Source organism: Mesocricetus auratus, unplaced genomic scaffold (genome assembly GCF_017639785.1).
Source record: "Mesocricetus auratus isolate SY011 unplaced genomic scaffold, BCM_Maur_2.0 contig_3395_pilon_obj, whole genome shotgun sequence".
NCBI classification, from domain to species: Eukaryota; Metazoa; Chordata; class Mammalia; order Rodentia; family Cricetidae; genus Mesocricetus; species Mesocricetus auratus.
Genome location: NW_024433447.1, coordinates 13345 through 77816, shown reverse-complemented (window position 1 = coordinate 77816; position 64472 = coordinate 13345). Strand labels below are relative to the sequence as shown.

The following is a 64472-nucleotide window of genomic DNA, read 5'->3' as shown; positions in this document are numbered from 1 at the left end:
TCTGCAGCATGCTTTAAAATTAGAATTCAACAACAACACAAATTGCAGAAAACCTACAAACTCATGGAAATTGAATAATGCTCAACTGCACCATCCCTGGGTCAAAGAGGAAATAAAAAAAGAAATTAAAGACTTCCTCGAATTCAATGAGAATGAAGACACAACATACCCAAACCTATGGGACACTTTGAAAGCAGTGCTACGGGGAAGTTCATAGCACTAAGTGCTCACATGAAGAAACAGGAGAACAGTTATACCAGAGAATTAACATCACAGCTGAAAGCTCTAGAACACAAAGAAGCAAACTCCCCAGGAGGAGTAGACGCCAGGAAATAATCAAATTGAGGGCTGAAATCAATAAAGTAGAAACCAGGAAAACAATACAAAGAATCAATGCAATGAAGAGTTGGTTCTTTGAGAAAATCAACAAGATAGACAAGCCTTTGTCCAAACTTACCAAACAGCAGAGAGTGAACATGCAAATTAACAAAATCAGAAATGAAAAGGGGGACATAACAACAGACTCTGAGGAAATCCAGAGAATCATTAGGTCATACTTTGAAAACCTGTACTCCACAAAATTCGAAAATTTAAAGGAAATGGATGACTTCCTGGATAGCTATCACTTGCCAAAACTAAATCAAGAACAGATAAGCAATTTAAATACACCCATAACACCTATGGAAATAGAAGCAGTCATCAAAAGCCTCCCAACCAAAAAAAGTCAAGGTCCAGATGGCCTCAGTGCAGAATTCTACAAGAAATTCAAAGAACAGCTTATACCAATTCTTCTCAAAGTGTTCCACACAATAGAAGCAGAAGGGTCTTTGCCAAACTCTTTCTATGAGGCTTCAATAACCTTGATCCCCAAGCCACACAAAGATACAACTAAGAAAGAGAAATTCAGACCAATATCCCTCATGAACATTGATGCAAAAATACTCAATAAAATACTGGCAAATCGGATCCAAGAACACATCAAAACAATCATTCACCACGATCAAGTAGGTTTCATCCCAGGGATGCAGGGATGGTTCAACATACGAAAATCCATCAACGTAATCCACCATATAAACAAGCTGAAAAACAAAAATCACATGATCATCTCACTAGATGCTGAAAAAGCCTTTGACAAAATCCAACACCCCTTCATGATAAAGGTCTTGGAGAGATCTGGGATAACAGGGACATACTTAAACATAATAAAAGCTATATACAGTAAACCAACAGCCAACATCAAACTAAATGGACAGAAACTCAACGCAATTCCTCTAAAATCAGGAACAAAACAAGGCTGTCCACTCTCTCCATACCTTTTCAACATGGTACTTGAAGTTCTAGCTATTGCCATACGACAACAAAGGGGGATCAAGGGGATACAAATTGGGAAGGAAGAGGTCAAACTTTCACTGTTTGCAGACGATATGATAGTTTACATCAATGACCCAAAGAACTCTACCAGGGAACTCTTACAGCTGATTAACACCTTCAGCAAAGTGGCAGGCTACAAGATCAACTCAAGAAAATCAGTAGCCCTACTATATACAGATGAAGAAAGGGCTGAAAAAGAAATCAGAGAAACATCACCCTTTACAATTGCCACAAACAACATAAAATAACTTTGGGTAACGCTAACCAAACAAGTGAAAGACCTGTATCGTAAGAACTTTGAATCTTTAAAGAAAGAAATTAAAGAAGCCCTCATAAATGGAAAGATCTCCCATGCTCTTGGATAGGTAGGATCAATGTAGTAAAAAATGGCAATCCTGCCAAAAGCAATCTACAGATTCAATGCAATCCCCATTAAAATCCCAGCACAATTCTTCACAGACCTTGAAAGAACAATAATCAATTTTGTATGGAAAAACAAAAGACCCAGGATAGCCAAAACAACCCTGTTCAACAAGGCAACGTCCGGAGGCATCACCATCCCTGACCTCAAGCTCTATTATAGAGCTATAGTCCTGAAAACAGCTTGGTATTGGCACAAAAATAGACAGGTAGACCAATGGAATCGAATTGAAAACCCGGGTATTAACCCACACACGTACGAACATCTGATCTTTGACGAAGAAGCTAAAAATATACAATGGAATAAAGAAAGCATCTTCAACAAATGGTGCTGGCATAACTGGAGACTGGCATGTAGAAGAATGCGGATCGATCCATGTTTATCGCCATGCACAAAACTTAAGTCCAAATGGATCAAAGACCTCAACATAAATCCAGCCACACTGAACCTCTTAGAAGAGAAAGTGGGTGGTACCCTTGAACGAATTGGTACAGGAGACAGCTTCCTGAACATAACACCAGTAGCATAGACAGTGAGATCAACAATTAATAAATGGGACCTACTGAAACTGAGAAGCTTCTGTAAGGCAAAGGACACAGTCAGCAAGACAAAAAGGCAGCCCACAGAATGGGAAAAAATATTCACTAATCCCACATCTGACAGAGGGTTGATCTCCAAAATTTACAAAGAACTCAAGAAGCAAGTCTCCAAAACAGCAAAGGATCCAATTAAAAAGTGGGCTGCAGAACTAAATAGAGAGTTTTCAATAGAGGAGTCTAAAATGGCTGAGAGGCACTTGAGAAAGTGCTCAACATCCTTAGCCATCCGGGAAATGCAAATCAAAACAACTCTGAGATACCATCTCACTCCTGTCAGAATGGCTAAAATCAAAAACACCAATGACAATTTATGCTGGAGAGGATGTGGTGAAAGGGGGACACTCCTCCATTGCTGGTGGGAGTGCCAACTGGTTCAGCCACTTTGGAAATCAGTATGGAGATTCCTCAGAAAAATGGGAATAAACCTACCACAAGACCCAGCATCTCCACTCTTAGGCATATATCCAAAAGATGCCCATTCATACAACAAAGATGTCTGTTCCACTATGTTCATAGCAGCTTTATTTGTAATAGCCAGAACTTGGAAGCAACCTAGATGTCCCTCAACCGAAGAGTGGATAGAGAAAATGTGGTACATCTACACAATGGAGTACTATTCAGCAGAAAAAATAATGGAATCATGAGATTCGCAGGCAAATGGATGACACTAGAAGAAACCATCCTGAGTGAGGTAACCCAGTCACAAAAAGAGAAACATGGCATGTACTCTCTCATATATGGATTTTAGACATAGATCTGGGGAGTGCCAGCCTACAATCCTATGGCCAGAGAGTCTGGGAAACAGAAATTTCATTTAGTGGCTGATCGAAAAAGAGGGCGACTCCCTTGGTTAATTACTGAGCTGAACTCAAGAAAGCCAGTAACAGAGAGGGAGGACTGATGATCAAAGGGATTAAGACTGGGCTGGTTTAACCTCCAGAAACTGCTGACCAGACAAAGTTTAACCCTTGAATTCTAGGCATCAGCCTGGGAATCCAGCATGGGACTGATCAAGACCCCCTGAATGGTATAGGCCCTGCCCTATATGAAATGACAGACTAATGACACCCCCAAGGAGGGCCTCACCCTCCCTGGGGGAATGAGGGGATAACGGGGGGGGGTTTGGGGGGAGGGCACGTCAGGAGGGGAGGGAAATGGAGAGGGACCTGGAACTGACGTGTGAAGCAACCTTGTTTCTTATCTAAATTTAAACTGGAAAAAATTAAAATAAAGAAATAAATACACACAAAAAAAGAGAGACTTGGTCTGAGGTTTGGTTATTCTGAACCCTCAAGACTAGATAATTAGAGATTTAGTTTAAGTGTTGTTACCAAATGTTTGGAGGATTGAGGAAGAAAATCTGTTTCTTTTTTGTCTTATGATAAAGAAGTCTGTTGCCATTTCCCCCCTTTTTGGTTGGGGTATATAAAAATGTTAAAGAATAAACTTGGTGTGTCCAGCATTCACTGGATTGCCCTCCTGATTCTGTCCTATGTCTTGATCTTTTCCTTAACATCTTTACGTGTCATTTCTCAACTCTCACTCTCCCTCTTAGGTACAAACTTGTCAAGTAGGCTGGATGTGACTGAAGCCCCCACAAAGACGGGTTATTACAGATGGCTAATACAGATTCATGCTACAATGACAGGCTACCACATGGGCTACTACACTCCTGCAAAAATCACCTGCTGCTGCTGCTGTCTCTCTGCCTTTGTCTGATCCAGAGGCGGCCCCCTCCACCCCTGTCCTCTGCTTGCTCCTTTGGAGTAATACATATTGTTATTACTGAGAATTTGGTGTCTGATTGTGTCCTGTATTGACTCCAGGGTGCCACTCTTCCTTGCAACACAGATTTCAAAGGATCCTGTCTACAGATATACACATAATTAAAAGAAATAAATATGAGTATAGATATAATTAACTTGGATTCAAACAAAGAAAAAGCAAAGACCACAGTGTTTGGGATCCGGATCATGAGGGTGAAGGTGGGAAGAGCCCTAGCGTAAGGTGTCAGAGGCCCAGGGTTCCATCCTTAGCTCTTCATAAAATGGATATGCTGGCATATGATTATAATCTTAGCAGTCAGGATCTGGATAGAGTAGGATCAGAAGACTGTCTGAGCAAAGAGAGCAAGTAGCAATTAGCCCGGCCCTGTCAAAAATAAATAAACAGATAGATAAAAAGTAAATAAAAAATAAATTAATTGCAATAATAAGAATAGTATATAACTGGAGCTAGGTGGAAGGGGAGGAGAGGTTCAGAGTTTCAGACTGGGAGAGAGAGAGAGAGAGACAGAGAGACAGAGACAGAGACAGAGAGAGACAGAGACAGAGAGACAGAGAGACAGAGAGACAGAGAGAGAGCTAGGAGGATAGGAGGAGGAGGGAGGGAGGGAGGAAGGAGAGGCAGCAGACTTTAGAGGGCAAAAGATACCTTGGAGCTTTGGGACACAAAGTCACACTTGGCAGATCCCTGAAGTGGGTGCTTAGCCTGTACTCTAGATCTCAGGAAAAACAGAAAGCACTCTTACCTGCTTCTCCATCTCTTCAGGTACCACTTTCCTGCTTATGATATTTCATTTCATTTTATAAGACATATTTATTATTATTCCTCACTAAAGTGCAATCTTTTAAAAAATCACTCTGAAAAAGGATTGTGGAAAATAAAGTACTAATAGGAATTTTAATCATGTAGTTGTATGCAGTTTCTAATTTATTCTGTGTATTTAGAAATGAGACAGAAAAAACTGATGAAGTGTCATTAAAAGAAGAACTGAATGGTATGAAGCTTGCCAGAGTTCCAATCCTAGGAACTTTGCTTTCATGAGTTTACTGATAGTCAGACTTGTCAGTTTTATTGGATTTGTAAAGTAAACACCTCTGTGTATCTGTGATGGCATTTACAAACACAGTCAGAGATCAGCCCTATGATCTAGTCAGTTCATCAATCTCTTTATGGAATCACACTGTGATGGCATCTCTGTGGTGGTAAGATACTAAAGGTGGAGCCTGACACAACACAGGTCTCTCCAGCCACAATTTTAGGAGATATATGTTGTCCTGACCTCTTCCATTGTTTCCTTTCCGTTTCCCCCTGACCTCCATGATGTGCTCATCATACCCTTCTTCCAAGGATGGACTGATATCTCTGAAACTATGAGCCACATAAGTCCTTCCTAAGTCAGATGTTTTGCCTCAGTGGTTATAGAAGTTCACTGTTGATAAAAATTTAAACAGAAAGACACAAACAATACTTACACTTACTACACCAGAAAGGGAGTCCTGTTCTAGGGGAGAATCTAAAGTCCTTTGACACCATAAAGATCTCACAAGCATCTCTCCTATTTACATGAACACATTATCATGTTATCTGTACTCTGGTTCCCCAAAGTGCCTTCTTCTTCTGGGATGTTTTCCTGTGAGGACACAGGATTTATTCCTGAATAGATTGTTCAGAGAAGTGTGGTGATCTCATTCCTCCTGCTAGTCAAGCTAGGCTAGAGAAGGGACACATGACCTAGGCTTGGCCAAGGGCTGAGGACTTTGGGTCTTTTGAGGGAAACTTTCTCAACTTTCATATAAAGCCACTTGGAGAGATCATAGCTGAAGTCCCCTTGTTAAATGGCAGAACACAATTTCTTTTAGGCTTCAAATAAGTTGTATGGGAGAGTTTCTCTTTCTTGTAGGTTGTCTACAACCAGAAATAATCACAACTCATACTATTTCCCATTGAACCCTGACATTACCAATATTGGTGAATAGTTTCAGGGAAATCAATTCAAAAAACAACCCAAATGGAACCCAAATAAGGACAATGACAATCCCTCCACATGACCCGTTTAGAAAGTGTAGATGTTGATGCCTGAGAGGCCAACAGGGGACTGATCCAGACTCCATGAATGTAGTGCCAGGGAGGAGGCCACAGAAATCACTGGGGCCTTGGGTAGTAGATCAGTGTTTACCATAGAATTTGAATGAGATTTGGGAGCCCTTTCCTAATAGAGGCATGCTCTCTCAGCCTCGACACACGGGGAAAGACCTATGTCCTACCCAGGATGAAATGACAGACTTTAGAAATCCCCCCAAGAGGGCCTCTCCCTCCCTGGGGAATAATGTGGTGATTGGGTGAAGTCTGGTTGGCTTGTGGAAGGACAAGGGAGGAGGGTTGGGAGAGGGAGCTGGGACTGACTTGTGAAACATTCACATTTCTAATTTAAATAAAAACATATACTGAGAAAAAAAGCAAGTGTAGATGTTTGCTTCCCAGTCTTAACAAATGAATAATTTCTTGAATGGTTAATATTTGTTAGTATGTATACTCCAGCATTTTAAATTTGTGATTCTTTTGATTTTGACTTTTTGGCGACGTGGTGATTCTGTTGTTTTTGTAGCAAGAAGCTACGTAGGAAATGCTGATTTTTATCTAGTTAGGGTTTCTATTGCTGTGAAAAGATACCATGATCATGGCAACTCTTATAAAGGAAAAAGGCATTTAATTGGAGCTGGCTTACAGGTTCAGAGGTTTAGTCCCATTGTCGTCATGGTGGTAAGCATGGAGCATAAATGCAGACAGGATGCTGGGGAGATAGCTGAGAGTCCTACTTCTGCATCAGCAGGTTGCAGGAAGTGAGATTAGCACTACTACTGTCTTGAGCTTCTGAAACATCCATGCCCTCTCCCCAGGGACACACTTACTCCAACAATGCCAAACTCCTAATAATGATACTCCTTATGAGTCTATCAGGGTCATTTTCACTCAACTACTACAATTGTTTAGTTAAATCACAGAAGGCAACCGTTCATCTGGATGTTTTTGGTGAAATATTCCACTTACCTTGTGACACAGGATTTTCCCAGTTTCCCAGGAGGTGAAAGCCAAGCAGGCAAACACCTATCCAATAAGCTATAGATGTGATCAGACCCTGAACATGCCCAGACTTGCTCTCATTTTTTGTTACATCTTTTGTACACTGCTGCATTTGTTGTTGTCTTTTGTAATCTGCTACTAACAATTAATGTGTTTTGGCTTGGTTTCTCTTTTTCAAGAGAGGGTTCTCTGTGTGACCCTGAGTATACTGACACTTCCTCTGAAGATCAGGCTTGTCTCAGAAGTCCACCTGCCTTTGCCTCCCAAGTGCTGGGATAAATGATGCTTCTCACTATTGTCTGTCAGAAGTTAACTTTTTAATAAATATTCTTCCTGTGGGCTTCACATTCCTTGAACCTGCTGAATGAAAAGCAGGCATTCGAGCAAGATTGCAAATTATCCTGGTGCAGAGCAGAGGTGCAATATTCTGGCTAAAGAATGCAGTTCTCCAAGGAAGGGAAATCATCAGGGATAATGTCCTATGAGTTGATGAGGGTCTGAGAAGTGTGTCAAAGCCAGCAAGCCAGAACGTATCTGCTAGAGCCCAAAGACCATGTCTTCACAGTGTTTCCTTGATGTAGTGATGAGTATCCTACTATGTTGATTCTCAGATTACTCTGAAAATTAATCAGCTCTAGTAAAAAGAGAACAGGCTTTTTGATAAATCAATGATACTAGGCTTTTCCCAGAAAATATAAACACAAAAAAGAAAGAAACATAGAAAGACAAGGAGAGAGGGAAAAAGTCAGAAAAGAAGAGAGAAAAATCTAGCAGAAAGACAGATCATTCATCCTTTATGCATTAATATGTACATGGTAAGTTAGTGTATTGATACAGTGTGTGTCCATGCTTTATATGAAAAATAGCATGTAGAAGTGTGTGTTGGTAAAAGCTATGGCAGATCAAACAAATGACACAATGACATAAATAGATCTACAGAGCAAAAGTAGTCAAACGATGTTTGCATAACACACTACAAATGTGTAAGTAAGAAGTTGCAGTCTGAGATGCAAAAAGGAGACAGATCAACTGGGTGGTGAATACACTGGCATGTGTCCATAGGTGTATATGGGTCACATAGAATGTGTCAGGAAACATGGAAGTTCTAAGTTCCCTAGTAACAGCTGAATTCCTTCTTGACACCTTTACTGTCCCCAAGCTCATACAAAAATGACAGAAAATAAATAAGGAATTAAAATACGTAGTCAACAGGAAAATAGAGCTATGGGTAAACTTAATACATAAGGCAAATGGAATGGAATTTGGAGAGACAGCTTACTGGTTAAGATTACTTGTTGCTTTTGCAGAGGACCAGGTTTTGTTTCCTAGCACTTATGTGGTAGTGCACATCAATCTCTAACTCAAATGTCAAGATATCCAATGCACTTTTCTGGCCACCATAGGAACTAGACACACATATAGTGCATACCACACATAAAAAACTAAAATAAGTAATTTAAAACCTTTATAGAGGGAAAGAAATGGTGTGAAAATTCTGTGTATACTTCAACCAGCAGATAAAAGAGTGAGAAGAATGGTCTACATGTGCAAAAATCACACTCAAAGGAGACAAAGAGAAAACATAAAGAGAACCCAAGAAGCCCAAGTGATATGTGGAACACAAAATTGATAGAACTTTACCTGTGTATAGGAAGAGAAAAGGAAAGAATAATATTAAAGAGAATGAAGAAAACAAAGGTTCATAATATTAATATTGGGGGTATAATGATATTTTATTGACAAGTTAAGTTAATGATAGAGAGGTTATTGACTCAATTAACTCTATAGTCAAAGATTCTAGCAATTGTGGAGTGATTGAAGATATCTGAGACCCAAACTAAAGCTGAGGCTCTGATAATAGAGAGTCCACAAAGTTGCAGAGACAAAACCATCGAAACACCACACATACAAATCTTCCTCAGAAAATAAAACTAATTAAGAGAAGTGGGCCTAGAGGCATAGGTTCGTAATCCCGAATTGTTAGGAATCTTGGGTTGGAGAACAAACATTTAAGGACAACCTGAGTAACTTAGCAAGATCCTGCCTCAGAGTGAAATGAATAAAACAGATATGGGAAGAGAGGTCACTGGGAGAGTGCTTGTCTGGATGTATGAGGCCGTGGGTTCTATCTCTGGCAAAGGCAATAAAGATGATGATGATAAACCTGAAACATAGAATCTGCATAGTAAACACACAACTTGGATAGAGAATACCTGACAGGAAACAATCAAGAAATTACCTCATTAAATATTAGAGTAATATTACTCCTAACCTGAGATTGAATCCACAGAATCCTTGTTAAATGTTGGGTGTGTCTACATGTAAGATTATAATGTTAATATGCTGTGGGTTGGGACTGTAGGATTACTGGAGCTTGCTGGTTGCCAAGCTTCTGGTTTATTGATAACACAGGACACTCATCAACCTCCCTTGGCCTCTGGACTTGTGGTCAATGGCATGACCTCCCCCCACACACACACACATACACTCAGTAGGCAAAAATCTGAGTACAATATAATAGCACCTTAAGTCCCAGCACTCGGGAGGGAGAGGCAGGCAGACCTCTGAGTTTCTTATCAGTATGGCTTACATAGTGAGTTTTGGGCCAGCCAATGATACAGAGTAAGACACTGTCTCAAAAAATAACCAAACAAACAAACCAACCAACCAACAAAAACAAAAAACTCTACTTAGAAAAACAAAAACAATCAAAAATAAAAAAAAACAAAAGTAGGAAGGAAAGACATTTTAGAGAGAGTTGTAACACCATACAGTTATACAGGAAAACCTCCCAGCAAATTTTGTTGTTGTTGATGTTCTTTTGGTTTTTGTTTTGTTTTGTTTTGTGTGGGGGTTCTATGTGACTTTGGAGGCTGTCCTAGAAGTAGACAAGGCTGGTCTCAAACACACATATATCTGCCTGTCTCTGACCCCCATGTGTTGGGATAACTGGTGCGAGTCACCATCGACCAGCTCCCCATCAAAGTTGTAAACATTGCTGAACATGTTCTTACAGAAGCAGAAGACAGCTGTATAGGTATTTGCATCAAACATAGTAGCTGCTCAGGAAAAGAATCTGCAGCAGTCTGGCTGTGGTGGCACATACCTTTAATCCCAGCACTGGGGAGGCAGAGGCAGACAGATCTCTGTAAATTCTAGACCAGACTGGTCTACAAGAACCAGTTCCAGGACAGCATCCAAATCCATAGAGAAATCCTGCTTGAACCCCCCACCCTCCAAAAAAAAAACAAAACCAAAGCAAAGAAAGTAAGAATGGCAGCAAGCATGACACAGACCCTCAGGAAAACAAAACACTACAATTGAATGAGTTACAGGTTGTCACAGGAACTGCTGCCCCACTGACATAAGTGAAATATGCTATGGGGTCACTTGAAGTTCAGTCAGGCTTGTAACAGCAAATCTTAAGGTACCTGTGATGGCTATTCTTGGTTGTGAACTTGAGTGCATCTGGAATGAACTACAATCCAGAATTGGAGGGTACACATGTGATCCTGATCTTAAGTCTGAAAGACACCGACTTTTTGTTTGTTTTTGTTTTTGTTTTTAGAGACATTGTTTCTCTTTTTAACAGCCCTGGCTGTTCTGGAACTCACTCTGTAGAGCAGGATGCCCTTGAATTTACAGAGATCTGCCTGCCTCTGCCTGGATTAAAGGCCTGTGCCACTATCCAGCAAGACACTGCCATTTGATCCAGATCGCCATGCACAAAACTTAAGTCCAAATGGATCAAAGACCTCAACATAAATCCAGCCACACTGAACCTCTTAGAAGAGAGAGTGGGTGGTACCCTTGAACAAATTGGTACAGGAGACAGCTTCCTGAACATAACACCACTAGCACAGACAGTGAGATCAACAATTCATAAATGGGACCTCCTGAAACTGAGAAGCTTCTGTAAGGCAAAGGACACAGTCAGCAAGACAAAAAGGCAGCCCACAGAATGGGAAAAAACATTCACTAACCCCACATCTGACAGAGGATTGATCTCCAAAATTTACAAAGAACTCAAGAAGTAAGTCTCCAAAACACTAAAGGATCCAATTAAAAAGTGGGCTGCAGAACTAGAATAGAGAATTTTCAATAAAGGAGTCTAAAATGGCTGAGAGGCACTTGAGAAAGTGCTCAACATCCTTAGCCATCCGGGAAATGCAAATCAAAACTACTCTGAGATACCATCTCACTCCTGTCAGAATGGCTAAAATGAAAAACACCAATGACAATTTATGCTGGAGAGGATGTGGTAAAAGGGGAACACTCTTCCATTGCTGGTGGGAGTGGCAACTGGTTCTGCCATTTTGGAAATCAGTATGGAGACTCCTCAGAAAAATGGGAATAACCTACCACAAGACCCAGCAACTCTACTCTTAGTCATATATCCAAAAGATGCCCATTCATACAACAAAGATGTCTGTTCCTCTATGTGCATAGCAGCATTATTTGTAATAGCCAGAACTTGGAAACAATCTAGATGCCCCTCAACTGAAGAGTGGATAGAGAAAATGTGGTACATTTACATAATGGAGTACTTTTCAGCAGAAAAAAACAATGGAATCCTGAGATTTGCAGGCAAATGGATGACACTAGAAGAAACTATCCTGAGTGAGGTAACACAGTCACAAAAAGAGAAAAATGGCGTGTACTCTCTCATATATGGATTTTAGACATAGATCTCTGGAGTGCCAGCCTACAATCCCATGGCCAGAGAGTCTGGGAAACAGAACCTTCATTCAGTGGCTGATGGAAGAAGAGGCAGACTCCCATGGCTAAGCACTGAGCTGATCTCAGGAAATCCAGTAACAAAGAGGGTGGACTGATGACCAAAGTGATTAAGACTGGACTGGTTTAACCCCCAGAAACAGCTGACCTGACAAAGGTTAACTCTTGAATCCCAGGCTGATGCCTGGGAATCCAGCATGGGACTGATCAAGACCCCCTGAATGGGGGTGTCAGTGAGGAGGCCTAGGTAATTTATTGAGCCTTGGGCAGTAGATCAGTATTCATCCCGAGTATACACACAGACTTTGGACTCCCATCCAACAATGTGAGATGCACTCTGACCCTGAACTCTTGGGGAGGCTCTAGGCCCTGCCCTGGATGAAATGACAGACTGTGGACACCCCCATGGAGGGCCTCACCCTCCCTGGGGAAATGAGGGGATATTGGGGAGGGTTGAGGGGAGGGCATAGGAGGAGGGGAGGGAAACGGAGAGAGAACTGGAACTGACTTGTGAAGCAACCTTGTTTCTAGTCTAAATTTAAACTTAAAAATAAATAATAATAAAAATTTCATGACTGCATGATTAAGGATAAGAAAATTAATAAACATCATTCATTAAAGTTGTTTATTTGTATAAGTAAATATCCATATCTGGCAACATGCTACAACTTAATTCAAATTCATGTATCAACAGAGTTTCATGGCAGCAAATCCCGTAAGTTTTAGCTAATTTTTTAAAAGACCAATTTATCACTACTATATTTTAATATTGTTGCATTTGATCCAACATCTTTTTTGTTTTTTTTCCAGACAGTATTTCTCTGTGGCTTTGGAGGCTGTCCTGGTACTGTCTCTTGTAGACAAGGGTCTCAAACTCTCAGAGATCCGACTGCCTCTGCCTCCTGAATGATGAAATCTAAAGTGTGCCCCACCACCACCTGGCTTGATGTAACATCTTTAAAAGCATTAATAAGCAAATCAGAGAGAGGTACAAAATTGTAAATTTTACAAAAAGTGCACCAAAATATTTTTTCTTGTAATAATACATAAACAGTTATTCACTAAGATTACAATGATAGTGCACTGTAAATGTAAAATGGAATTATTTTGGCAAATTTTTCATTAGATAACTGACAAATATTTGGAGAGATGCACATATTTAACCAGATTTAAATATTATACATTATAAATATTTACAAAAATATCCCAGTACTCTATTAATATGTACAAGTTTTACAATTAATGTTTGAGTCAAAATAAATAAAATAAATATTTATGTACAAATAAATTTCCATGGTTTTAAACAATTTCTACAAGACAATATTCATGAAAAGAGCATAGACTGTTCAGAAGCAAAATGATAAGCAACATTACATTTATTTAAAATGCTACTAAGCAGCATAATTACAGTACTGTGGTGCTGATGAATGTTTTAAAAACATTATGTATTGCAAGAGGACAGAGTATCTCTATCTATCTGTGTTTCTCCTTATCCTGAATATTGGAGGTGAGATTCACTGTTTGAAACAGCAAGGCCTAAGAGGCCCTTTCTAGAATTCACTGGTACCACTTGTATACACAGGGCCTAACTTTATAAAACTGGTTTTATAGTTTATTCGAATAAATGTAAATAGCTTCTAGGTGCTGTCTCAAGTGGGTCTTCCTAAGCCTATGGACCTGATGAAGGCAATACTATGGCAAATTCCCCTCTCCCCAGACTGTACTCCTTTGTATTTAGTAAGCAAAGGAGGGGTTCAGGAGGAGAAAACAAGGGAATACAACAGCACAGAGAAGACAGGTCCCCTTCTGTCAGGCATGCTCTGGGTTTTAAACGATAACTTAGGATACGAAAGTGACGAAGATGGAGTCTAATTCTGAGCATTCCGCTAAGGGCCATGCCAGTCAGTCAGTCATCTCCACCTTCGTCTGTACTGCTAGAGTCTGAGGAGCTGCTGGAGTCCTCCTCTTTGCCATCTTCCATCGTATTCATATTCTGCCCGGATGCCTGGGAGCCACCATCGTGGCCCTGAATAGTCTTTGGGGAATCTGCTCTAGGAGCTGGCGGTCCTTGCATTTTTACAGGCCCGACTTGCAGCTCCTTTGCTGAGTTGGACTCCTGATGCGTTGGTTGACATTTGGGGCTTGGACCTCCAGACTTGGCAAAGTTCTTTCGCTTACCACAGGTGGCCCTTGCCTCTTTGTATGCATCATACTCCTCTGGTGACAATCCCTTGAGCCAGAGGTCCATCTTCACCCAGTATTGTTTCTGTAGCTCTTCAGCCTGACGGGCATAACGCTCTTTCTGGCTCTCTGGGACTCGCTGCCATAGTCTGCTAATTTCAACCCGGCGCTTCCTAAGGGGTAGATGGCTCAGCTCCAGACTTGACCACGAATCTTGGTGAAATTTGTGGTACCCATTCATAGGGGGTTTCTTGGGTTCTCCCTGAAATTTCATCACTGCGGGAAATGTTTTGGGAGATTCCTTTTTTAGAGGGGACTTTACGATTTTCCTGTCTCCTTGTATTTTCTTAGGGACTTTGGTTTGGTGGTTCCTGATCACCACAGATTCCTTAGATTGCTCTGCACCACGGTGATTTTCCCTGAATTTAGTTAGTTTTTCCTTAAATTCTTGTTTCTCCTTCTGGAAGGCCTGAATATATTTCTCCTTGATCTCTTCTGGCAGCTTGTTGTATTTCTCAGCCAGGATTTTGGTCAGCTGTAGGTTGTTGTACTTAGGATACATCTGACAGTACTTGGCCCGCTGCTCCTTGTAAAAGCGCAGATAGGCAGTCAGGGGTCTTTTGGGGAAGTCAGGATGTTTCTTCACTGTCTTACTTTTGCGAGGTTCTTTAGTAAGTTCAGAGGCTTCCAGAACTAATTCTGAGAGTGTGCGGTACTTCCTCAAATTATGAGAAATCTGCATCCACTTTTCTTTGCACATTTTTCCCGAAAAATGGTTAAAAGCCACTTTGTCCCAGTCTAGATCTTCCTGGGTCTTTTTGAACGATCGGGAGTCGTCTGAGGGGATATTATTTTTCATGCATTCCAGTAACTTCAGAATGTCTCTTTCGGACCAGTGATGTTGTTTATCAAACGATGCCATTACTAGCGTAGGTTCTGTGCCCAACAATAGTATCTCTGTTTGCAAACACCTCAAAGGTAGCTCAAACTGCTTAGACAAACACACACAACTTAGTAGATAGTTTCTGAATTCCACAGTTTGTGTGAATCTATATTTCTGAGGAGAAATAAAAAAATGCTAAGCTTCAGTATTGGGATTTGCAAAAGCAAATCAGGTATCACTTGTAACATGTTTCCTACACAGTTAATTTACTATTAACAATGTAAACGGATAATGCATCCTTTTGAAATACAAGGTTTTTTGCCTTACATGTAATATATGCTTCAGCCTCCTTTTCCAAATATGACCAGAGCTTACCTGAAAAACGAGGGAATGAAGTGGGCCATGGTGATATACTGCTTTATTCCCCAGAACCAGGGAGATATGTTTCTGTAAATTCAGGGGCAGCCTGGTGTATATATAAAATTCTAGGACAACCAGGGCTATAAGGTGATGATACTCGTGTGTGTGTGTGTGTGTGTGTGTGTGTGTGTGTGTGTGTGTGTGTGTGAAATAAGCACCAGGCAGAAGAAGCTTAAATGCACACACACACACACAGACAGAGAGAGAGAGAGAGAGAGAGAGAGAGAGAGAGAGAGAGAGAGAGAGAGAGAGAGAGAGAGAGAGAGAGAGAGAGAGAGAGAGAGAGAGAGAGGGAAAATCCTGGTGGGAAATGGGATAAAAAGACAAGAACAGAATGACAAAAAAGAAAAGGACTTCCCCAATGCAGAGCCCCTAAGTGTGGCTGCTCACTGGATAGAGCCAAGATGTTCATCACTTACATGCAAATGAGAGGAAAACAGGAGACAAGACACTGAACTCCCTAGACATCCAACTGTGGCAATCTTATGGTTTGGACATGTGTCTATAATAAATGATGGATTTACATAGTTCTCTAGGACTTTGCACTGGAAGTCAAGTTGAATCTCTTCCATTGGTTTCAAACAAGCTTGTCATGATCACATTTGCACTTTTATTTGGCTACACTTTCTACACACACACAAGCCTCAGTAAAGATATTGCCTGTCTCATAAGCATTCTTTAAAATATCTGGAACCTAAACTTGAACACATAGCAACTTCTATGAGGGTTGCTATTCTCACACCAATATTGTCCTATCTCTGCAATGTGGCTCAACAGATCACTCTGAATATTCTCATAATTTTATCAAAAATGTTCTCTGAACCTTACAACCTTACATAAGCCAAATTGTACGCAATCTGCTGAGCTGTTTGTTGTTTTTTGTGCACATATGGTTTCAGAGCTAAGTGCTCTGGCTCATCCTTGGGAGAGGCTAATTCTCTCGAAGGATACATATTGAGAGTAAACTTCCAAATACTTGAGAGTAACACTGAGAATTATTTTTAAGTGTGATAACATAAAAATGATATATCCATCCATCATTTAAAATTCTCTGAAAAGAACACTGATTATAAGACTAGTTGAATCATACCTTCAACTTTTTAAAATTGAGTCAAAATCAACATTATCAAGCACAGGCTTGCTTCCCATTCAGGATCCTCCTTTCTGAAGCTCCCAAGTAGAACCAAATAAAACTGAGTGGTTTCCATGGACTGAACTCTTGGATCCCAGTGGCAGAGAGGGAGGAGTGATGAGCAAAGGATTAAGACTGAGCTGGTGAAACACACAGAGACAGCTGACCTGAAGAAGGGGGAGCTCTTGGACCCCAGACTGAGAGGCCAGCATGGGACTGATCCAGATCCCCTAAATTTGGGTGTTAGTGAGGAGGCCTCCGCAATCTATGGAGCCTTGGGCAGTAAGTCAGTATTTATCCCTAGCATACCAATGGACTTTGTGTGCCTATCCCACAATGAGGGATGCTCTCTCAGCCTGGACTCTTGGGGGAGGCCCTAGGCCCTTCCCTGAATGAAATGATGTATTCTGGAGATCCCCCATGGAGGGCCTCACCCTCTCTAGGGAAAGGAGTAGTGACTGGGTAGGAGGCTGGGGGGATTGGTAGGGGTACAGGGGAGGGGTGAGGGGGCCCGAGCTGGGATTGACATGTGAAGCAAGCTTGTTTCTAATTTAAATAAAAAAGATGAGTGGTTTTAGTTAGCTTTTTGATTATTCTCTTAATGATAGGGAGAGAACAAAACATGTACTAGGTAAGCTATTAATGAGCCGAGACCCTGCCACTAGGAGTTCCTTAAACGTATAATGTTACTAAATGAATGTGTCATAATACACTAATAACATATTGTTTTTAAATGCTTTAAAAATACCCAAGTGTTGGTGGTGCACACCTATAATTCCAGCACTCAGGAGGCAGAGGCAGGTGAATCTCTCTGAGTTTGAGACCAGCCTGGTCTATAAAGCCAGTTCCAGGACAGCCAAGGCTGTTTCACAGAGAAACCCTGTCACAAAAAAAAACAAACCAAACCAAACCCAATCCCCTCCAAAAAAGCTTCAAAATATATTTGAGACTCAAGACTGTAGCTTCTCATACTGTAGAAGGCTTTATATACATACAATGTTTTTGAATTCTATGCTGTGCATTAAGTTTATATCCCAAGCAAAAAATAGAATGCCATGATACCTCCAAACATTCAAAATTTAGGTTCACAAGGAACATAAAATAGATGGAAAAATCACATTAATTTTAAAGTTTAAAGTCATGATAGACTAAAACTCTGTAGCTTAAGAGGAATCTCATAATAATGACATCCTGTGTATTAACTATGCCCCATAGAACTATTTGAGAATCTTTGAATTAGAAAAAATATAAAGTCATACACTCAGGGTTTCAATTCATCTCCAAATCCTCTGGTCTCATCAACATTGCAGGAAAGTCTGTCCTTTGCTTCAGGAATGCTGTGTCTTTGTCTTCTCAGTTCTCTGCACACCTCCAAGTGCCTCTGAACTGAACACAACTTGCAGTTGAAAAGCCTTTATATTAGAGAGCTGGAAGCCCCACCTTAGGGTGGAGTGTTTCCGGTTAGCCTGATCTTATAATCTCTTTCCTTAGCACACTGGATACACCTTGAGTGTTGTTTTGGCCCTCGTGGCTGTTTTCCTGTAAGCAATTAGACACTCCGGTAATGAATTCTCTCTGTCTGTCTCTGTCTCCCCCTCATTGAAATAGGGTCTCTCTGTTATGTAGCTCTGGTTGTACTGGAACTTTTTACAGAGGTCAGGCTGGCCTTCAATTTGCAGATATCCACATACCTTTGCCTCCCATGTGCTGGGATTAAAGACGTGTGTCACCATTCCTGGCTGAGTAAGAAAAATTTTACAATTAGATAATTTGAAGTAGGAACATTCACTCCTTCAAATAACACAATTTAATAAGTTCCCTGCTAATTGTATAGCCACTTTATCCTTCCTATTCCTTTAAAGAACCCTGACTAATCTATGATTTCAAATGTCAAAATGAAATCTCCTCTTCTATATTTGGAATATACAAATTTTAAACATCTATGTATTTAGCTTTGTTGAAGCTAGACTACGTATTTTGGAGTGTAGGAAAGATATTTTGGAACAGATTTGATATTTGTAATGGTTAGAAAGCATTGATTGATACAGATTCTTTATTTAATTGGTGTAAACAGGGACACAAGGACAATAGCTTTTCTAAGATTGCTGTTCTTTTTTTGAAGGTAGCTTTTTTTTTCTTGTCTTTCTAGGAGGTGGAAGAGGACTTCATTTTAAATGACTTACTCTTTTTTGTTTGGTTTTGTTTGGTGGTGGTGGTGGGGGTTGGTACTAGAACTGAACCCAGGACCTTGTATAATGCTAATGAGCACATACTCTACTATTAAACTGCCTCCTTAGCCCTCCATTCTTTTTTAATGAAAACAAATATATGTTTGGGTTTAGGCATGCTCAATTTGGCTGTTTGGTTGTGAAGGCTGACTTCATGAAAACCCAGTAGGTTTATCATGCATAAAATGAGCATCAATGCACGGATAAGTTCATGTATACTTGTCTGCAAATATTCCTTAGTCCTCCCAAAAACCTTATTATACTTTATATTGGGATTTTCAATATGATCATGATTTAGGATAGATTTTTTTCAATCAGTGTACTAAGGTTGAGTTCTGTTGTGTTTTCACACTTAAAAGTTGTTGATGTTTACGTAAGACTTCTCATGTGACTTAGCTGCTGTTTTTAAGGAGAGCTGAGTCATTTGTGAGGAATTCCTGCTTTCTAGAATTGGTGAAGGTTTGAACATTTAAGGTGTAGAGTTAAATTAGAAATGTTAAGTATTTCATCTTAATGTCTTATGGATTTGTGATTTTGTTGTTTTAATAACCAAAGGAACATTCCCCACTAGAAGTAACAAGAATAGGTTTTTCTTACCAGGGGAAGGCATTTTTGTTATTATAAAAGATAACTTACAAGTATTGGTGGTAATTACATTAGACATTTTTGGTGACCATGGAAAATTATAAAAAATTCTAGCACTTTAGTTCTTTTCTTATAAATGCAGTTTTACATTAAATAGGGTAATATTTATTCTAGAAAATATGAATTACAGTGCTAAACCTGATTTTGTTTTGTGAATTTGTCATGGAAAATTTTGTAAAATGTTTCTTTACATGGAAATTTCACTCTAGGCAATCATTGATTTATATTTATTGATTTGATTTCACTTGTGGAACTAGGAGCCTCTCATTGAATGACTATTCAGATTTCAAAGTGACTTGAATTGTTTACATAGCTTCTACCTGAAAGATTTAGAATCTGTTTTCTGATAGTGAAACTAATATATATGGTGGCCAGAGTATCATATATGTTAACACTTTGGCGTGGGAGATAAGTTATCATAAGCTTTTACTACTTAAAATGTTATACATTTGCCTACTAGTTTTATAAATGATATTGCCTTCAGAATTTGTGTGAAGGTAAAAAACTCAAACTATCTCGCATCTATTGTGCAATGAGAGTCTTGTCACTGTTAGATGCATTCTGATGTCTTAAGTATGATGATTACAGAAACTGTTCTGTTGCTCTTAAAAATGGACCCACATATGACAAAACCATGCATTTGGGTGACTCTCCCAACTTGTAAGGCTGAGGACTGTGGTGTGCATTGGTCTTTAGCGTCTTCACCAGCAGTGCCTCCTGCTAAAATGTGACAGTCTCCCAATGTTAAAGAAACTGGACGTGTGCTTTTCCTGTTATTTTTGTTAGGCATAAAAAAAGTAATAAGCAAGTTTCTTTTTCCTGTTGTAACATTTTACAAAAGAGCTGCTAGTCAGGTCTTTATTCTTAATCTCAACCTGGATGTAAAAACTTAAAAATATTTTTTAATTTATTTTTTTAATAGTAGTATAAGAACTCTGGCTGCTATTTAGTTATTCTGTTTTCTGGATAGAAGCTATTTGAAAAGTCCAGTTTCTGTCCCAGGGTAGCAAAATGTACTTCCTCATCTTGTTGTTTTGTGCTTTATAACTTTACACTACCTTTTGAATATACAAACCTCATTCTTCATTGGACAGTGTGAAGGCTTTGATCTTTTTTGAAGTTAAATTCGAAGATGCATATGTCTTTGGCATTCCTCGGCTCTGAGATGTACTAACCACTACATACAAAGGCCAGAGAGGCCAGGGCTAAGACTGTACTATGAGACTTACTGATGAGTTTCCATAAATCAATATCAAATGACAGTTCTCTTAGATTTTTGTATTCTACTTAGTTTAAAAAAAAAGTACTTACCACAAGGGGCTAGTAAGTTTGTTGCTGTTTTTGCCAAACAAACTCAGCTTAAATCCCTAAAGTGACAGTATGGAGAAGATGACACATGACTCTGATTTTGAGTGCATTTTCATGAATGTTGGAGCTTCTGAAGTCTTGAATGTATTGGGTCTGTCAAGGTACACATGTGCCTTTGTGAATATTCGTTCTTGATCTCATTAATCAGGTGATTGAGTGGTGAAATGTAGCAGAGCTGAAGGATAGAACTTAATAATAACTTTGTGAACGAGTTGGAATTGTCATGTTACTGTGTAATTGGTTTGCTTTTAAAATGAACAATAAATTAAATAAAATAAAAAAAAGAAAGCATTGATTGAATCGGCTACACCCAAGTTTGTTGAAATCCACCGGGATTCTCCTACTGTCTCTTCCTTTACCTACTTTTTAAGGTCAAACCCAGAGTCTGTTGTTATAGCTTTATCATCTAATCTTCTGGAAAGTTCTTTTATTAATTTGCTGCTGGAAAAGCCTGTATAGTTCTGAGAAAAAGGAATTATTCTTCATAGAATTCTTCATAGGATTAGCAAGCCTCTGGAAGTCTTTCTCAGATAGCTTATGACTTAAGTAAGCATGGAAATAACACTGAATCCTATTATTGGCAATGCAGTTCAAGAAAATAGGGTATGATTATTGTGTCTGGGAAAACATTGTTCTTATTAAATAAAGTAGGCTGTTCTAAGCCAATCTTAGTTGGTCATGGAGAATAACTATTTCATAAAGACTTTTTAAATTCAATGGAACGTTTTTGAGACAGTGTTTCTCTGTATTGTTTTGGAGGTTGTCCTGGAACATGCTCTGTAGACCAAGCCGGTCTTGAACACACAGAGATCCCACCTGCCTCTGACTCACGAGTGCTGGGATTAAAGGTGTGTGCCACCAACGCCCAGCAGAACTCTTTAACTTTTCTAACAATCATCTCCTTTATAAAATTGTTAGCTACTCTTTTTCTTTGTATTTTGCATTTTGTTGTGGGATCCTGGAAAAATACTATTAAAGAAAGGTTGGGGGCTTTCTTGGCCATTTACCATGTCTCACAGTCTCCTTCACCTGAGGACATGCAGAGTGATACCATCACCAGGAAAGCAGGCTGCCACTGGGTCTTCACTGGCTCCTTTGTGTTGCTAATGATCTGTTGACGTGGTGTTGACTAGTCTACAGGTGTTTGTTTTACATCTATCTCCTTGATGAAGTCTTCCCATGAAGGGAGGTGAACTTTAAAACTAGATAACGTGGACTTATGTGGCCACTATTACAAGTCTGAATTTTGTTTTCAAGTTTAAGGGGAAGCTTTGGAGTGATCTGACTGTTGCTTTAGGAAGAACATAAAATTTCAAAAACAGTATCTAGAAGAATGCTGTTGAAGGTGGACAGCAGCTGTGTTTGCACTGCAGAATCATTACAGTCTTTCTGAAGCTTCAGGTGTGGGATGTGAAGGAAACTGAGGCCCAACATGAAAAACTGAGGTCAATGACGAGGTGAAGACAGAATGTAAGGACAGCCATTCCCATCAGCAGAAAGGGTAGTGGGTGCTCAGCTGGCAGGAAGGATACAAACGTGAAGCAGAGATACAAAGAGACTGCAGAGCAGAGCTAGGTGGCAGACAAAATGTCTGTTTCACTTCTGGCCACTGAGGAAGGATGGCAGGCAGAGAAAATGGCTGGTTAGTTAGCTTTCAGGAAATGGTATCAAAACGAGACTGTTAGAGAGGATGTAGTGGCATTGAGACACAAAGGTTATGGAAGGAAAGTTGAGAACACAGAAAGAAAAGACACCAGGTTGCTTAATGCTGGCAAAGTGCCTTGGGTAACAGGCTGAATGTATATGTTAATATAAGAGAGAAACAATGCTAAGTGGGGAAATCTGGGTTAAAAACTAGTGTATGTAACTTACCAGTATTCTGTTTCTAACTGGAATGTCTGCTTGACAGGAGCCATGAGGCAGGGGACCTCACACACACACACACACAGCAACTTCTTTGAGGGTTGCTATTCTCACACCAATATTGTCCTTTCTCTGGAATGTGGCTCAACAGATCACTCTGAATATTCTCATAATTTTATCAAAAATGTTCTCTGAACCTTACAACCTTACATAAGCCAAATTATACGCAATCTGCTGAGCTGTTTATTGTTTTTTGTGCACATATGGTTTCAGAGCTAAGTGCTCTGGCTCATCCTTGGGAGAGGCTAATTCTCTCAAAGGATACATCTTGAGAGTAAACTTCCAAATACTTGAGAGTAACACTGAGAATTATTTTTAAGTGTGATAACATAAAAATGATATATCCATCCTTCATTTAACTTTTTTTTTGGTTTTTGAGACAAGGTTTCTCTGTGGCTTTGGAGCCTGTCCTGGAACTAGCTCTTGTAGACCAGGCTGGCCTCGAACTCACAGAGATCTGCCTGCCTCTGCCTCCCAAGTGCTGGGATTAAAGGCGTGCACCACCAACGCCCAGCACCTTCAACTTTTTAAAATTGAGTCAAAATCAAAATTATGAAGCACAGGCTTGCTTCCCTTTCAGGATCGTCCTTTCTGAAGCTCCCAAGTAGAACCAAATAAAACTGAGTGGTTTCCAAGGACTGAACTGTTGGAACCCAGTGGCAGAGAGGGTGGAGTGATGAGCAAAGGATTAAGACTGAGCTGGTGAAACCCACAGTGACATCTGACCTGAAAGAGGGGGAGCTCTTGGACCCCAGACTGAGAGGCCAGCATGGGACTGATCAGGTTGCACTGAATTTGGGTGTCAGTGAGGAGGCCTCAACAATCTATGGGGCCATGGGCAGTAACTCAGTATTTATCCCTAGCATACCAATGGACTTTGTGTGCCCATCCAACATTGAGGGATGCTATCTCATTCTGGACACATGAGGGAGGGCCCAGGCCCTGCCCTGGATGAAATGACATATTCTGCAGATTCCCCCATGGAGGGCCTCACCCTCTATAGGGAAAGGAGTGGGGACTGGGTAGAAGGCAGGGGGGATGGGTAGGTACACAGAGGATGGGGGAGGGGGCCGGAGCTGGGATTGACATGTGAAGCAAGCTTGTTTCTAATTTAAATAAAAAAGATGAGTGGTTTTAGTTAGCTTTTTGATTATTCTCTTACTGCTAGGGATAGAACAAAACATGTACTAGGCAAGCTATTAATGAGCTGAGACCCTGCCACTAGGAGTTCCTTAAATATATAATGTTACTAAATGAATGTGACATAATACACTAATAACATAGTATTTTTTAAAATGCTTTAAAAATACCCAAGTGTTGGTGGTGCACACCTATAATTCCAGCACGCAGGAGGCAGAGGCAGGTGAATCTCTCTGAGTTTGATACCAGCCTGGTCTATAAAGCCAGTTCCAGGACAACCAAGTCTGTTATACAGAGAAACCTGTCTCAAAAAACAAACAAACAAACAAACAAAACATAATCCCCCACACAAAACGCTTCAAAATATATTTGAGGCTCAAGACTGTAGTTTCTCATACTGTAGAAGCCTTTATATACATACCATTTTTTTAAATCTATGCTGTACATTAAGTTTAGATCCCTAGCAAAACATAGAACGACATGATACCTCCATACATTCAATATTTAGGTTCACAAGGAACATAAAATAGATGGAAAAATCACATTAATTTTAAAGTTTAAAGTCATGATAGACTAAAACTCTTTAGCTTAAGAGGATACTGATAATAATGACATCCTGTTTATTAACTATGCCCCATAGAACTATTTGAGAATCTCTGAATTAGAAAAAATATAAAGTCATACACTCAGGGTTTCAATTCATCTCAAATCCTCTGGTCTCATCAACATTGCAGGAAAGTCTGTCCTTTGCTTCAGGAATGCTGTGTCTTTGTCTTCTCAGTTCTCTGCATACCTCCAAGTGCCTCTGAACTGAACACAACTTGCAGTTGAAAAGCCTTTATATTAGAGAGCTGGAAGCCCCACCTTAGGGTGGAGTGTTTACATGTTAGCCTGATCTTATAATCTCTTTCCTTAGCACTCTGGATACACCTTGAGTGTTGTTTTGGCCCTCATGGCTCTTTTCCTGTAAGCAACTAGACACTCCAGTAATGAATTGACTCTGTCTGTCTCTGTCTCTCTCTCCCCCTCATTTAAATAGTATAACTATTCTCCAGTTTCTTCATGTGGGCAATTACTGCTATGAACTTCCCCTGTAGCCCTGCTTTCAAAGTGTCCCATAGGTGTGGATATGTTGTGTCTTCATTCTCATTGAATTCTAGGAAGACTTTAATTTCTTTTTTATTTCTTCTTTGACCAAGGAATGGTGCAGTTGTGCAGTATTCAACTTCCATAGGTTTGTAGGTTTTCTGCAATTTGTGTTGTTGTTGAATTCTAATTTTTCAAGCATGTTGGTCTGATAAGATGCATGGAGTTATTCCAATTTTTTTGAAGCTCTGAGGTTGGATATGTTGCCAAGTATATGGTCGATTTTTGAGAAGGTTCCATGTGGTGGTGAGAAGAATATATATTCTTTTTTATGTGGATGAAATGTTCTATAGATGTCTGTTAATCCCAGTTGAATCATTACTTTTATTAGACCCTTTGCTTCTTTGTTTTGTTTCTGTCTGTTATTTTTGTGTATTGATGAGAGTTGTGTGTTGAAACCTCCCACTATAAGTGTGTGGGGCTTTATATGTGATTTAGTGTTTTAGTAATGTTTCTTTTACGAATGTAGATGCCTTTTTATTTGGGGAATAGATATTCAGGATAGACAATTCAGGATAGACAATTCATCTTGGTGTATTTTGCCAGTGATGAGTATGTATTAACCTCCTTCATCTCTTTTGATTGATTTTACTTTAAAGTCTAATTTGTTGGAAATTAGGATTGCTACCCCTGCTTGTTTCTTGGGTCCATTTGATTGGAAAAAATTTTCCCAACCTTACCTCTCAGGTAATGTCTGTCTTTGAGGGTGAGGTGTGTTTCTTGTATGCAGCAGAAAGATGTGTTCTGTCTTCGAATCCATTCTGCTAGCCTGTGTCTTTTTATATGTAAGTTAAGGCCACTAATGTTGAGGGATATTAATGACCATTGATTGCTCATGCTTCTTTGATTTGCAATGGTTGTTGTTGGTAGAATTATGTGTGGAATTCACCCCTTTGTTCTTTTGGCTGTTGGTTGAAAGGTATTCTCTAATGCCTATGTTTTTCTGGTTGTAGTTAACTTCCTTGGGTTGGAGTTTTCCTTCCAAAACTTTCTGTAGGGCTAGTTTAGTGGATACGTATTGCTTGAAGCTAGTTTTGTCAAGGAATATTTTGTTTTCTCCATCTACAGTGTTTGAGAGCTTTGCCAGGTATAGTAGTCTGTGCTGGCATCCGTAGTCTCTTAGTGTTGGTAGAATATCTATCCAGGACCTTCTGGCTTTCAGAGTTTCCATGGAGAAGTCAGGTGTAATTCTGATAGGTCTGCCTTTTTCTTAGCTGCTCTTAATATTCTTTCTTTATTCTGTATATTTGGGATCTTGATTATTATGTGGCAAGGGGACTTTTTTGTGATCCACTCTATTTGGTGTTCTGTAAGCTTCTTGTACCTTCATTGGCATGTCTTTCTTAAGGTTGGAAAAGTTTTCTTCTATGATTTTGTTGAATATGTTTTCTGCCCCTTTGAGGTTGTTTTCTGTTTTCTTCTCCTTCTTCTATACCTAATATTCTTTGGTTTGGTCTTTTCATGTTGTCCCATATTTTCTGGATGTTTTGTGTTAAGGATTTGTTGGACTTAAGATTTTCTTTCGTTGATGAATCCATTTCTACTAGGGTATCTTCAACACCTGAGATTCTCTCTTCCCTCTCTTTTATTTTTGGGTAATGCTTGTATCGGTAGGACCTGACCATTTGCCCAGCTTTTCTATTTCCAGCCTTTCTTCAGATTGTGTTTTTTTATTGTATCTATTTCAGTTTTCAACCCTTTCCCTGTTTGCATTGTTTCTTGCAATTTTCGTCCATTTGTTGCGTTTTATGATTTTTTCTTTTGGTTTGCTTTTTCTTCCACTTCCTACCTTTTTTGCTTTGTTTCTTCTTCCATTTCTTTCATTTTTGTTTTGTTTTTTTCTTCCATTTCTCACAGTTTGTCTTTGTTTCTTCTTCCATTTCTTGCATTTTTTGGTTTGTTTTTTCATCCATTTCTTTGAGGGATTTTCCTATATCCTCTTTTAGGGCCTCTATCATTTTCATGAAAGTGGTTTTAAGGTTATTCTCTTCTGCTTCATTTGCATTGGAATGTTGGAGTCTTGCTGGTGTGGAGTCTATAGAATCTGGTGGTGTCATATTTGTTTTTCTGTTGCTGAGTGTGTTTTTGTGTTGTCTCTTTTCCATCCCTTCTTCTAGTGGGTACAGAAAGAGCCCCTTACTGGTCTGGGGGTTACGGGATCAGAGTTGCTTTTGGTGGGTGCTAGCAAGACCAATAATCTGGTAGCTCTTCTATTCCTTGTCCCCATTGTGGTCCCTTGGTTGGAGAAGAAGACCAGGAATCTGGGGTGCTTAGCCTCTCACCTGGTCCCCTGGACCCTTTGCGGTATCTGCTGGTTTCCTGGTCTCATTGGTGGGAGAGAAGACCTGGAGTCTGGGGTGTTTTGCTCCCTCTGGGATTGGAAGCTCTGTGCAGTTCCCAGGCGATCCCCAGGCACTGGGACACAGGCCTAGATGCAGGGTCTGTTTTACCTGGACCTGCTTGAACAGCTGGTCCCCTGGTCTCCCTGGCCCTCTGTTTTCCTGGACCCCCCAGTTCACAGCAACAAGTATTGTTAAACAGTGAGCTGTCTTTCCAACCTCCATTCCTTTCTGCCTCATGCATTAAGTTTACCCACAGCTCTCTTTTTGTGCTTACTACATATTTTCAAATCCATATTTATTTATATTTGTCCTTTTTGAATGAGCTTGGGCATAGGAAAACTGGCAAGGAGGAATTTAACTTTTATTAGGTAATTTGGAACTTCCATGTTTCTTGACATATTTTATGTGACTCATATAAACCTATGAAAAAATGCCAGGGTATTCTCCACCTAGTGGACCTGTCTTATTGTTGCATCTCAGACCGCAACTTCTTACTTTTACAATTGTAGTGTGTTATTCAAATGTCAATTGACTACTGCTCTGTAGATCTATTTATATCATTGGGCCATATGTTTCAACTGCCATAGCTTATACCAACAAATACTTCTACATCCTATTTTTCATATAACATGTGAACACACACTGTATCAATACACGATCATACCATCAACATACTAATGCATAAGGAATGAATGATCTGTCTTTCTGCTAGATTTTCTCTCTTCCTTTCTCTTTTCTTCTCTCCCTCTCTCTTTTTCTTTCTTTTTTTGTTTATATTTTCTTGGAAAAGTCTAGTATCATTTACTTGTCAAAAAGCCGTTTCTCTTTTTACTAGAGCTGATTAATCTTCAGAGTAATCTGAGAATCAACATAGTAGGATGCTCACCTCTGCATTAAGGAAAAACTGTGCAGACATGATCTTTAGGCTCTATCAGATACATTGTGACTTACTGGATTTGACAGAATTTCTCAGGCCCTCATCAACTCATAGTAGACTACCTCAGCTGCTTTCCCTTCCTGGGAGAACTGTATCCTTTAGCCAGAACATTCCACCTCTGCTGAGCTCAAGGATAACTTACAATCTTGTTCAAATACCTGCTTTTCTTTCAGCATGTCCTAGTTTTGCATTTTTACAAGCTGTCTAAAGTCCCTGTTTTCATTAGGAAAGTGAAACCCACAGGAAGAATATATATAAAAGTTAACTGCTTGGCCAGACAGTAGTGACAAACAACATTATTCCCAGCACTTGGGAGGCAAAGGCAGGTGGGCTTCTGAAAAAAGGAGATCTACAGAGGGAGTGTCAGGATACCCAGGGTCACACAGAGAACCCTGTCTTGAAACACAGAAACCAAAACAAAACAAATTAATTGTTAGTAACAGTATTCAAAAGACAACAACAAATGTAGCAGTGTACAAGGCAAGGTCAGGTTCTGATCATGTCTACAGCTTACTGGATAGGTGATTGCCAGCTTGACTTTCACCTCCTGGGAAAACCCTATGTCACAAGCGAAGTGGAATATTTCACCTAAAGCATCCAGATGAAGTGCTTCTGTCTGTGAATTAACTAAAATTGTGGTAGTTGAGGAAAAATGACCCCCATAGACTCATAAGGTGTATCATTACTAGGAGTGTGGCCTTGTTGGAGTAAGTGTGTCCCTGGGGAGTGGGTATGGATGTTCCCGAAGCTCAAAACAGTGTGAGTGTTACTCTCACTTCCTGCAACCTCATTATGCAGATGTAGAACTCTCAGCTGCCTCTCATGTCTGCCTTTATGCTCCATGCTTCCTACCATGAAAACAACAGGACAAAACCTCTGATCATGTGAGCGAGCTCCAATTAAATGCCTTTTTCCTTTATAAGAGATGCCATGATAATGGTGTCTCTTCACTGCAATAGAAACCCTAAAAAGACAAAAATCAGAATTTTCTAGGTAGCTCCTTGCCACAAAACAACAGAATCAACATGTCACAAAACAATGGAAATCAAAAGAATCACAACTTTAAAATTCAGAAGTATACATACTAATAAATATTAACCATTCTAGATTTTATTAATTTGATAAGACTGGGCAAGCAAATATCTACACTTTTTAAATGGGTCGTGAGGAGGGGTCTTCACTCTCCTTATGTGGTTCCATTGGTTTTTGCATGATTTCCCAGATACTATTCGCCAATATTGGTAACGTCAGGGTTCAATGTGAAATAGTATGAGCTGTGAGTATTTCTGGTTGTAGACAAGCTGAAAGAAAAAGAAACTCCACCATGCAACTTATTTTAAGCCTAAAAGAAATTGTCTTCTGCCATTTAACAAGGAGACTTCAGCTAGGTTCTCTCCAAAGTGGGTTGACTAGAAAGTTGAGAAATTTTTCCTTAAATAACCCAATGTCCAGACCCCTTGACCAAGGCTAGCTCATGTGTCTGTTTCCTAAGCTAGCTTGACTAGCAGGAGGAATGAGATCACCACACTTCTCTGAACAATCTATTCAGGAATAAATGCTGTGTCTCCACAAGAAAACATCCCAGAAGAAGAAGGCACTTTGGGACACCAGAGTACAGATAACATGATAATGTGTGCAGGTAAATAGGATATATGCTAGTGAGATCTTTAGGGTGTCAAAGGACTTTAGATTCTCTCCTAAGACAGGACTCCCTTTGTAATGTAGTAAGTGTGAGTATTGCTTGTGTCTTTTCTTTTTAAATTTTTATCAACAGTGAACTTCTATAACCACTTATACAAAACATCTGACTGAGGAAGGACTTATTTGGCTCATAGTTTCAGAGATATCAGTCCATCCGCGGAAAAAGGGTATCATGAGCACATCATGGAGGTCATGGTGGAAAGAAAGGAAACAATGGAAGAGGTCAGGACAAGTGGCACCCTGGAGACAATACAGGGCACAATCAGACACCAAATTCTCAGTACAAAGGGTATTTATTACTCCAAAGGGGCAAGCAGAGGACAGGGGTGGAGGGGGCCGCCTCTGGATCAGACAAAGGCAGAGAGACAGCAGCATCAGCAGGTGATTTTTGCAGGAGTGTAGTAGCCCATGTGGTTGCCTGTCATTGTAGCATGAATCTGTATTAGCCATCTGTAATAACCCGTCTTTGTGGGGGCTTCAGTCACATCCAGCCTACTTGACAAGTTTGTACCTGAGAGGGAGAGTGAGAGTTGAGAAATGACACATAAAGATGTTAAGGAAGAGATCAATACAGAGGACAGAATCATGAGGGCAATCCAGTGAATACTGGACGCACCAAGTTTATTGTTTAACATTTTTTCACAGCCCACCACACTGGTTTTATTAGTCTGCATCCAACTCTGTTAATGCCTTCTCACAGGCCAGCCCAGGCCTTGCCAAGTCACAGATCAGTAACAGCAGTCCAAAGGTGGCCAACATGTGTCCATATATTCCATCATTGTAAACAGAAAGGCTTGTTTCTTCTTGATCAGGCACTCAACAGGTTATAAATGGTAGCTTGGCTCCAACCCAAGCATATGGCATTGAACTTCCTCATCTTGGCAGGCTTTTGTCTGCTTTCTGATTTGAGACGGAGTCTCTGTATGTAGCTCGGCATAGGCTGGCCTCCAAGTTGAGGCAGTCCTGCCATGGCCTCCCAGGAGCTGGGACTAAAGGTATACACCACCACACCCAGCTCACCTTGGCATTTTTAAAAGACTAAATAAGATTCTCTATAAGGCATCTCCACGTTATAAAAATAGTCATTCTACCACACTCTGTAAAAATACGGCACAGTCTTCTTTCTCATGTCTGCAGCTGCACTGTAACGATGAACAGAATGGTTAAAGGCTGGAGTCACAGACTTGCTCTCCTACCGTCAGAACAGCCCGGTACTGCCATGCAAGACACCACCCAGAAATTACACACAGGACCCACCGCAAACAGGACTGTGGGGTCTAAAGTTGTGCCCATATAATTCCACTCTACACATTGTAACAATAAAAACTTTTTTCTTTTAAGAATTTCACATAGCTCAGTCTAGCCTGAAACTTACAACATAGCAGAGGCACCCTGAGTCCTGATCTTCCTGCAAGGAGAAAGGGCATTGTGTCCCACACCCAGCAACAATAATAACCTGAGAATATTAAGAATACTTAGTCTATTTTATGTCTTTCCTAGGTTTTTGTGTTTTGAAACAGGGTTTCTCTGTGTAGCCCTGGCTATCCTGGAACTCACTATGCAGACCAGGGTGGCCTCGAACTCAGAGATCCACCTGCCTCTGCCTCCTAAATGCTGGATTAAAGGTGTGTGCCACCAATGCCCAGCACTTCCTAAATTTTAAAACACATGGCATCTTATACTTTTACCTAACTTCCTAAGTTTTTTTTTGGAGACAGGGTTTCTCTGTAGCTTTGGAGGCAGTCCTGGAACTCACTTTGTAGACCAGGCTGGCCTCGAACTCACAGAGATCTGCCTGCCTCTGCCTCCCGAGTGCTGGGATTAAAGGCGTGAGCCACCAATGCCCGGCATATCCTAAGTTTTAAAACACATGGCATCGTATACTTTTACCTAATGTTTAGAAGCCAATCAGAAGGTGCCTTGATAGAGACACATCTTCACTGTGTACAAAATGATTATCCCACAGCAGGAGAGTGACAGCACAGATGGGTGCAAGTCCTAGTTTTAACCAAGCTCCCAAAAGCTTTCCTCAGGCAAAAACATGGGTTGCCCCTTTACTGAATAGGATGGCAGATTTGTGCAGCTAATCAAAAATGCTTGCAAGCTGATACCACAGAAATGCTCTTATTTACATAACAAGAATTGCTTCCTGGGAAACGGTATACAAATTCAATCACCCTAACCCAAGAGGATTCCTGTATGGATAACCATGGAACCAAACAGGAGATTTTGTTTCTTGTGCAGTAGGATAAATCTTTGGGCTGCTGTAGGTTTAGATCTTTGCTAGAAGTCTTCCTGGTATACAACATTTGCCTCAAGAAAGAAAAACAAAGCCAAGAACAAAACAAAATTGTACAGAAAAGAACACTTTAGAGTCTTTAGTTAATATGAACAGTTTGTATCATTATATGAAATAGTACTGGGATGTATATAAATCCTGCCTAATGTTATTACTAATTCACTTAATGTGACTTGAAAACTATTGCACATAAAACAATTAGTTTTGTGGATGCTACATTTTTATATCAGTGTTATATTCAACTGTTTTATCTGCAGTACACTGGTTGCTAAGTTCCTCAATTTGTCGTGTATGTTCTCTTGGCACAATAAAGTTTGATCTTATACTCTTTATAATATCTGCGATGACAAATTCACTAGGTACAACTTTCTGAAAAACATCCTGGAACTTCTGTTTGTATTTCTGTTTTTGAGACAAGGTCTTAATATGGCTAATCTGGAACTGTTCATGGACTATTCATCTTGAACTCCCAGAGATCTGTCAGCTCTTTCTCCCCCACCCCCAATTCTTCCTTCAGTACTAAGATTAAAGACACACACCACCATACCAAGCACAAGCACAATTTTTCCCACAAGCACAAATGATTAAGTTCCTATTAACTCATTATAAAATAATACCATTCATTTATGGGATTCAAGAAAGTGACAAATTCTACCATAACAACTAACAGGGCTTGTAGCATAATAGCTTTTAGCCAGGTATTTGGAAGTCAATGCCCATTGGACTGGACAGAAGATACAAGCCTGAGTTATCCAGTAACATTCTGTCCCCTGGGGTTCCCTAGCCATAGCGTTATATCTGAGAGCCCTTTGGACTTTTGCCATGGGGAAGAACGTAGATCTCACTGGAGAATGAGTATGGCTCTTCTTTTTGACTAGGGCTGGGTTACTGTTTGAGAGAGGAACCATGCTTGCAGGAGAGGATGATTCAGCTCTATCGCCACTCTCAGTTTTGGAACCTACCAAGTCAACTATGGCAGAAGCCTCCAATCACCTGCACTAAAGTTTCACTTCCACAAGGTGGCACTCCACATCTGGTATGCACATCCTCTTTTTCACAGGACACACATGAAGACCTTTGCCACAAGAGGTCACAGAAACTTCACCTTTGGTTTCCCTCCTTGTTCAGTGGGGTCACCATGCCTAGCTAAGTAGAGATGATTTTTATACATAGCACAGAGAGTGGTCAGAATGGAGGAAGGTGCTATTTTAAGCCTGTCACTATCATGAACTAGAAGTTGGATGAGGCCCTATTCTACCATGCAATGTTATATTGAAGGCCTTAGCTAATAGTCACTAATATAGTGGCATAAGAATAAAAGGGGAAGAGGTAAATCACTTTTATCTTCAGACAGCATTAACAAATGAATTTACTAGCAGTTACAAGAATGTTCCCCTCAGGGAAGGGGACACTAAACAATGTCTCTTCTTCATAAGGTACCAATAGCAAATCAAAGTTCATTTTCACCAAAGTTCATCCTAAGGAACCAATGAGTTTATTGAGTCTGCTTCAGAGAACTGGTAAGACAGATAAACACTGAGCTGAAATCAAGGAATCCAGTGACAGAGAGGGAGGACTGATGAGCATAGGGGTCAAGACTGGGCTTGTTTAACCCACAGAAACAGCTGACCTGAACAAGGGGGAGCTCTTGAACACCAGACTTATGGCTGGGAATCCAGCATGGGACTTATCCAGACCCCCTGAATGTGGCTGTCAGTGAGGAGGCCTAGGCAATCTATGGGGCCTTGGGTAATAGATCAGTATTTATCCCTGTTGTACAAATGGACTTTGGGTGCCCATCCGACAATGAGAGATGCTCTCTCAGCCTGGACTCTTGGGGGAGGGCCTAGGCTCAGCCCTGGATGAAATGACAGACTATGGACACCCCCCCCAATGGAGGGCCTCACACTCCCTGGGGAAGTTGGTGGGAGAATGGGGAGTTGGTGGGAGGGCATGGGAGGAGGGGAGAGGAAAAGGGAGCTGGGATTGACATGTGAAGCAACCTTGTTTCTAATTTAAATTCAAAAAGGAGAGAGAAAACTGGTAAGGAGTTCTTGATGGTTGCGTGGGTGATTCAGAATCAGTCACACTGAAAAATATTTAGCATGCACGAGACCTTTTTATAGCCATATGGATATTTCTTCATGTTAGCTACCCCTCTCCCCCTACACATATGCACCTTTTTTGTCTATATAAAATTGTCTGGAATGCCCTGTTCGTCTCATCTTTTTGTGAAGGAATAGAAACATTAAATAAGCACCACTGTGATCATTTTAGGCAGGCACAGGTGAAGGTATGAAGATGGCAGTTGTTTAATTTAGAAGATAGACAGAGTCCCTGTATTCTATGACATAGATAGGTATTAGGTCTGTCTGTCTTTCTTTCTTTCTTTCTTTCTTTTTGGTTTTTCGAGACAGGGTTCTGGCTGTCCTGGTACTAGCTGTGTAGACCAGGCTGGCCTCACAGAGATCCTCCTGCCTCTGCCTCCCAAGTGCTGGGATTAAAAACAAGTGCCACCACCACCCAGCAGGTTTTTGTTTCTTTAACATAGGTTTGGTTAAAATAAGGAACTTGAAAACAAAAACCTTATTAGTTTGTGTTTAAAGAGATTGTAGTGGTCAAAATAACATTAATATTTGTATCTCTATATACATTCATAAGCACAGATAGAAGCTATTCTTATCTAAAGAGAGGATAATTGTCCAAAAGGAAATGTGAACCCTGGGGTAGGAGCAATCATCTCTCCTTTTTCTTAACTTAATATCTTTATTATTTGGAACTTTCACATAATACACCTTTATCACATTCAATTCCCATGCCCCCCAAGTTCACCCCCAACCTTGTGACCTCCCCCCAAAACAAAAGAAGAAAAAAATTACCAAATCCAATTTGTGTTCCCATATATTCAGTGGAGCTCGGTCAAACTTCCAGTGGCTAGCCTCTTAAAGAAAACTGAGTCCTTCCCTAGCCCCAGCCTCAGCCCCACCCCCACCAGAGTCCACCAGCTGTGAAGAGCTACATGTCAGCATCCTTATCACAATGTTTAAGAGTTCTCTTCAGTGGCTTCCTGTCTAGACTGTTTCTTTTGGGAGGGTTGGGAGAGACTGTCAAAGAAGACTTCTACATCTCTCATTATCAATTGTGAGTCTGCAGTCATAGATACAACTGCCAGCGAGTCAATTTATACCTTTAAGAACAGGGACCATACTGTAGAACCAGAATTGAGATAAGGATCAAGTGGATAGGCCAGAATTATATGATTGCATATGTCATGTCCTTTAAAGCAGATTCTAAAGTTTAGATTTGAAAACTTGTGTTACGTAGGGCTGGGGAAATGGCTCAGTGGTTAAGAGCAGTGGCTCTTCTTGCAGAGGACCTGAGTTCAGCTCCCAGCACCCACATGAAAGATTCTCAATCATCCTTTAATACAGGGGATTTGATTCTCTCTTCTGGCTCCTTGGGCATCAGACCCACCATTGTGCATACACTTACATGCAAGCAAAACATGCAAACACATATGATAAAGACAAATTACTACTTAAAAAACAGCAGACTCATGTTAATTGTCTCAAAAATAGGTTCAGGACCATGGGTCATCTGTATTTGTTTTACCTATGGGGCCAAATAGATAAAATATTTATTTTGACATTTATCTTTATTTTGTTTCTTAAAATTTTAATTTTGCTGTCAACAAAATGAGGCTGAACCAAGTTTAGTTTACATGGGCACTTATAGTAGAGCACAGGTTATTTTAAGAAAGCATAATCACATGGAGCAGAAAGTATGTATATACATAATCATACAAAAGATATGCTTAATAAGTCAAGATTTGGAAAGTTTTTTGTTTTATTATTATTATCATTCTCACTGTGAAAGGAAAATTTAACAAACATGTTTTAGCAAGCATAATTTTTGATCAGGAAGAAATAAAAGCAGAAACTGTGTAGAACAAGAATACTGAAGTGGGAAAGCAATTTTATTTCAGAGGAAAAGGGGTCCCAAGGCAGTAATAGTAGGCATTTAATGAAGAGTTGATGACCTTTCAAGCCTCAGGTGGCCTGAAAATCTCCGGAAAGGGAACTTGACTTCACTGATAACACCTGTGGGTTGTTATACTCCAAACTCTTCAGATAATAGGATCAACTCACCTTGTCAAGTGGTATCTACCATTCTGAGACTACAGGGGAACTAACCTGCAGATGGAAGCTTTCATCCCCGAAGCTTCTCTTTCCATCCTATAAAACCCTCAAGTGTCATGTAGTGGTAGTGCATGCCTTTAATCCCAGCACTCAGGAGGCAGAGGCAGGCAGACACCTGGTCTAGAGAGTGAGTGCCAGGACAGGCTCCAAAATACAGAGAAACCCTGTCTTGAGAAACAAAACAAAACAAAAATAACAAAAAAATACCCCAAGCACCCCACACCAATGTAGTGTCTACTTCCTTGAAGAGTCTGTGGCCCTTCAGTTCTGATTTTAAAATCAATTCTCCTTCTGGAGACACCTGACTTCTTTTTTTTCAAGGTCACTATCAATCCTGATCTAGTATTTGGTTGCAAAATACAGGAAGACCTTTGGAGTCCTATGCTCCGGCCTCTATTTCTAGGTGACCTTTCCTCTCTTCCCTCTCTTATCTTCCTCTCTTTTTTCTATGAACCACACAAGGATGGCCACGGAGTTTGCTCGGTCTCTAAAGTCACCAGTCATGGCTTGAAACCTCTGGGGTTTTTGGAATGCCACATAAATTCACTTTTGATCTCTTCATTATCTGTGTGTCTGTTCATGTCTTACCCCCCCTTGCAGAACAGTTTCCTTTTGACCCTCAACCACAGTGCATCCAACATCTACACATCTAGGTCCAGGTTCAGTCTAAGGGTGCCCTAGGGGCTCCTCCTGATTTGCCTGCTAAGTCGCTGGAATTGAGGGCACCCATTAGAAACTACAGTCACTAGTTTTCAGCCAGTGACAGCTTCTTTTCAGAAATGAGCCTCATTCTTCCCTTGCCTAAAATGGAATCCAAGATCCCCATTTGTTCTTACACATATTTTATTTTTTTGTCTTGTCTTAAAACAAACCTCACGGTGTTTCAACTGAGTTATGGACCTGAAGATGCCTAAGTTAAGATCAGTGCAACTGCCTGGCGTTAGTGGCACATGCATTTAATTCCAGCACTAGGGAGGCAGGCAAATCTCTGTGAGTTCAAGACTAGCCTGGTCTACAAAAGCTAGTTCCAAGACAGCCTCCAAAGCCTCAGAGAAACACTGTCTCGAAAAACCAAAAAAAATAGATGGAACAGGCAGGATTTTAATTTATTATATATATGTAATATATAATAAATTAAATATATAATATATATTAAATATATAATACATATATAATAAATTAAAATCCTGCCTGTTCCATCTACAGTAGTTCTATATTCTTGTCACTCGCAGTTTTAAGTCACTCTGTCTCTTTAAATGTTCTGTCTGTTTGCTAAGGTAAAAACAGTTACAGTCAGTTTGGAGGGCTCTGAATAAAATATCCCTCCACAGCCTCTCAGTTTAAATCCAGTTCTCCAGACAGATCCTACACTAATGTCATTGTAGCCACACTAAGTACAGAAAAATTTTATAACAGGGATAAACCTTAATCAGTCCCCTGTATATGTTTTCAAATGTTAAGCTTAAGACACCCACAGCTAAAAACTGAACTGAACTCCTGGAACCCAGTTGCAAAGACGAGTGACGAGCAAAGGAATCAAGACCAGGCTGGCAAAACCTACAGAGGCAGCTGACCTAAACAAGGGGAACACATGAACCACAGACTGATGACTGAGAGACCAGCATGAGACTGATTCAGATACCACCCCCTCTACCCACTCCCATCCACCCCACCTACTCCAAACCTTGAACCTGGGTGTCAGAGAAGAAGCCTCGGCAATTTATGGGACCTTGGAGAGTAGATCAGTATTTATTCCTGGCATACAAATGGACTCTGGGAGCCCATTCCACATGGAGGTATGCTCTCTCAGCCTGGACACATGGGGGAGGATCTATGCCCTGCCTGGGATTAAATGACAGTCTCTGAAAATCCCTCATAGAAGGCCTTACCCTCCCTGGGGGGCAGAGGGGAGATGGAGTGGGATGGGGGTTGGGAGAAACAGGGGAGGTGGCTGGGGAAGAGGGGAGGGAGAGGGAACTGAGAGTAACGTGAAAAAAGTTAAATTAAAAAATTATTAAAAAGGAAAAAATACACAACAAAGGTTAAGCTTAAAACAAATAACTCAAAACGAACTTGTCTATCCAGATTTACCTAGACAACACTCTTAATGCATCCAGAGATCTAAAGAATATGGCATTTAAGATGTTAACAAAAGAATTTATAACATCAGACAGAGAATCCCAGATCCTGACAGTGACCCAAAGTCTCCAAATAACATTGCAGGACACCTTGAGGTCTACACAACATGGACCAGAGGGCAGGATGCTCCAATGCACACATGCTGTCAGGACTTGGCCCAGACCATGGACAAGCAACAGGACATTGGAAAATTGATTGTACCCCTTTTGCCAAGACAAAATAAGGTCAGTCTTTTCCATGTCCCTCTTCCACAGAAGAGGCCTGGCAAAGATTGATGCTATTCTGATATTTCTACCTGCTAATGTAGACTTGGGTATGGACTCGACCCTGTTATTTTTAATAGATTCAGAAACTGTATAAAATTTATCCTTCTCAGATCTCTGAAAGTATTAATAAGGTTAGACTATAGCCAGCTTAATAGATCATTTAACAAAGTTCTGATAAGCTTATAGAACAGTGACTACCTGTCCTTCAGTCACAAGTTCAAGGGTTTTAGATTTATTTTGGTTGCCATCTGAATATAAACTTAAAGGGCTTTTCATCAGGCCAAAGGCATCTCTGTCCAATCTATACCTGGCTTACTGGACAGAAGAAAAATGTACAAGTTTCTAACTCAAACCTATAGTTTTTTGTAGGACTCAAAGGTATGAGTCTGTTCCGGATGTTTTATAGATACTTGATATCTGCTTTTTCTACAATGTAGATTTTGGTACAGATTGATAATACTAGTATGTCTAAAACTTATATGTCCTTTTGTATAATGAAGTCCATATAGGTTTCAAAGGATCAAAAGTCATAAAGCTTGGATCCACTTCTCACAGGTCAAAAGGACTCCAGAGAAGTACAGCTTTTGTTATCTCACCTGTCTGTCCCTGAGAATGGGATTTCCTCCCCTGTTATTGGGACTCCTGTCCTTCCTGATCACTAAAACTATGCACCTAAGAGTGCTGGTTAAGTATATAAGTTTTAACTTCTGTTATCCAATTTAAACATGTCTCAAACAAATTTCTGCTTCTAGTTTCCACTTCTGACAGACACATTCGAGCATCAGTTGCTGACTACAACCTGCTCCTAAAGACTTTTAGCTCTAGATTTACTGTGGATATAAACCAGTCTAGTTGATGTGAACATCCCCTGTCTCTTCAGAGTCTACAAACCAGCTGCTTCTGATAAATACTCCATTGCCTAAATTCCTTCTTTGCTTTTGACTAGCAATTCAGCCTACATGGACCCCTGAATACAACACCCCAAAGTCAGCAGGAAGTAGCACAAGAAAGAATAGGTCGCCCCTTTTCCCTGGTTGAGATGCTAAAAAAGAAAACTCCCTTACATAGGGGACAAGATAACAACAAAAATTGTCCACTAGTAACCCAGGATTGGGTTACCTATAAAAAGAGGAGGGAAGCCGGGAGTTGGTGGCACATGCCTTTAATCCCAGCACTCAGGAGGCAGAGGCAGGTGGATCTCTGTGAGTTTGAGACCAGCCTGGTCTACAGAACAAGTTCTAGGACAGCCTCCAAAGCAATACAGAGAAACCCTGTCTCAAAAAACAAGAAGAAGAAGAAGAAGAAGAAGAAGAAGAAGAAGAAGAAGAAGAAGAGGAGGAGGAGGAGGAGGAGGAGGAGGAGGAGGAGGGGGAAGAGGAAGAGGAAGAAGAGGAAAAGGAGTGCCTGAAAGGGGTACACTAAAATCAAAGGCTTCACTTATAATAATTTAGAAATAAAGAGACCAGACCCTCACTCAGCTCCCTGCTTTAGGAGCCATGACAGGTTACAGAAATGACAAGTAGGCCTCTGACACAAGGAAACTCCAGATCCTCTGGCTTCCTGGAGTCTAGGGCCAAAACTGAACACAAAGCAACTCCAGATACCCCCCCCAGCCTCCTAGATGCTTGTTTCCTGGGAACTGTTTGGCTACAAAAGAAACTCTAGTGGGGATAAAAACCTCCCCTGTAGTCTCCAGGATGTAGTTCTGAAAACTATTGGTATTTATGTACAACAGGCCACCTGCTAGTAGCAAGACAATGCCATGGAAACCACAGAATAGCTCCCTCTCAGCACTGACCAATGAGGATAATTGGTACACAGGTATTTCATGCCAAAATTTTTGTAATTGTTCCCAGATGTCAACCAATCAGAAACCAACCCATACCTACTGATGTAATCCTGTAACTTTTGTCTATAAAACCTAGCAGTTGGCAGGGAACTTCACACCCTCTGGAGGCTGCTTGGATAGCTAGCCATGTTTTGCAGTTTAGTGGGTCTGTCTTCCCTCTGGTCTCTGGGGATTTTGCAACTTGGACACAACAGCTTCCATTTGACAACAAAATTTTGTCCCCACTATTTTACAGGAATATCTGGTACAAAAAATGTCGTATGGATCCTATATGCTTTTCATCTCTCCATTTTAGTATTTCACAATTTTTTTCCTTCCCTGATTGGAGATCCAAGACCAAACGAAACAGAAGATAATGATTAAAAAGGTGCAGTAACAGTACTCTCAGTGTATCTCTAGAGAACTCTGAGGATTAAACTATAGAAAAATTCCATGAACTAGTGGATCCAGGGAGACCAGGGGACCAGCTGTTCCGGCCGGACCAGGTACAACAGGCCATGCATAGAGGCCAGTGTTCCAGTGCCTAGGGATCGCCTGGGAACTGCAAAGAGCTTCCAATCCTGGCGGGAGCCAAACACCCCAGACTCCAGGACTTCTCACCCACCAACAAGACCAGGAAACCAGCAGATCCAGCAAAAGGTCTAGGGGACCAGGTGAGAGGCTAATCACCCCAGAATCCTGGTCTTCTTCTCCAACCATGGGACCAGAAGGAGGACAAGGAATAGGAGAACTACCAGATTATTGAACTAGCTAGCACCCACCAAAAGGGAACTCTGGTCCCCTAACCACCAGACCAGTAAGGGGCTCTGTCTACAACCAAAAGAAGAAGACATGGGAAAGAGACAATACAAAAACACACTCAGCAACATAAAAACAAATAAGACAACACCAGATTCTAGAGACTTCACACCAGCAAGACTCCAACATTCCAATGCAAATGAAGCAGAAGAGAATGACCTTAAAACCACATTCATGAAAATGATAGAGGCCCTAAAAGACGATATAGGAAAATTCCTCAAAGAAATGGATGAAAACACAAACCAAAATACAAGAAATGGAAGAAAAAACAAAGAAAAAAATGAAAGAAATGCAAGAAGAAAAACCAAAAAAGGCAGGAAATGGAAGAAAAGACAAATAAACAAATACGAGAACTGGAAGAGAAAGCAAACCAAAACATGCAAGAAGTGGAAGAAAAAGCAAACCAAAAAAAGGCAAGAAATAGAAGAAAAAGCAAACCAAAAAAGGCAAAAAATGGAAGAAAGAACAAACAAAAAACTCATTAAAGGCAACAACAAAAGGACGAAAAGATAAACCGAAAATTGCAAGAAACAATGAAAAGAGTTCATGACTGGAAAACTGAAATAGAGACAATTAAAAAACACAATCTGAAGAAAGGCAGCAAATAGAAAAGCTGGGCAAACGGTCAGGTACCACCAATACGAAGCATTACCAACAGAATGCAAGAGATGGAAGACAACCAAAGAAAATCTTAAGTCCAACAAATCCTTAACACAAAACATCCAGGAAATATGGGACACCATGAAAAGACCAAACCTAAGAATAATAGGTATAGAAGAAGGAGAAGAAAACCACCTCAAAGGGGTAGAAGACATATTCAACAAAAGCATAGAAGTAAACTTTCCCAACCTTATGAAAGACATGCCAATGAAGGTACAAGAAGCTTACAGAACACCAAATAGAGTGGATCACAAAGAAAATCCCCTCGCCACATAATAATTAAGACCCCAAATATACAGAATAAAGAAAGAATATTAAGAGCAGCTAAGGAAAAAAGTCATGTAACATATAAAGGCAGACCTATCAGAATTACACCTGACTTCTCTCTGCAAACTCTGAAAGCCAGAAGGTCCTGGATAGATATTCTACCAACACTAATAGACCAGGGATGCCAGCCCAGACTACTATAACCGGCAAAGCTCTCAATCTCTATAGACTAGAGAAAACAAGATATTCCATGACAAAACTAGATTCAAGAAATATGTATCCACTAACCCAGCCCTACAGAAAATTTTGGAAGGAAAACTCCAACCCAAGGAAGCTAACTACAACCAGAAAAACATAGGCATTAGAGAGTCCCTCTCTTCCAACAGCCAAAAGAACAAAGAGGTGAAATTCCACACATAATTCCACCAACAACAACCATTGCAAATCCAAGAAGGATGTGCAAACAATGGTCTTTAACATCCCTCAACATTACTGGCCTTAACTCACCCAAAAAAGACACAGGCTAGCAGAATGGATTCGAAGGCAGAACCTATCCTTCTACTGCATACAAGAAATACACCTCACTCTCAAAGACAGACATTACCTGAGAGTTAAAGGTTGGGAAAAATTTTCAAATCAAATAGACCCAATAAACAAGCATGGGTAGCAATCCTAATATCTAACAAACTAGTCTTTAAAATAAAATCAATCAAAAGAGATGAAGGAGGTCATTACATAACCATCACAGCCGAAATCCACCAAGATGAAGTGTCTATCCTGAACATCTATGCCCCAAATACAAAGGCATCCACATTCGTAATAGAAGCATTACTAAAACTTAAATCACATATAAAGCCTCACACACATACAGTGGGATATTTCAACATACCACTCTCACCACTAGACAGGAATACTAGACAGAAACTCATCAAAGAAGCAAAGGGTCTAATAGAAGTAATGACCCGACTGGTATTAGCAGACATCTATAGAACAGGTAATCCACATATAAAAGAATATACCTTCTTCTCACCACCACATGGAACCTTCTCAAAATCGACCACTTAACTTGGCAACATATCCAACCTCACCAGCTTCAAAATAATTGGAATAACTCCATTCATCTTATCAGACCACCATGCTTTAAAATTAGAATTTAACAACAACAACACAAATTGCAGAAAACCTACAAACTCATGGAAATTGAATAATGCACAACTGGACTATTCCTGGGTCAAAGAAGAAATAAAAAAAGAAATTAAAGACTTCCTAGAATTCAATGAGAATGAAGACACAACATACCCAAACCTATGGGACACTTTAAAGCAGGGCAACAGGGGAAGTTCATAGCACTAAGTGCCCACATGAAGAAACTAGACAATAGTTATACTAGAGAATCAACAGCACAGCTAAGATCTCTAGAACACAAAGAAACAATCTCCCCTAGGAGGAGTAGTCGCCAGAAAATAATCAAATTGAGGGCTGAAATCAATAAAGTAGAAACTAGGAAAACAATTCAAAGAATCAATGCAACGAAGAGTTGGTTCTTTGAGAAAATCAACAAGATAGACAAACCTTAGTACAAACTTTCGAAACAACAGAGAGTGAACATGCTAATTAACAAAATCAGAAATGAAAAGGGGGACATAACAACGTACTCTGAGGAAATTCAGAGAATCATCAGGTCATACTTTGAAAATCTGTACTCCACAAAATTCAAAAATTTAAAGGAAATGGATGACTTCCTGGATAGCTATTCCTTGCCAAAATTAAATCAAGAACAGATAAGCAATTTAAATAGACCTATAAGCCCTATGGAAGTAGAAGTAGTCATCAAAAGTCTCCCAACCAAAAAAAGTCCAGGTCCAGATGGCCTCAGAGCAAAATTCTACCAGAAATTCAAAGAGCAGCTTATACAGATTCTTCTCAAAGTTTTCCATGCAATAGAAGCAGAAGGGTCTTTCCCGAACTCTTTCTATGAGGCTTCAATAACTTTGATTCCCAAGCCGCACAAAGACACAACTAAGAAAGGGAACTTCAGAACAATATCCCTCATAAATACTGATGCAAATATACTAAAAAAATAATGGCAAATCAGATACAAGAACACATCAAGACAATCATTCATCACAATTAAGTAGGTTTCATCCCAGGGATGCCAGGATGGTTCAACATACGAAAATCCACCAATGTAATCTACCATATAAACAAACTGAAGAACGAAAATCATATGATCATCTCACTAGATGCTGAAAAAGCCCTTGACAAAATCCCACATGCCTTCATGATAAAGGTCTTGAAGTGATCTGGGATAACAGGAACATACTTAAACATAATAAAAGCTTTATACAGTAAACCAACAGCTAACATCAAACTAAGTGTACAGAAACTCAATGGAATTCCTCCAAAATCAAGAATAAGACATTGCTGTCCACTCTCTCCATACCTTTGCAACATTGTACTTGAAGTTCTTGCCATTGCCATATGACAACAAAAGGGGATCAAGGGGACATAAATTGGGAAGGAAGAGGTCAATATTCACTATTTGCAGATGATATGATGGTTTACATAAATGACCCAAAGAACTCTACCAGGGAACTCTTACAGCTGATTAACACCTTCAGCAAAGTGGCAGGCTACAAGATCAACTCAAGAAAATCAGTAGCCCTACTATATACAGATGATAAAAGGGCTGAGAAAGAAATCAGAGAAACAACACCCTTTACAATTGCCACAAACAACATAAAATACCTTGGGGTAATGCTAACCAAACAAGTGAAAGACCTGTATCACAAGAACTTTGAATCTTTAAAGAAAGAAATTAAAGAAGCTCTCAGAAAATGGAAAGATCTTGCATGCTCTTGGATAGTTAGGATCAATGTAGTAAAAATGGCAATCCTGCCAAATGCAATCTACAGATTCAATGCAATCCTTATTAAAATCCCAGCACAATTATTCACAGAATTTGAAAGAACAATAATCAATATTGTATGGAAAAACAAAAGAGCCAGGATAGCCAAAACAACCCTGTTCAACAAGGCAACGTCCGGAGGCATCACCATCCCTGACTGCAAGCTATATTATAGAGCCATAGTCCTGAAAACAGCTTGGTATTGGCACAAAAATAGACACGTAGACCCATGGAATCGAAAGGAAAACACTGATATTAACACATACAGGTTTGAACCTCTGATCTTTGACAAAGAACCTAAAAATATACAATGGAATAAAGAAAGCATCTTCATCAAATGGTGCTGGCATAACTGGAGGCTGGCATGTAGAAGAATGCGGATCGATCCATGTTTATCGCCATACACAAAACTTAAGTCCAAATGGATCAAAGACCTCAACATAAATCCAGCCACACTGAACCTCTTAGAAGAGAAAGTGCATAGTACCCTTGAATGAATTGGTACAGGAGACAGCTTCCTGAACATATCAAAAGTAGTACAGACAGTGAGATCAACAATTAATAAATGGGACCTCCGGAAACTGAGCAGCTTCTGTAAGGCAATGCACACAGTCACCAAGACAAAAAGGCAGCCCACAGAATGGGAAAAAATATTCACTAACCTCACATCTGACAGAGTGTTGATCTCCAAAATTTACAAAGAAATTAAGAAGCAAGTCTCCAAAACACTAAAGGATCCAATTAAAAAGTGGGCTGCAGAACTAAATAGAGAATTTTCAATAAAGGAGTCTAAAATGGCTGAGAGGCACTTGAGAAAGTGCTCCACATCCTTAGCCACCTGGGAAATTCAAATCATACAACTCTTAGATACCATCTCACTCCAGTCAGAATGGCTAAAATCAAAAACACCAACGATAATTTATGCTGGAGAGGATTGGTAAAAGGGGAACACTCCTCCATTGATGGTGGGAGTGCCAACTGGTTCAGTCACTTTGGAAATCAGTATGGAGATTCCTCAGAAAAATGGGAATAAACCTACCACAAGACCCAGCAACTCTACTCTTAGGCATATATCCAAAAGATGCCCATTCATACAACAAGGATGTCTGTTCCACTATGTTCATAGACAGAACTTGGAAACAATCTAGATGCTCCTCAACCGAAGAGTGGATAGAGAAAATGTGTACATTTACATAAAGGAGTACTATTCATCAGAAAAAGCAATGGAATCCTGAGATTTGCAGGCAAATGTATGACACTAGAAGAAACCATCCTGAGCGAGGTAATCCAGAATCTGCTGGAGTCCTCCTCTTTGCCATCATCCATCGTATTCATATTCTGCCCGGATGCCTGGGAGCCACCATCGTGGCCCTGAATAGTCTTTGGGGAATCTGCTCTAGGAGCCAGCAGTCCTTGCATTTTTCCAGGCCTGACTTGCAGCTCCTTTGCTGAGGTGGACTCCTGATGCGTTGGATGACATTTGGGGCTTGGACCTCCAGACTTGGCAAAGTTCTTTCGCTTCCCACAGGTGGCCCTTGCCTCTTTGTATGCATCATACTCCTCTGGTGACAATCCCTTGAGCCAGAGGTCCATCTTCACCCAGTATTGTTTCTGTAGCTCTTCAGCCTGAAGGGCATAACGCTCTTTCAGGCTCTCTGGGACTTGCTGCCATAGTCTGCTAATTTCAACCCGGAGCTTCCTAAGGGGTAGATGGCACAGCTCCAGAATTGCCCACGCATCTTGGTGAAATTTGTGATATGCATTCATAGGGGGTTTCTTGGGTTCTCCCTGAAATTTCATCACTGTGGGAAATGTTTTGGGAGATTCCTTTTTTAGAGGGGACTTTATGATTTTCCTGTCTTCCTGTATTTTCTTAGGGACTTCGGTTTGGTGGTTCCTGGTCACCACAGATTGCTTAGAATGCTCTGCACCACGGTGATTTTCCCTGAATTTAGTTAGTTTTTCCTTAAATTCTTGTTTCTCCTTCTGGAAGGCCTGAATATATTTCTCCTTGATCTCTTCTGGCAGCTTGTTGTATTTCTCAGCCAGGATTTTGGTCAGCTGTAGGTTGTTGTACTTAGGATACATCTGACAGTACTTGGCCTGCTGCTCCTTGTAAAAGCGCACATAGGCAGTCAGGGGTCTTTTGGGGAAGTCAGGATGTTTCTTCACTCTCTTACTTTTGCGAGGTTCTTTTGTAAGTTCAGAGGCTTCCAGCACTAATTCTGAGAGTGTGCGGTACTTCCTCAAATTATGGGAAATCTGCATCCACTTTTCTTTACACATTTTTCCGGAAAAATGTTTAAAAGCCACTTTGTCCCAGTCTAGATCTTCCTGGGTCTTTTTGAACGCTGGGGAGTCGTCTGAGGGGATATTATTTTTCATGCATTCCAGTAACTTCAGAATGTCTCTTTCGGACCAGTGATGCTGCTTATCAAACGATTCCATTACTAGCGTAGGTTCTGTGCCCACCAATAGTATCTCTGTTTGCAACCACCTCAACGGTTGCTGAAACTGCTTAGACTAACACACACAACTTAGTAGATAGTTTCTGAATTCCACAGTTTGTGTGTATCTGTATTTCTGAGGAGAAATAAAAAGAATGCTAAGCTTCAGTATTGGGATTTGCAAAAACAAATCAGGTATCACTTGTAACATGTATCCTATACAATTAATTTTCTATTAACAAGGTAAACGGATAATGCATCCTTTTGAAATACAAGTTTTTTTGCCTTACATGTAATATATGCTTCAGCCTCCTTTCCCAAACATGACCAGAGCTTACCTGAAAAACGAGGGAATGAAGTGGGCCATGGTGATATACTGCTTTATTCCCCAGAACCAGGGAGATAAGTTTCTGTAAATTCAGGGGCAGCCCGGTGTATATATTAAATTCTAGGACAACCAGGGCTATAAGGTGATGATACTCACGTGTGTGTGTGTGTGTGTGTGTGTGTGTGTGTGTGTGTGTGAAATAAGCACCAGGCAGGAGAAGCAGAGAGAGAGAGAGAGAGAGAGAGAGAGAGAGAGAGAGAGAGAGAGAGAGAGAGAGAGAGAGAAGTCAGGTGGGAAATGGGAAAAAAAGACAAGAACAGAATGACAAAAAAGAAAAGGACTTCCCTGTTGCAGAGCCCCTAAGTGTGGCTGCTCACTGGATAGAGCCAAGATGTTCATCACTTACATGCAAATGAGAGGAAAACAGGAGACAAGACACTGAACTCCCTAGACATCCAACTGTGGCATTCTTATGGTTTGGACATGTATCTATAATAAAGTATGGATTTACATAGTTCTCTAGGACTTTGCACTGGAAGTCAGAGTTGAATCTCTTCCATTGGTTTCAAACAAGCTCGTCATGATCACATTTGCACTTTTATTTGGCTACACTTTCTACACACACACAAGCCTCAGTAAAGATATTGCCTGTCTCCTAAGCATTCTTTAAAATATCTGGAACCTAAACTTGCACACACAGCAACTTCTTTGAGGGTTGCTATTCTCACACCAATATTGTCCTTTCTCTGCAATGTGGCTCAACAGATCTCTCTGAATATTCTCATTATTGTTTCAAAAATGTTCTCTGAACATTTCAACCTCACATAAGCCAAATTATACGCAATCTGCTGAGCTGTTTGTAGTTTATTGTGCACATATGGTTTCAGTGCTAAATGCTCTGGCTCATCCATGGGAGAGGCTAATTCTCTCGAAGGATACATCTTGAGAGTAAACTTCCAAATACTTGAGAATAACACTGAGAATTATTTTTTTATCATTTTCTTTTTTTTTCATTTTTTTAAATTTTATTTTCCAGTTTAAATTTAGATAAGAAACAAGGTTGCTTCACTCGTCAGTTCCAGGACCCTCTCCCATTCCCTCCCTTCCTCCGGAGCCCTCCCCCCCCTGTTATCCCCTCATTTCCCCAGGGAGGGTGAGGCCCTCCATGGGGGTGTGCATAGTCTGTCATTTCATATAGTGCAGGGCCTAGACCCTTCCCCAAGAGTTCGGGGTGAGAGTGCACCCCACATTTTTCTATGGGAGTCCAAATCCGTGTGTATACTTGGGATGGGTACTGATCTGCTGCCCAAGGCTCAATAGATTCCCTAGGCCTCCTCACTGACACCCAGATTCAGGGGGTCTTGATCAGTTCCATGCGGGCTTCCCAGGCTGATGCCTGGGATTCAAGAATTAACCTTTGTCTGGTCAGCTGTTTCTGGGGTTAAACCAGCCCAGTCTTAATCCCTTTGATCATCGGTCCTCCCTGTCTGTTACTGGCTTTCTTGAGTTCAGCTCAGTGCTTAACCAAGGGAGTCTGCCTCTTCTTCGATCAGCCACTAAATAAAGTTTCTGTTTCCCAGACTCTCTGGCCATAGGATTGAAGGCTGGCACTCCCCAGATCTATGTCTAAAATCCATATATGAGAGAGTACATGCCATGTTTCTCTTTTTGTGACTGGGTTACCTCACTCAGGATGGTTTCTTCTAGTGTCATCCATTTGCCTGCGAATCTCATGATTCCATTATTTTTTTCTGCTGAATAGTACTCCAGTGTGTAGATGTACCACATTTTCTCTATCCACTCTTCAGGTGAGGGACATCTAGGTTGCTTCCAAGTTCTGGCAATTACAAATAAAGCTACTATGAACATAGTGGAACAGACATCTTTGTTGTATGAATGGGCATCTTTTGGATATATGCCTAAGAGTGGAGTTGCTGGGTCTTGTGGTAGGTTTATTCCCATTTTTCTGAGGAGTCTCCATACTGATTTCCAAAGTGGCTGAACCAGTTGGCACTCCCACCAGCAATGGAGGAGTGTCCCCCTTTCACCACATCCTCTCCAGCATAAATTGTCATTGGTGTTTTTGATTTTAGCCATTCTGACAGGAGTGAGATGGTATCTCAGAGTTGTTTTGATTTGCATTTCCCGGATGGCTAAGGATGTTGAGCATTTTCTCAAGTGCCTCTCAGCCATTTTAGACTCCTCTATTGAAAACTCTCTATGTAGTTCTGCAGCCCACTTTTTAATAGGGTCCTTTGGTGTTTTGGAGACTTGCTTCTTGAGTGCTTTGTAAATTTTGGAGATCAACCCTCTGTCAGATGTGGGATTAGTGAATATTTTTCCCATTCTGTAGGCTGCCTTTCTGTGTTTGCTGTGTCCTTTGCTTTACAGAAGCTTCTCAGTTTCAGTAGGTCCCATTTATTAATTGTTGATCTCACTGTCTGTGCTACTGGTGTTGTGTTCAGGAAGCTGTCTCCTGTACAAATTCGTTCAAGGGTACCACCCACTTTCTCTTCTAAGAGGTTCAGTGTGGCTGGATATATGTTGAGGTCTTTGATCCATTTGGACTTAAGTTTTGTGCATGGCGATAAACATGGATCGATCTGCATTCTTCTACATGCCAGTCTCCAATTATGCCAGCACCATTTGTTGAAGATGCTTTCTTTATTCCATTGTATATTTTTAGCTTCTTTGTCAAAGATCAGATGTTCGTACGTGTATGGGTTAATACCCGGATTTTCAATTCGATTCCATTGGTCTACCTGTCTATTTTTGTGCCAATACCAAGCTGTTTTCAGATCTATAGATCTATCATAGAGCTTGAGGTCAGGGATGGTGATGCCTCTGGACGTTGCCTTGTTGAACAGGGTTGTTTTGGCTATCCTGGGTCTTTTGTTTTTCCATACAAAATTGATTATTGTTCTTTCAAGGTCTGTGAAGAATTGTGCAGGGATTTTAATGGGGATTGCATTGAATCTGTAGATTGCTTTTGGCAGGATTGCCGTTTTTACTACATTGATCCTACCTATCCAAGAGCATGGGAGATCTTTCCATTTTCTGAGGGCTTCTTTAATTTCTTTCTTTAAAGATTCAAAGTTCTTACGATACAGGTCTTTCACTTGTTTGGTTAGCATTACCCCAAGGTATGTTATGTTGTTTGTGGCAATTGTAAAGGGTGATGTTTCTCTGATTTCTCTTTCAGCCCTTTTATCATCTGTATATAGTAGGACTACTGATTTTCTTGAGTTGATCTTGTTGCCTGCCACTTTCCTGAAGGTGTCAATCAGGTGTAAGAGTTCCCTGGTAGAGTTCTTTGGGTCATTGATGTAAACTATCATATCGTCTGCAAACAGTGAAAGTTTGACCTCTTCCTTCCCAATTTGTATCCCCTTGATCCCCCTTTGTTGTCGTATGGCAATAGCTAGAACTTCAAGTACCATGTTGAAAAGGTATGGAGAGAGTGGACAGCCTTGTTTTGTTCCTGATTTTAGAGGAATTGCATTGAGTTTCTGTCCATTTAATTTGATGTTGGCTGTTGGTTTACTGTATATAGCTTTTATTATGTTTAGGTATGTCCCTGTTATCCCAGATCTCTCCAAGACCTTTATCATGAAGGGGTGTTGGATTTTGTCAAAGGCTTTTTCAGCATCTAGTGAGATGATCATGTGATTTTTGTTTTTCAGCTTGTTTAGATGGTGGATTACGTTGATGGATTTTCATATGTTGAACCATCCCTGCATCCCTGGGATGAAACCTACTTGATCGTGGTGAATGATTGTTTTGATGTGTTCTTGGATCCGATTTGCCAGTATTTTATTGAGTATTTTTGCATCAATGTTCATGAGGGATATTGGTCTGAAGTTCTCTTTCTTAGTTGTATCTTTGTGTGTCTTGGGGATCAAGGTTATTGAAGCCTCATAGAAAGAGTTTGGCAAAGACCCTTCTGCTTCTATTGTGTGGAACACTTTGAGAAGAAATGGTATAAGCTGTTCTTTGAATTTCTGGTAGAATTCTGCAGTGAGGCCATCTGGACCTGGGCTTTTTTTGGTTGGGAGACTTTTGATGACAGCTTCTATTTCCATAGGGGTTATAGGTCTATTTAAATTGCTTATCTGTTCTTGATTTAGTTTTGGCAATTGATAGCTGTCCAGGAAGTCATCCATTTCCTTTAAATTTTCGAATTTTGTGGAGTACAGGTTTTAAAGTATGACCTAATGATTCTCTGGATTTCCTCAGAGTCTGTTGTTATGTCCCCCTTTTCATTTATGATTTTGTTAATTTGCGTGTTCACTCTCTGCTGTTTGGTAAGTTTGGACAATGGTTTGTCTATCTTGTTGATTTTCTCAAAGAACCAACTCTTGGTTGCATTGATTCTTTGTATTGATTTCCTGGTTTTTACTTTATTGATTTCAGCCCTCAATTTGATTATTTCCTGGCGTCTACTCCTCCTGGGGGAGTGTGCTTCTTTGTGTTCTAGAGCTTTCAGCTGTGATGTTAATTCTCTGGTATAACTGTTCTCCTGTTTCTTCATGAGAGCACTTAGCACTATGAACTTCCCCCGTAGCACTGCTTTCAAAGTGTTCCATAGGTTTGGGTATGTTGTGTCTTCATTCTCATTGAATTCAAGGAAGTCTTTAATTTCTTTTTTTATTTCCTCTTTGACCCAGGGATGGTGCAGTTGAGCATTATTCAATTTCCATGAGTTTGTAGGTTTTCTGCAATTTGTGTTGTTGTTGAATTCTAATTTTAAGGCATGGTGGTCTGATAAGATGCATGGAGTTATTCCAATGTTTTTGTAGCTGCTGAGGTTTGATATGTTGCCAAGTATGTGGTCGATTTTTGAGAAGGTTCCATGTGGTGGTGAGAAGAAGGTATATTCTTTTTTATGTGGATGAAATGTTCTATAGATATCTGTTAATCCCAGCTGGGTCATTACTTCTATTAGACCTTTTGCTTCTTTGTTGAGTTTCTGTTTGGTATTCCTGTCTAGTGGTGAGAGTGGTGTGTTGAAATCTCCCACTAGAACTGTTTGGGGCTTTAGATGAGATTTAAGTTCTAATAAGGTTTCTTTAATGAATGTGGATGCCTTTTTATTTGGGGCATAGATGTTCAGGATAGACACTTCATCTTGGTGGGTTTCACCTGTGATGAGTATGTAATGACCTCCTTCATCTCTTTTGATTGATTTTATTTTAAAGTCTAGTTTGTTAGATATTAGGATTGCTACCCCTGCTTGTTTCTTGGGTCCATTTGATTGAAAAATTTTTTCCCAACCTTTAACTCTCAGGTAATGTCTGTCTTTAAGGGTGAGGTGTGTTTCTTGTATACAGCAGAAGGAAGGGTTCTGTCTTCGAATCCAATCTGCCAGTCTGTGTCTTTTTATGGGTGAGTTAATGCCATTAACATTGAGGGATATTAATGACCAATGATTGCTCATCCTTCTTCGATTTGCGATGGTTGTTGTTGGTGGAACTATGTGTGGAATTTCACCCCTTTGTTCTTTTGGCTGTTGGTAGAGAGGGATTCTCTAATGCTTATGTTTTTCTGGCTGTAGTTAGCTTCCTTGGGTTGGAGTTTTCCTTCCAAAATTTTCTGTAGGGCTGGGTTACTGGACACATATTGCTTGAATCTATTTTTGTCATGGAATATCTTGTTTTCTCCGTCTATAGTGATTGAGAGCTTTGCCGGGTATAGTAGTCTGGGCTGGCATCCATGGTCTCTTAGTGTAGGTAGAATATCTATCCAGGACCTTCTGGCTTTCAGAGTTTGCAGAGAGAAGTCAGGTGTAATTCTGATAGGTCTGCATTTATATGTTACTTGACCTTTTTCCTTAGCTGCTCTTAATATTCTTTCTTTATTCTGTATGTTTGGGGTCTTGATTATTATGTGGCGAGGGGATTTTTTTTGTGGTCCACTCTATTTGGTGTTCTGTAGGCTTCTTGTACCTTCATTGTCATGTCTTTCTTCAGGTTGGGGAAGTTTTCTTCTATGATTTTGTTGAATATGCCTTCTGCCCCTTTGAGGTGGATTTCTTCTCCTTCTTCTATACCTATTATTGTTAGGTTTGGTCTTTTCATGGTGTCCCATATTTCCTGGATGTTTTGTGTTAAGGATTTGTTGGATTTAAGGTTTTCTTTGGTTGATAAACCCATTTCTCATAGCGTATCTTCAACACTTGAGATTCTCTCTTTCATCTCTTCTATTCTGTTGGTAATGCTTGTATTGGTAGTGCCTGACTGTTTGTCCAGCTTTTCTATTTTCTGCCTTTCTTCAGATTGTGTTTTTTTTTTTTAATGACTCTATTTCAGTTTTCAACACTTGCAGTGTTTGCATTGCTTCTTGCAATTTTCTGTTTATCTCTTAGTCTGTTTGTTGCCTTTTATGAATTTTTTGGTTTCTTCTTTCTTCCATTTCTTGCATTTTTTGGTTTGCTTTTTGTTCCATTTCTCGCATTTTGTGCTTTGTTTCTTCTTCCATTTCCTGCCTTTTTTGGTTTGTTTCTTCTTCCATTATTTTCATTTTTGCTGTGTTTTTTCTACCATTTCTTGCATTTTTTGCTTTGTTTCTTCTTCCATTTCCTGCCTTTTTTGGTATGATTCTTCTTCCAATTCTTGCATTTTTTGCTTTGTTTTTTCTTCCATTTCTTGCATTTTTTGGTTTGTTTTTTCTTCCATTTTTTTGACGGATTTTCCAATATCCTCTTTTAGGGCCTCTATCATTTTCATGAAAGTGCTTTTAAGGTCGTTCTCTTCTGCTTCGTCTGCATTGGAATGTTGGGGTCTTGCTGGTGTGGAGTCTCTAGAATCTGGCAGTGTCATATTTGTTTTTCGGTTGCTGACTGTGTTTTTGTATTGTCTCTTTCCCATCTCTTCTTCTAGTGGGTGCAGAAAGAGCCCCTTACTGGTCTGGGGACCAGAGTTCCCTTTTTGGTGGGTGCTAGAAAGTCCAATAATCTGGTGGTTCTTCAATCCTTGTCCGAATGCTGGTCCTGGTCTCCCTGGGTCTTCTGGTTTCCTGGTCTCGTTGGTGGGGGAGAAGACTTGGGGTCTGGGTGCTTGGCTCCTGCCGGGATTGGGAGCTCTGTGCAGTTCCCAGGCGATCTGCAGGCACTGGAGCACAGGCCGGGAAGCCGGCCTGTTTACCTGATGCTGCCCGAGGAACAGCTGCTTCCCTGGACTCCCAGCCTCCTCTCCTTTCCTGGTCTCGTTGGTGGGAGCGAAGATCTGGAGTCTGGGGTGCTTGGCTCCCGCCGGGATTGGGAGCTCTGTGCAGGTCCCAGGAGATCTGCAGGCACTGGAGCACAGGCCGGGAAGCCGGCCTGTTTACCTGATGCTGCCCGAGGAACAGCTGCTTCCCTGGACTCCCAGCCTCCTCTCCTTTCCTGGTCTCGTTGGTGGGAGCGAAGATCTGGAGTCTGGGGTGCTTGGCTCCCGCCGGGATTGGAAGCTCTGTGCAGGTCCCAGGCGATCTGCAGGCACTGGAGCACAGGCCGGGAAGCCGGCCTGTTTACCTGATGCTGCCCGAGGACCGAGAATTATTTTTAAGTGCACTATAATTTTTATTGATAAGTACAGTGTGCTGGCAAGATTTTTCCAATTGTCTAGACATATTATTTTGGAAAAATAGTAACAGTGTAGAAAGTTTTGAGCTCATATCAGATATGCATGGCATGGATTAGACAAGAGAGGGATGTGAGCAACCTAGGAAATGGAATGTAGAGCCTCTAGGGGAGCCTAGACACAACTGTAATTTGGAAACTTATTGCTACTGGAAACAAACCAGCCTGAGTTCAACTCCTCAACTGCTAATCCTCTCAGAAACAGATTTTATTTCACAGGAAGCAAATGCATACTGCAGAGAGGCTAGAATCTGCAGAATTATTCCCAAATGTGGAAGATTCTAAAGGTTTTCCAAACAATTAGACATCTGTATTTTGGAAGAAGGAGGTGCTGCAACTGCTGTCCCAGGAGAGATTCCTGTATAGGGAAACCTTATTTCTGCTGAGGTATGAGGAAAGCTAGTTAGCAGGGAGGACATGTTTATTCCATATGACATCAGCTGAATTTCCATTGTGTCCTGGAGACCATGGAATCCAATAATTTCACCTGGTCACCCATGTTGTAGCAACAGCAAATGCCATCGGAGAGTCCTCTAGTGCCCTTAAGTTTCAAAGATGAACATGATGGCAAGATTGAGTGATCTTAGAAAAGACTATGGAGAGGGGAGAGAGACCAGAGAGAGGCAGAAGAAGGCTAACATTAAGCTTCAATTTATACTCTTAAAGAAGAAAAGATTCAAAAGGAAGAACTTTGATTCCTGGAAAGAAGATGGGGAACTCCCAAGATAAGTTTGATTTTAGTCTTGAATTCCAGTTATGGGATACAAGAACTGATGTTTCTGGGAAGTATTTTGACATTGCTGCCTGACAGGGCTTCTGGAAATTAAAGGTTCCAGGCTAGTAATTTGTGTCTCACAGAAGCGAGGAACTGGCAAGGCAAAAGCAGTTCTTCTGGGGGAATCTTGGATTTAAATTTTACAGTACAATGATGGTTGATGGAGGACCAGCAACATAATGAGGGACTTGTAGAGTGTGCCCCCGGATCAAGACAGTTTATCACTGTACTGCAACACCAATGGATAACTTTAAGTAATATGCGCCTTCTCAGTGTGGCCTGATTTGCCTTTGACCTTGACTTTGTGTGTCTGTTGAAAATGTTCTACACCTGTAATACATCCACACCCACCTATAGCCATTCCCTTGGAATGACATTTCAGGTTGTTTAGGGTTATCAGATATGAACGTCCAATTCAACATCTATGAGTTTGTAGGGTTTCTGCATTTTGGTTGTTGCTTAATTCTAATTTTAAACCATGGTGGTCTGCTAAGATGCATGGAGTTATTCCAATTTTTTGTACCTGTTGAGATGTGATATGTTTCCAAGTATGTGGTCAAGACTTGTGAAGGTTCCATGTGGCACTGAGAAGAATATATATTATTTTTTACTTGGGTGGAATGTTCTATAGATGTCTGTTAATTCCAATTGTGTCACAACTTCTATTTTTTCCTTTGCTTATTTGTGAAGTTTCTGTCTGGTAATCCTGTTTAGAGTTGAGAGTATGGTGTTGAAGTATGTGGGGCTTTATATGTGATAAGAGTTTTAGTAATATTTCCTTTATATCCATGGGTGCCTTTGTATTTGGGGCATAGATGTTCATCTTGGTGGATTTCTCATTCCTGTTTGTTTTGCAACAGTTGATGGTGGTGGAATTACATGTGGATTTCCACCTCTTTTCAATGACTGTTGGTAACGTGGCATCGTCTATTGCCTATGTTTTTCTGCTTGTAGTTAAATCCATTGGGTCATGGTTTTCCTTCCAGAAATTTCTGTAGGGCTGGGTTATTGGATACATATTGTTTAAATCTGGTTTTGCCATGGAATATCTTATTTTCTCCATATATAGTGATTGAACGCTTTCCTGTGTATAGTTGTCTGGGCTGGCATCCATGGTTTCTTACAGTTGCTAGAATTCTATCCAGGACCTTCTAGCTATGAGAGATTCCATGGTGAAGTCAGGAGTGATTCTGATAGATTTATGTTATTTGCCCTTTTTCCTTTGCTACTCTTTATAGTCTTTTTTTATTCTGTATGTTCAGGGTTTTTACTGTTATGTGGCACAGGGATTTCATTTTGTGGTACACTCTGTTTGGTTTTCTGTATGCTTCCTGCACATTCATTGGCATGTTTTCTTCTAGGATTTTGTTGAATATGTTTTCTGACCCTTTGAGGTGCACTTTTCCCTTCTTCTATACATATTCTTCTTAGGTTTGGGCTTTTCACAGTGTCCCATATTTCCTGGATATTTTGTTTTAGGGATTTGTTGGACTAACGATTTTCTGTTGTCCATGAATCTATTTCCCCTAGTTTATCTTCAACACCAGAGAGTCTTTCTTCCATGTCTTGTATTCTAATGGTTATGCTTGTATCTGTAGTACCTGACCATTCATTTGCCCAGCTTTTCTTTTTCCAGCATTCTTTCAGACTGCATATTTATTTTCTCTATTTCAGCTTTCAACCCTTGCACTCTTTGAAATTTCCTTGTAATTTTTGCTTTGTCTTTTCCTCTCTTTCCTGCATTTGTTAAAAATTTTGGTTTGTCTTGTCTTCCATTTCTTGCATGTTCTGCATTTTTTGGATTGTTTGTTCCTCCATTTCTTGCAATTCTTGCATTAAAAAATCTGCCTGCCAAAGCATACAAATAGTGAAATTTATGAAGTGTGCCTACATGCACAATTATGATTAATAATTTATATTTAATATATGTGTATGTGTTTTGAGAAATTGTACACATGTGTAGCTAATGATTTGCTGTGGACAATAAAAGGTAGAAGAGAGAATCAGATATCCTTGAAATGGAGCTAGGAACATTCATATCCATGTGAATGTTGGGACACAAACTTGGGGCCTCTAAGAAGATATGCTTGTACTTAAAATCACTGAGCAACAGGAGTCCTATGATATGGTGAGCAGCCACAATTGTCTTCCCATCTCAACATACAAGTGCAGAGGTTGTGAGAGTGAACCATTAGACCTCCTGGTTTTCTAATTCATTTCTGACAATGACAGGTTTACTTTTTAATTTCAATTAAAACTGTTTCTAGCCAGGCATGCCTGGCACATTTAAAATCCCAGTACTCAGGAGAAAGAGGCATACAGATCTCTGGGAGTTTGTGGATATTCTGTAATAGAGAGTGTGGTCCATTACAGCCAAGATTCTTTCATTTATACACACTCTCAAAATAAAACCCCACAACTTTTCAATCTCAGGGTGGTGTTGCTGTCCTCTAGTCCCAAAATGTGGCAGGCAGAGAGAGCAAAACTCTGAGGTAAATAACTGACATTTGAACAAATTTTGATCCATAAATCAAGGGTGACTCCCTCTGGTAGACCAAGCAAACATGAGTCTTCTGACATTGATGGGATACTCCCACCCCATCTCTGAGTAGAGGTGTACTTGGGGCCCTGTTGTGGGCTGAACTTCTGGTTGTCCTCGCTGGGATGCCCTGGCATGGGAACTGCAAGCAGGTCTATTGAGTGCTGGGGACCAAGCAACTATAAATTTGTTGATGATCCTGTGATAGTGCTGCTCCCACCCATATGCTGAGGGAGATCTTCAGACCCACCTGTACCCACTGAGAGACCCATCAGTATACTGAACCTACTTGTAACCACTGGAAAAGAATCTTGGACTGGTAAACACCAGGGGAGAAGAGACCATGCCTTCATGAACTCTATGCAGGAATGCAAAGATGATAGTATAATAACACATTCAAAAACAGAAAAACAAATATGAGGGTAAAAGTGTTTAAGAACTTTAAAACAGAAACATCTTCACATCCCTACACAGATTAAGAAGACAATGATCTTAAAAACAACTTCAATAAGATTAAAGAGGCCCTAAAATAAATAATGGTAAAAGTACTTAAAAGAAATGGAAGAATAGACTAAACAAAAATTGCAAGAAACAATTCAAAAAGTTGAAGGCTTGAAAGCAAAAACAGAGAAAATTAAAAAGCACACTCTGAAAAATTTTGGAAAGAGAATAGCTGAGTAAATGATCAGTAACTATTGATGCAGGTATAACCAACATAATTCAAGCAATAGAAGAGAGAATATCAGGCACTGAAGATTCACTAGGAGAAAAAAATTCATTGAAAAACAAAATCTTAAATCCTAAATACCATAAACAGAGGAGATCCTTGAAAATATGCGATACCATAAAAATCCAAACCTAACAATAATTGATGTAGAAGAGTGTGAAAGAACCCACTTCAAATTTGCAAAAGTCATATTCAACAGAATCATAGAAGAAAACCTTTCACCTTCACAGAAGGACCACCCTAAGTCTGCCCACACCTCAGTCTTCAGAGTCTTTTACCCTTTCCTGGTGCTTAAGTTGATTGGCAGCTCTACTCTGAGTCCCAACTCCCTACATTCCCCAACTCCTTGTCACTGGGTGTTTTTGGACCCCCTGATGAGTACCTGCCCTTCCCAGAAGTATAAACCTGAGTTTGCCCACACCTTTGCCTTCCGGTTCTTTCCTGGTGCCTAAGGTGAGTTGGGGCCCTGCTCTGAGCTCCAACTCCCTACGTCTCCTGTCTTTGTCTCCTTGTGCCTAGAGTTGACCTGGCCCTCCTTGTAGGACCACCGTGAGTCTACTCACACCTCATTCTTCATTGTCTTTCTGTGTTTTTCTAGTGCTTAAGTCACCTCTGATCTCTGTCTTTCTTGATAGGGTCGCAGACACACCTTTAACAACTGAAGTATTTTACCCACTTGAATGCACTGGAAAGGATCCTTAGAGCCAGAACGACCAGGTGTAGAAGAGACCACATGAGCTCCCACTGAAAGAAAGAATGGGAAAAAGGCAATAGAAAAACACAGCCAACAACAGTGGAACCAGTATGATACCACCAGCGTCTAGCAAGTCTACACCAGCAAGACTTGAACATATCAACACAGATGAAACTGAAAAGAATGACCTTCAAAACAACCTCCTGAAATTGATAGATGTCCTCAAAGAGGATACGAGAAAATCCTGTAAAGAAATGGAAGAAAAAACAAACCAAAAAAGTGCAAGAAATCAAGGAATCCTTTAAAGAAAGCACAGAAATCCAAGAAAATATAATCAAACAGATGAAGGAAAGAATTCAAACAGTTTAAGACCAGAAAAGCAAAATGGAGACAATAAGAAAAATACAAACTGAGGTAATGCTGGAATTCAAAAGGCTGAATAAACAATCAGGAAATACAGATGCAAATATAAATAAGAGAATATAAGAGATGGAAGACAGAATCTCATTCACTGAAGATAAACTAGAGGAAATAGATTCATCAACAAATGAAGTCTTAAATCCAACAAATCTTTAAAACAAAATATCCCTGAAATATGGGACACAGTCAAAAGACAAAATCTAAAAGTAACAGGTATATAAGAAGGCAAAAATCAGCTCAATGGTGTGAAAACAAGATTCAACAAAATCATAGAAGAAAAGTTTCCAACCTGAAGAAGGTGATGTCTATGAAACTACAAGAAGCTTACCGAAAACCAGAATGGACTGGAGTTCAACAAATTCCCCTCAAGGCATAATAATCAAAGCAACGAACACGCCATAATCAAGAGCTAATATTAATTGCAGCAAGTGAGACAGCAGCAGTGTAACATAGCATAAAAGCAAGTATCAAGAGCATACATGGTTTCTCATGAGCAAACCATGAGAGCCAGAAGGTCCTGGACAGATATTCAGAAACACTATGAGACCTAGATTCCAGACAAGACTACTATTCCAGCAAACTCTCAATCACTATAGATGGATGAAAGCAAGATATTCATGACAAAACCAGATTATGCAATACATATCCCACATGATCATCCACTACTGAAAGTACTAGAGGAAGGCCCAGCAAGTAAGTTAAGTACACTCATAATAACAGGAAATGATATGATACTAACAACCAGAAATCAGAAGGAAAAGAAAAACTCACACATAAAGCCACCAACCATAAACAGATACAAAGCAAGAGAGAATCAACAATCAATGGTCATTAATATTCTCGAACATCAATGGTTTTAAACTACCTATAAAAAGACACGGAGCTAACAGAATGGATGTGAAGACAGTTAACCCGTCCTTCTGCTGCATACAAGAACACCTCAATTTCAAAGATAGATGCTACATCAAGATTAAGAGTTGCAAAAAGACTTTCTAATCAAATGGACATAAAAAGCAAGAGGTTGTAGCTATCCTAATATCTAACAAAATTAGGCTTTGAACTAAAATTAATCAAAAGTTAGAAGAAGGTCATTTCATATTCATCATAGGAAAAATCCATCAGAAAGTAGTCTCAATTCTGGACATATATGCAGCAAATATAAAGGCTCCACGTTCATAAAAGAACATTACTTCAATGCATATCAAACAATTATAATGGGACACTTCCAACATCCACTCACACCACTTGACAGAGTCCACCAGACAGAAACATAACAAAGAAACAATGGAAATAACAGAAGTTATGACCCAATTGGTTTTAACAGACATTATAGGACATTCCATACAAAACAGAAGATATCTTCTTCTCAGCTCCACATGGAACATTCTCTAAAGTTGTCCACATACATGGCATTAAAGCAAACATAAACAGATACAAAACAATTGAATTACCCTGCATCCTGTCGGACCACCATGGCATAAATTAGAATTCAATGTAAACACAAATTGCAGAAACCTCAAAAACTCATGAAAATTGAACAATGCCCAATCGGATCACCCTTTGGTGAAGAAAATAAAGAAAGAAATACAAGACTTCCTAGAATTCAATGAAAACGAAGGCAGAACATATCCAAACTTTTGGGATACTTTGAAAGCAGTTTAAAGGGGAAATTTCATAGCACAAATTGCCTACATGAAGAAACTGGAGAAGTGCCACAATAGAGAATTAACAGAACACCTGAAAGCTATAGAAAAAGGAGCAAACTCACCCAGGAGAGTACAGGCCAGGAAATAATTGAGAGCTGAAATCAATAAAGTAGAACCAAACAAAACAATACAAAAATCAATGGAAACAAAGATTTGTTTCTTTGTGACAAAACTTTATCAAATATAACTAAAACAGAGATGAGAGAAAATTCTTTTAACAAAATCATAAATGAAAAATGGACATAACAACAGACACTGGGATATATTAAAGAATCATCAGGTCATACTTTGAAAATCTGTACTCCACTAAATTGGAAAATCTATAGGAAATGGTTGATTTTCTGGATACATATCACTTCCAAAATTAAATCAAGAAGAGATAATCAATTAAAACATATTTATATCCCTAAAGAGAAATGAAGCAGCCACTATAAAGTATTCCAGCCAATGAAAAGTGCAGGGCCAGATGGTTTCAGTATTGGAATTCTACCAAAAATTGAAGGAAAAGCTAATACTAATAGTCTTCAAATTGTTCACACAATAGAAGCAGAAGGATCACTGCTAAACTCTTTTATGAGGCTACAATTACATTAGTAGACAAACTACATAAGACGCAACCAAGATGAGGAATTACACAATAATATCCCTCATGAATATTGATGCAAAATTACTCAATAAAAGACTGGCAAGTTGAATCCAATAACACATCAGAAAAATCATACACCATGATCAAATAAGCTTCATCCCAGGGATGCAGAGATGGTTCAACATAAGAAAATTCAACAATTTAATCCACCATATAAACAATCTGAAAAAGAAAAAATCACATGATCATCTCACTAGATGCTGAAAAAAGCCTTTGACTATATCCAACACCCCTTCATGATAAAGGACTTGGAGTGATCAGGGATAACATAACATACATAAACATAATAAAAGCTACATACAGGAAACCAACAGCAAGCATCAAACTAAATGCAGAGAAACTAAAGGCGATTCCTCTAAAATCTGGAACATGACAAGGATTCCCACTCTCTCCATATTTCTTTAATATAGTACTAGCTAGAGCAGTAAGACAACAAAAGGACACCCAGTGGATACGAATTGGAGAGGAAAAAGTGAGACTTTCACTATTTGCAGATGATATGGTAGTCTATATAAGCAACCAAAAGAATTCTACCAGAAAACTCCTACAGCTGATAAACACATTCAGGAAAGTAGCAGGATACCAAATTAACTCAAATATTCAGTAGCCCAAATATATAAAGAGACTAAAGGGGATGAGATATAAATCAGAGAAACAACACTCTTTACAATAGCCACAAACACCATAACATATCTTGGGGTAACTCTAACTAAACAGGTGAAAGACCTGTATAACAAGAAACTTTGAATCTTTAAAGAAAGAATTTAAAGAAGATACCAGAAAACTAAAAGATCTCCAATGCTCTTGGATTGGTAGGAACAACGTATTAAAAATGGCCATTTTACCAAATGCAATCTACAGATTCAGTACAATTACTAGCAAAATACCAGCACAATTTTTCACTGACCTCAAAAGGATATTCCTCAACTTTATATGGAAAAACAAAAGACACACAGGCTAGCCAAGGCAAACCTGTATAATTAAGGAATTTCTGGATGCATCACCATCCCTGAGTTCACGATCTATTATAGAGCTATAGTCCTGAAATCTGCTTGGAATTGGTACAAAAGCAGACAGGTAGACAAACTGAATCGAATTGAAGACCCTGATATCAACCCACACAACTTTCAACAACTTATCTTTGACA

The 64472-nt window shown here is 40.0% G+C and overlaps 2 protein-coding genes and 1 long non-coding RNA gene across 3 annotated transcripts; all 3 read right to left on the bottom strand.

Moving 5' to 3' along the window:
• Positions 1 to 13900: 13900 nt before the first annotated feature.
• LOC121138479 (upstream-binding factor 1-like protein 1) lies at positions 13901 to 15097 on the bottom strand. The gene has a single exon (XM_040741157.1). The coding sequence runs from the start codon at positions 15095 to 15097 to the stop codon at positions 13901 to 13903; it is 1197 nt and encodes a 398-aa protein (XP_040597091.1).
• A 15222-nt stretch (positions 15098 to 30319) lies between these two features.
• Positions 30320 to 31180, bottom strand: LOC121138478. Its single transcript, XR_005875462.1, has 2 exons — positions 31061 to 31180; positions 30320 to 30551 (listed from the first exon to the last, which is right to left on the bottom strand). It is a non-coding gene; the product is annotated as an uncharacterized LOC121138478 (long non-coding RNA).
• A 9115-nt stretch (positions 31181 to 40295) lies between these two features.
• On the bottom strand, positions 40296 to 47873 carry LOC121138477 (upstream-binding factor 1-like protein 1; the record flags this gene model as incomplete). Its single annotated transcript, XM_040741156.1, has 2 exons — positions 46721 to 47873; positions 40296 to 40312 (listed from the first exon to the last, which is right to left on the bottom strand). Coding segments are annotated over exons 1-2 (1170 nt in total), but the record flags the coding sequence as incomplete, so codon positions are not given.
• Positions 47874 to 64472: the final 16599 nt, after the last annotated feature.

Excerpts from the sequence above, each read along its gene's own strand:
- LOC121138479 (XM_040741157.1), bottom strand. The coding sequence starts at position 15,097 with ATGGCATCGTTTGATAAACAACATCACTGGTCCGAAAGAGACATTCTG.